At 52.2% G+C, this 70379-nt stretch overlaps 1 protein-coding gene across 6 annotated transcripts; it reads left to right on the forward strand.

The window, feature by feature from the left end:
- The first annotated feature begins 5356 nt into the window (after window positions 1-5356).
- MLXIPL (MLX interacting protein like) lies at window positions 5357-59563 on the forward strand. 6 transcript variants are annotated; one of them, XM_063606266.1, is made up of 17 exons: window positions 5357-5375; window positions 36559-36665; window positions 45104-45186; window positions 45356-45445; window positions 45758-45802; window positions 46657-46858; window positions 47000-47080; window positions 53077-53246; window positions 55054-55585; window positions 55834-55901; window positions 55977-56127; window positions 56287-56402; window positions 56494-56613; window positions 56798-56925; window positions 57007-57130; window positions 58368-58497; window positions 58784-59563. In XM_063606266.1, exons 4-17 carry the CDS (start codon window positions 45404-45406, stop codon window positions 58900-58902), a joined length of 2028 nt encoding a protein of 675 aa, XP_063462336.1. In that variant the 5' UTR covers window positions 5357-5375; window positions 36559-36665; window positions 45104-45186; window positions 45356-45403; the 3' UTR covers window positions 58903-59563. The 6 variants fall into 6 exon arrangements, with proteins under 6 accessions (XP_063462336.1, XP_003815621.1, XP_008966777.1 ...); XM_003815573.4 differs by lacking the exon at window positions 5357-5375 and adding an exon at window positions 28223-28582; XM_008968529.4 differs by lacking the exon at window positions 5357-5375 and adding an exon at window positions 28231-28582 and having other exon boundaries at window positions 55980-56127.
- Window positions 59564-70379: the final 10816 nt, after the last annotated feature.

Raw genomic sequence — 70379 nt, forward strand, 5'->3', positions numbered from 1 at the left:
GATCCTAAAGCTGAAGGTTGTTGTAGAACTGACTCATCCTTCTCATCCTAGCCTCCACTTCCCCTCATGCACAGACCGAATCAGTCCTTTCCCGGCACGCTCCCTCACAGCTCTGATGCCAGCCTGCCCTGTACTGGAGTTCTTAGAGACTAACCTGTCCCCACTGTTAGACCAGAGGTCCTCTGAGGGCAGGGATGGCATTTATGTCATTTCTCCAGTTCCAGCTTCCAGCTCAGGATCTGTCACACGGCAGGTACAGAGAGCCAGGACACCAGGGCTCAAATTCCAGCTCCGTCTCTTACGGCCAGTATGAACCTCAGACAAATGACCCAACCTCCCTGTGCCTCTGTCTCTTTATCTGTAAAATGGGGGAAACACACTCACTTCATCTGGTTGTGGAAGGGATTAAATGATTAATCCACATAAACAGCTTAGCAGGTGTGGGCGGGACCCTGGCAAGTAGTAAGTGTTTGGTAAACGTTAGTCAGAAGTGATACTGGGGGGCCGGGCGCAGTGGCTCACGCCTGTAATCCCAGTACTTTGAGAGGCCGAGGCAGGCGGATCATGAGGTCAGGAGATCAAGACCATCCTGGCTAACACGGTGAAACCCCGTCTCTACTAAAAATACAAAAAATTAGCCAGGTGTGGTGGCGGGCGCCTGTAGTCCCAGCCACTCAGGAGGCTGAGGCAGGAGAATGGCGTGAACCTGGGAGGCAGAGCTTGCAGTGAGCCAAGATTGAGCCACTGCACTCCAGCCTGGGAGACACAGCGAGACTCCATCTCAAAAAAAAAAAAAAGAAGGGGTACTGGGGTCAGGCATGGTGGCTCATGCCTGTAATCCCAACACTTTGGGAGGCCGAGGCACACGGATCACCTGAGGTCAGGAGTTCAAGACCAGCCTGGCCAACATGGAGAAACTCCATCTCTACTAAAAATACAAAAATTAGCCAGGCGTGGTGGTGGGTGCCTGTAATCCCAGCTACTTGGGAGGCTGAGGCAGGAGAATCGCTTAAACCTGGGAGGCGGAGGTTGCAGTGAGCCGAGATCACTGCACTCCAGCCTGGGTGACACAAATGAAACTCTGTCTCAAAAAAAAAAAAAAAAAAAGTGATAGTAACTTGTTGGGTCGAAGAGAGACTTCCCTAGGTATAGGTACTCTTCATATGAAGGGGAAGATACTTTATATTGATCTTCACAGCCAGGCACAGTGGCTCACACCTGTAATCCCAGCACTTTGGGAGGCCACGGCAGGAGGATTGCTTGAACCCAGGAGTTCAAGGCCAGCCTGGACAACATGGTGAGACCCTGTCTCTACAAAAACAAACAAAAATTAGCTGGGCGTGTTGGAGCCTACTAGTGATCCCAGCTACTCAAGAGGCTAAAGCAGAATGATCACTTTAGCCCAGGAGTTCAAGGTTGCAGTGAGCCATGGTGGACCCACTGCACTCCAGCCCAGGCTAAGAAGTGAAACTCTCTTTCTCAGAAAAAAAGAGGAAACCCTCCATGCCTCTCCACCTCCATTAAAGTCAGGGAGCACTCCACCAGAGGCCCCCTAATCCACCTCCCTTCCTTTCCAGCATCAAAGTAACCATGAAAATCTTCCTCCTTCAGAAAGCCCTCCAGGATTGCACTGCCTCTAGGAACTTCTTCTTTCTGCCTCTTCTCTTTGATGCCCTGTGACCACAGCTGAGTCCTGCACCCTACTTCCTATCTTCCCCCGGCTCTCCTCTTCCTCTGCAAGGGATATAGACAAACACCTATGGACCACTTTCAGGTAGACCTGAGGTTTTTCACAGGGTGTAGCTGGAGCTAAGAGCGTTCATGAGAGAGGGCATCTTTTATATTTTTATTTTTTAGAGACAGGGTCTCACTATATTGTTGCCTAGGCTGGTCTCAAACTCCTGGCGTCTAAGCGATCCTCCCACCTCAGTATCCCAAAGCGCTGGGGTAGAGGCATGAACCACCATGCCCCACTGGAGAACATCTTATTCATACCTCCCTGCCTCTCCTGTTTTACATATGGGTAGGGTCAACCCAGGATGCCCAGTTAAATTTGAGTTTTAGATAAGCATTATGAATAATCTCTTAGTATAAGTATGCCACAAATATGGCATGAGATATACTAAAAAAAGCCATTGTGTATCTGAAATTCAAATTTAATGGGGCATCCTGGATTTGTATTTGCTAAATCCACCAACCCTATGTATGGGGAAACTGAGGCCCTGGGAGATGGAGTATCAGTATCATGCCCAGTTGCAGAGCCAGTCAATGTGGTGGTGGCTCAAGCCCCACTTCCCTTACACACACACACACACACACACACTGACTCTGGGTCCTGGCGCTGGCCATGAACAGGTGTCTGTCCAAGGTAGCAGACTGAAGCCTACTAGTAGGAGGTCACGTGACAAGAAACTCATGCAAGACAGGAAACAGTGGGCAGAGAAGGCCAAGCTGACCCACCAGGACGTATGAGGCAGGTGGAAGAAGCAGGAGGTGTCTTCATCTGCTTCCTTCTCAAGATGCACCCCTCCACCACCACCGCCCACCCTCAGGCAGAGTGAATTCCAAATGGGGTGTGGGGCTGGGCGCAGTGGCTCACACCTGTAATCCCAGCACTTTGGGAGGCCGAGGCAGGCAGATCACTTGAGGCCAGGAGTTTGAGACCAGCCTGGCCAACATGGCAAAACCCCATCTTTACTAAAAGTACAAAAAAACTGGCCGGGTGTGGTGGCATGCACCTGTAGTCCCAACTATTTGAGAGGCTGAGGCGGGAGAATCACTTGAACCCAGGAGGCGGAGGTTGCGGTGAGCTGAGATTGCACCATTGCACTCCAGCCTGGGTGACAGAGCGAGACCTTGTCTCAAAACAAATAAATGGTGTGTGGGCAGAATCTGATCAACTCAGGGTCTCTTCTGGGCTCGGGCTCAGCCTCATCCTCCGGCATGCCCCCGGCCTTCCCCCTGCGCTCTACCTCCTGCCATCACCAGGGGACTCTGAGGGGCATTATTGGCAGGATCCCTTCTGCCTCTGCTGCCCCCCGCTAGCCGTAGAAGGAAGGAAGCCCGTGGGGCTGGGAGGAAGCTGCCTCATTGCTGGGTAGCGTGGCTGTGAAAGCCCTTTCTTCTTTCCATCCCACACTGCCCGCTCCTGGCCGAGCGGTGGCCAGGGGGATCCTTCCTTCTACCCCACACGGCCCCTTGAAGCTGGCAGGCAAGCTGAGGTCCTGAATGCCCCCTTCCCAGGTGGTGCCTACTCCACAGGACCTCTGAGGACTTGGAGGCATCCATCCTGGACTTTGAAACTGATACCACCGCTGGCCTATCCCGCTCTCTCACTGGGCTGCTACGCCAAGGGTGTTTAAGGATGTTTGTGGAGTAAATGTAAGAGTCTGGGCCAGGCCTAGTGGCTTGCACCTGTAATCCCAGCACTTTGGGAGGTCGAGGTGGGAGGATTGCTTAAGACCAGGAGATACAGACCAACGTGGGCAACATAGTGAGAACCCATTGCTTAAAAAAAAAGAGTTGAGAGGACACAGCACTAAGAGCAAGAGAGGGGAAGTCAGTGGGCCCCGGAAGGCAGGAAGGGCCTCAGGGAGGGGTGAGGAATGGGGGCTCAGGGAGGGGAATGGGGTTTAGGGAGGGGATGTGATGTCAAGGGCAGGGAGGGCGGGGGCTTGAGGGGGGACTCAGAGGGAGCATGGGATGAAGCTGGTCAAAGAGGGAATGAATGGGGCTCAGTGAGCCAGATGAGAGAGAGACAGGAGATAGACAGTGAGAGAGAGAGAGAGACAGAGACAGAGGGAGAGACAGAGAGGGAGAGGAGAGGGAGAGAGAGAGGGGGAAAGGAGGGGGAGAGACAGAGTGAGAGACAGAGAGAAGGAAAGAGAGAGAAGAGAAAGGGAGAGAGAAGGGGGAGAGAGAGTGAGAGAGGGAAAGAGAGAAAGACAAGGGGGGAGAATGAGAGAGAGAGGAGAGAGAGGGAGAGAGAGAAAGAGGAGGGGGTAGAGACAGAGAGAAAGTGAGAGAGAGAGGAGAGAGAGAGGGAGAGAGGAGAGAGAGGGAAAAAGAGGGGGGAGAATGAGAGAGAAAGAGAGAGGGGGGAGAAAGAGAGGAGGGGGGAGAGAGAGAAAGTCAGAAAGTGAGAGAGAGAGGAGAGAGAGAGAGACAGAGTGAGAGACAGAGAGAGGAGAGAGATGGAAAGAGAGGGAGGAGAATGAGAGAGAGAGAGGGGAGAGAGGGAGAGAGAAAAAGAGAGAGAAGAGAAAGGAGAGAGAGAGGAGGGGGTAGAGAGAAAGTAAAGGAGAGAGAGAGGAGGGTGGGAGAGAGAGAGGAGAGCCAGGGGCAGAGGGAAAGAGAGAAGACGGAGAGAGACGGGGCAGGGAGAGACAGGGGACAGAGAGACAGTGTGAGAGAGAGAGAGAAAGAAAAAGGAGGGGGGAGAATGAGAGAGAAAGAGAGAGGAGAGAGGGGGGAGAGTGAAAAAGGAGGGGAATAGAGAGAGAAAGAGAAAGTGAGAGAGATAGAGGAGAGAGACAGAGTGAGAGACAGAGAGAGAGGAGAGAGAGAGAGGGAAAGAGAGGAAGGGGGAGAATGAGAGAGATGAGAGAGGGGGGAGAGAGAAGAGGGGGTAGAGAGAAAGTGAGGGGAGAGGGAGAGAGGAGCCTGGAGGAGAGAAGAGAGAGGGAGAGGAAAGGGAGGGGGAGACAGAGAAAGAGAGAGAAAGCGGGGAGAGAAGAGAGTAAGAGTGAGGGATGAGAGTGAGAGAGAGTGCTGGGGGGACTCGGGGACTAGGAGGAGGTTCAAAGCCGGGCTGGGGCTCTGGGAGGCGCCCAAGGCGGTCCCAGCGTCTTTCTCTGCCCACCTGGGGTGGCCCCACACCTGCGGCTCCTCCCTCCCCGAGCCCAGCCCGCGGCTGGGGGCCGGGCACCGAGCCCCCGGGGAGAGTAGAGGGGGTTAAAGGTGAGCGGGCACGAGCCGGCGGCAGACGGGGATTGGCAGGCGCCCGAGCCCAGGGCCCGGGCCATGGCTGCCCCACAGGCCTCTGAGCGGCTGAGCGGCTGCCGCCCACGTGCTAAGGAGAGAAGGAGGCACCAGATCAAGGGGCAAAGGACACCTCGGAGCGGGGCGGGGGTGCCCGCGTCCACACCCGCTGCTAAAAGCCGGGCCCGCGGCGCAGCGCACGGAGCCCTCTGCCGCCCGCGCGGAGAAGGCGCCGAGCGCGGTCGGGCGGTCCCAAGCATCCCCGCAGCGCCCCCGCCGCCCGCCGCCCGCCCCCGGCCGCCCGCCGCCCGCGGGACCCCCGGCTCTGGCCGCGCCGCGCCCCTCTGCAGGTCGAGCGGATTCCAGGTGAGGGCGTGGAGCCCCCGCGTCATCAGGTGGGTGCAGGGGCCTCACCCAAGGGGAATTGGATCCGCCTCTGTGCTGGGCCTCAGTTTCCCCTCTGCCCATAGCTCAGCCCGCGTCTCTGGCTCAGCTGGGTTGAAGGGCTTCATAGGCTTATGTGGCCTCTTCGCTCAGCCTCAGCTGCCAGGAGGAAGGAGGCAAACTCGTACCCCAGGGAGGACTCCGGATCAGGAATCCAAGAATTCATCCTGCTAGAAGGTGAAGTGCACACGGGTCCTGGAAGCCCCGTGTCTCCCACTGGCTGGGCTGGGCTGGGCTTCCATCCTGGTCTGGGAGGTTCTCCCAGGAGCTGAGAGGGGGCCCAGGGAGTCAGGAGGGAGGGCCTTCCTCCCTCTGGCTCTCCCTGCCCTGGGCAGGTGACATGCCAGTGGAGAAACCCTGTCCAGGTGGGCCCTGGGATGAGGACCAAAACTGCCCCTGGCTGGGACAGAAAGAAGGGAGATGGCAGGGTGGGGTATGTGGATTCTGGCCCCTAGGCTTCTAGCCAACAGGTAGGGGCCACAGAAGTGGTGGCCGGCACTCCTGCTGCTCTGCCCAGGGGAGAAAGCCAGGGCTTCCTCCCAGCCACCCTGCCCCCACCTCTGGGCTGGGTTTGGGAGCTTTGGGTTCTTGTCTGTGTCTGACTGTGTGACCTTGGGCGCACGACTTTCCGTCTCTGGGCCTGGCTCTCCCTCCGTGACATGGGAAGGTTTACTGTTCCTGGGCCACTCGTGTGGAGATGGGGACAGAATAAAACGGAACACCAGGTTGCTTTGGAGGACAGTGTGGCCCACTCCAACCAAGTCCCTCTGGTCCTTCACAAGGGGGATGGTGTTACAGGGTCAGCTGAGTCAGGAAGTCAGGGGGACCAGGGATCTATGAGAGCTGAGCTGGTCCCCACTTTGCCCAATAACTTATCTTATACTCAGCAACTCCCCTGCCCCATGTCCTGCCCAGGCCCTCAGATGCAGGAGAAGTCTCAGAATACAGGTCTGGGAATCTCAGGTCCGCCCCAGGGAAGCTCAGCTCCTCAGCCTAGGGTAGCTTCTGGGAGAGGAGGAAGATTCTGTAATACCAGAAGAGGTCTGAGCTGTAGTAGCCAGGAGTTTCCCCATCTTGAGAAGATGACCCATCTCACTTCTCCCTAATTCCCCCCTAAGGACACAGTCTGCTGGCTGAGCCAGGCCAGGGCTCAGTTTAGAATCAGGGTCGGGGCTCAGGCTGGGGTTGGGACTCAGCCTGGGGACCACATGGGAGGGCAGCTCAGAGCCAGGGTCCAGGAACCATCCGCCTGGGGTCTTGGAATCCTGTGATTGAAATCCTCTGGCCAATATAGGGGTGGCACTGGTGGAGATGATGTTTGTCAGCTGAAGTGGAGGGCTGGCATATGAGCTTCTGCAGGCTGTAGAGTGGGATGGAAGAGTGGACTGGAAGCGTGGAAGTGGGAGAGGTCATGTCTCCGAGGCTCCTGCAGCCACACTTGCCCAGAGTCTCTAGTGCCTTCAGGCAATGGCCCTCCCCGGGTACCCTCCCCGGGGCTGTCTTTGGCCCTGCTGCCAGCCCTGTGGTGGCTAAATGCAAGCTTAGACATGTGTTGGGTTTGTCAGGGGCTGGGAGAGGCCATCATTAGTGCAGTCCTCACTCTCTGGTTAGGGCCAAAGAAAAAGTTTTGGCTACAGATGTGGGGCAGAGGAGGGAAGAGAGAGGGGACGTGCAGGCTTAGGATTGCTGTTCAGATAGGAGAAGAGGAAGAGGAACTGGGGTTTGCTATGCATTTACTGCAAGCCAGGCACTGCACAAGCTTTTCTGGCACTGTTTCCTTCTTCCTGATAACCAGAGAAGGAAAAGATCTCCATTTTACAGATGAGGAAACAGGCTCAGAGAGGTCAAGGCTCTGGCTCAAGGTCACACAGCCTGGGAACGGCAAAGCTGATATTCAAACCCAAGCATCTTGGCTCCAAAGCCCTGGTTTCTGTTCCCACTACTGTCAGTGACCTTGGCAAGCCCTGTCCTCCTCCGGGCTTCACTCTGCACACCTGTAACCTGGGGTTAAACGGGCTCGCCTGGACTGTTGAGCAGAGCTGGGAGGAGGTCTGGAAGCAACATGGGTGGTGCATTCTCTGCATTCAGGGAGAAACACACAAGAGGGGATTACATTGGCTGACCCCCAACCTCCCAGGTCAGCTCATGGGTGTCCATGTGTCCTGCGCCCACCTCACCCACCTCCACCCCCTCCCCACCCATCTTTCTCACTCCTGAAACTTAGGGGCAAGGTGGCTCTGTCTCTCCTCTTTGAAGTTAGCTAAGCTGACCTTGGAGAAGGGGGCCCCCAACAAGGGAAGAGTGAACAGAATATTCCCAGGGTAGGTCCTGGCACTGATAAATAAGAGACAGACAACTACTGCCCTAGGGCCAGAGGCAGTGGCTCACGCCTGTAATCTCAACACTTTGGGAGGCCAAAGTGGGAGGGTTGCTTGAGGCCAGGAGTTCAAGACCAGCCTGGACAGCATAGAAAGATCTGTGTCTCTACAACAAATTAAAAAATTAGCCAGGTGTGGTGGCACAGGCATATAGTCATAGCTACTCAGGAGGCTGACACAGGACGATCACTTGAGACCAGGAGTTTGAGGCTGCAGTGAGCTATGATGGCACCACTGCATTCCAGCCTGGGCAACAGAGCAAGAACCCCCTCTCTTAAAAAAAAAAAAAAAAAATGCTCTACCCAGAATCCCAGGCCACCCCCTGCTAGCTGGCTTGGGTAGTCACAAAAGTTCTTGTCCCATATTCAGCCCCATTAGCACTGTGACTCTGGGCAAGAGATATGCTTCCTGGGATCCACTTTCTATCTCAGTCCAGGGGCCTGATGCCCTGATGGGGCCGGCATGGGGCCAGTTATCCAGCAGGGGAGAGGCCAGGAGATTCTGGGCAGAGCAGATGACTGTCACCTGCTGCAACAGTCTGAGAAGCGTTTTCCATCCCTGAGTCCCCTGGAGGAGGTTGTCGCCCTATCTTCTTTGTCCTACAGCTCCTGGTTCTCTGACATTGTAATCAGAGGTGTCGACCAGGAAGGAAGGAAAGAAGAAAGGGTGGGCTGGGGGGAGGAAAAGAGGGACAGAAGAAGAAAACCCACATTTACCAGGTACCACTGGCTCTCACTTACATATTTCATTTCATCTTTGCAACAACTGCACAATAACATCACATAATCATAGCCATTTTAAAGATGAGAAAACCGGCCAGGCACAGTGGCTCGTGTCTGCAATTTTAACACTTTGGGAGGCTGAGATGGGTGGATCGTCTGAGGTCAGGAGTTCAAGACCAGCCTGGCCAACATGGCAAAACCCTGTCTCTACTAAAAATACAAAAATTAGCCGGGCATGTTGGCGGGCACCTGTAATCCCAGCTACTTGGGAGATCCTAAGGCAGAAGAATCACTTGAAGCCTGGGGGTGGAGGTTGCAGTGAGCCGAGATCAAGCCACTTCACTCCAGCCTGGGAGAAAGAGCTAAACTCAGCTTCAAAAAAAAAAGACAAAACCAGTCCTCAGCCAGGTGCAGTGGCTCACACCTGTAATATCAGAGCTTTGGGAGGCCAAGGCAGGAGGATTGCTTGAGACCAGAAGTTTGGGACCAGTCTGGGCAGCCTAGTGAGACCCTGTCTCTACAAAAAAATTAGCCAAGCATGGTGGCACAAGCTTATAGTCCCAGCCACTCAGGAGGCTGAGGCAGAAGGATTGCTTGAGCCCAGGACTTTGAGACCAGCCTGGGCAACATACTGAGACCCCCATCTATATAAAAAATTTTAAAAATTAGCCAGGGGTGGTGATGCACACCTGTAGTCCCAGCTACTTGGGAGGCTGAGGCGGGAGGATCACTTGAGCCAGGAGTTCAAAGTTGCAGTGAGCCATGGTGGTGCCGCTGCACTGAAGTCTGAGCAAAAGAGCAACACCTTGCCTCCAAAAAATAAAATAAAGTGTCTACTATGTGCCAGCTGTCCCCTCTGTCCTAGTACCTGCTGATTAGCTCAGTCTTGGGTGGATTTACCTGACACATGATGTTTGCAAGGAGGCCTAAGGGACGGGTCATCCTTCAGTTCCACCAAGCAGCCCAGCAGAAAGACATACTTGGGCTCTGCCATCAGACACAACTGGGTTCAAATTTGGGCTGCACTACTCATGAACTGTGTAACCTGGATGACTGTCCTAATCTTTCTTTTTTTTTTTTTTGAGACGGAGTCTCGCTCTGTCGCCCAGGTTGGAGTGCAGTGGCACAATCTCGGCTCACTGCAAGCTCCACCTCCCAGGTTCACACCATTCTCCTGCCTCAGCCTCCCGAGTAGCTGGGACTACAGGCACCCGCCACCATGCCCGGCCAATTTTTTGTATTTTTAGTAGAGACGGGGTTTCACTGTGTTAGTCAGGCTGGTCTCGATCTCCTGACCTCGTGATCCGCCCGCCTCGGCCTCCCAATGTCCTAATCTTTGTAACATATTTCACTACATGAGAGAATCAAATAAACACGTCTCTGAGCCTTGATGTGCTGTGTACAATAGGGACCCTCAGCCCTGAGCAACGGGCTGGTTGAGCAGATTGATGGATGAGACTCAATAGCAAATACACAGGGCCAGGCAGCCCACTGGCATCCCTGGCTGTGGTGCAAGGGGAAATATATTTGTGGTCTTTGACTGTGGCTCCTGGCACACAGCTCCTACAACCCTTGGAATCTCCAGAATGCTAAAAGTGTCTTTTGAAAGCTATTAAGAGGACTGGTGGCTGGAGGCCCCTAGAGAGTTTCAGGATGGGGGCTGTTCACTAGAAAGACCAAGGCATGATTAGAGGATTGGAGCTTTCAGCTCCCTGCCTCCCCAAACTTGGGGGAGAAGAGAGGGTTGGAGAATGCGTTCAGTCACATAATCAATCATGTCTACGTAATGAAACTTGCAGTGGCCAGGCAAGGTGGCTCACGCCTATAATCCCAGGACTCTGGGAGGCCAAGGTGGGAGCAGTGCTTCAACCTGGAAGTTCAAGACCAGACTGGGCAACATGGCAAGACCCTGTCTTATAAAATAAATAAATTTTAAAAAGGGCCAGGCATGGTGGCTCACGCCTGTAATCCCAGAAGTTTGGGAAGCTGAGGCGGGTGGATCATCTGAGATCAGGAGTTTGAGACCAGCCTGGCCAAGGTGGCGAAACCCTGTCTCTACTAAAAATACAAAAATAAATTAGCCAGGGGTGGTGGTGCTCATATGTAGTCCCAGCTACTCCAGAGGCTGAGGCAGGAGAATCTCTTGAACCCAGGAGGTGGAGGTTACAGTGAGCCGAGATCGCACTACTGCACTCCAGCCTGGGTGACAGAGTGAGACTCTATCACACACAAAAATAAATAAATAAATAGAAACCTCCATTAAAAACCCCTAAATGTTGGGCTTCATGGAGCTTCTGAGTTTGTGAACACATCAAGGTGCTAGGAGGGTGATGCTCCCAGAGAGGGCATGGAAGCCCCACCCCCATACTCTAGCCCATGCATCTCTTCCATCTGGCTGTTCGTGAGTTGTATCATTGATAACAAACTGATAAATGTAAGTAAAATGATTTACTGAGTGCTGTGAGCCATTCTACCAAATTATTGACACTGAGGAGAAAGTCATGAGAACCCCTGATTTATAGCTGGTCAATCAGAAGTTCAAGTGGCAGCCTAGTACTTGTGACTGCTATCTGAAGTAGAGGCAGGCTTGTGGGAATAAGCCCATAACTTGTGAAATCAGATGCTAACTCCAGGTAAATAGTGTCAGAATTGGCCTGGCACAGTGGCTCACGTCTGTAATCCCAGCACTTTGGGAGGCTGAGGTGGGTGGATCATGAGGTCAGGAGTTTGAGACCAGCCTGGCTAACGTGGTGAAACCCCATCTCTACTAAAAATACAAAAATTAGCCAGGCGTCATGGCATATGCCTGTAATCCCAGCTACTTGGGAGGCTGAGGCAGGAGAATCCCTTGAACCCTGGAGGTGGAGGTTGCAGGTTGCAGTGAGCTGAGATTGCGCCACTGCACTCCAGCCTGGGTGACAGAGCGAGGCTCCATCTCAAAAACAAAAAAAAGTGTCAGAATTGAATTGCAGGACACACAGCTGGTGTCAGAGAATTGAGAAATGGTGTCATAAGTGTGAGTAAACACCATTTGCTGGTATACGGTGGCTATCGGAATTTTTACAGACAGACCATTGGCACAGTGGCTCGTCTTGGTGAAACACCACCTCCAGGTTCACCTTTGTGCCCTGCACTGCTATGATGCTGGTAGCACATGATCCTCCCCTGGCTCTTCACAACATACCCAAGAGGCTAGGTGAATTCCTCCCATGTTACAGGGAGGGCAACTGAGGCCCAGGGAGGACAAATGTCTTGCCTGAGGTGATCCATGGGTCCCCAATGAGCCAACCTCCTGGGGAAAGAGGAAAGTCCCTTATAGGGTCTTTTTTTTTTTTTTAATCAAGGCTCACTGCAGCCTCACCCTCCCCAGCTCAAGCAATCCTCCTGCCTTAGTCTCCCTGGTAGCTGGGACTAAGGCACTCGCCACTACACCTGGCTAATTTTTGGTAGAGATAGGATTTTGCCATGTCACCCAGGCCGGTCTCAAACTCCTGGGCTCAAGTGATCCTCCTGCCTCGGCCTCCCAAAGTGCGAGGATTACACACATGAGTAACTGTGCCTGGCCCCTTACAGATCTTTAGGCCCCTCAGAATGAGATTGTGAGTGGCAGACAAGCTAGGGTGGGAAGCTGTGCCTCTGTCTTCCCAGTGTCTGCTCAGGGACAGACTCTGGTTTGGTCAATCAAAAAGAGAGCCTTTTCCTGTTGTTGGAGAGCATTAATCTCTGGACTTTGGGGTCCTCAAGAAGAGGGAGAGGGTTCCCATGCCATCATCTATTCTTTTTTTTCTCTTTTTTTTTTTTTTTTTTTTGAGATGGAGTCTCACTCTGTTGCCCGGGCTGGAGTACAGTGGTGCAATCTTGGCTCACTGCAACCTCCGCCTCCCGGATTCAAGCAATTTTCCTGCCTCAGCCTCCTGAGTAGCTGGGATTACAGGTGTGCACCACCATGCCCAGCTAATTTTTGTATTCTTAGTAGAGACAGGGTTTCATCATGTTGGCCAGGCTGGCCTTGAACTCCTGACCTCAAGTGATCCACATGCCTCAGCCTCCCAAAGTGCTGGGATTACAAGCGTGAGCCACCACGCCCGGCCGCCATCATCTATTCTACTGCCTCTTCTTATTTTCTTTACTGTTTTTGAGGGTTCTTCGCCATTTCTTTTCTTTTTTTTTTTTTTTTTTTTGGAGACAGGGTCTTGCTCTGTCACCCAGGAAGTGTAGTGATGCAAATTTGGCTCACTGTAGACTCTACCTCCTTGGCTCAAGTGACTTTTCCACCTCAGCACCCCAAGAAGCTGGGACTACAGGTGCTTGCTACCACACCTGGCTAATTTTGCTATTTTTTTAAGAGACAGGGTTTCGCCATGTTGCCCAGGCTGGTCTTGAACTCTTGAGCTCAAGTGATCACTCTGCCTCCACCTCCCAAAGTGCTGGGATTACAGGCATTAGCCACCATGCCCGGCCCATAACTTTCTTTTTATTTTATTTTATTTTACTTTACTTTATTTATTTATATTTATTTTTTGAGATGGAGTCTCGCTCTGTTGCCCAGGCTGGAGTGGAGTAGCGTGATCTTGGCTCACTGCAAGCTCTGCCTGGGTTCACACCATTCTCCTGCCTCAGCCTCCCAAGTAGCTGGGACTACAGGCACCCACCACCACACCTGGCTATTTATTTTTCTTTTGTATTTTTAGTAGAGACGGGGTTTCACCGTGTTAGCCAGGATGGTCTTGATCTCCTGACCTCGTGATCCACCCGCCTCAGCCTCCCAAAGTGCTGGGATTACAGGCGTGAGCCACCGCGCCCGGCCCATAACTTTCTTTTTAAATTAGCATTGCATCTTAGTTATCTTTTCCTATTCCTACACCTATAATAATAATGACAGCTGGCATTTACTATCTAAGCACTTTGCAGGTATTAATTCACTTCATCCTCATAAAAATTATGAGATTATTATCTCCATTTTTTTTTTAAAGATAGGGTCTCATTATGTTGCCCAGGCTGGTTTTGAACTCCTGAGCTCAGACGATCCTCCTGCCTCAGCCTTCTGAGTAGCTGGGATTACTGGTTCAAGCCACCACATCCGGCTATCTCCATTTCACAGATGAGGTTCTGTTAACACCTGCATAGTATTTCCCTATAGGGATTTATCAAAATGTATCCAACCATGCTGCTTTTCACTATTATAAACAGTGCTGTGAGGAACATCTTTGTTCATCTTTGCACACTCCTGGAAATATTTTATAGCACAAATTCCTAGAAGTAAATTTGATGGGTCAAAGAGTACCTAACATTTTTTGTTTAATAGATTTTTCCAAAATACAGTCCCATGTTACTTATCAACCACGGATTAGGAAAATGGCCTATTGGCCCCTCCTGGCATTCCTGTTTCTTCCTGGCCTGGGATGGGGTTTTAAGCCTCCCCCGGAAGCAGCCAAAGTGGTACAGAAGGGGAAGTTTCTGAGCAAATAACATTGTGCCACCGAGTTCTTCCTCCCCACCGTCCACTCATCCTCAGCCTCACCACAGGCTGCAGCCCAGAGCACTAAGGGAAAGTCTTCCCTCTCCTCTCTACTATTTTTTTTCTCCTCTCTACTTAATTTAACCTCTAGTCAAAAAGTACTGGGTTGGGAATGAAAGCCTTAAATGAGCCCCAGCGTGGTGGCTCACGCCCGAAATCCCAGAAGGCCGAGGTGGGTGGATCACCTGAGGTCAGGAGTTCGAGACCAGCCTGGACAACATGGTGAAACCCTGTCTCTACTAAAAATACAAAAATTAGCTGGGCATGGTGATGGGTGCCTGTAATCCCAGCTACTAGGGAGGCTGAGGCAGGAGAATCGCTTGAACCCTGGAAGCAGAGGTTTCAGTGAGCTGAGATTGCACCACTGCACTCCAACCTGGGCCACAGAGTGAGACCCTGTCTCGGAAAAACAAACAAACAAACAAACAAAAGTACTGGGTTGGGAATTAAAGCCTTAGTTGAGGCCAGGTGTGGTGGCTCACACCTGTAATCCCAGCACTTTGGGAGGCCAAGGTGGGCAGATCACCTGAGGTCAAGAGTTTGAGACCAGCCTGGCCAACATGGCGAAACCTTGTCTCCACTAAAAATACAAAAATTAGCCATCCCAGCCACTTGGAAGGCTGAAGCAGGAAAATCGCTTGAACCCGGGAGGCGGAGGTTGCAGTGAGCCGAGATTGTGCCACTGCATTCCAGCCTGGGTGACAGAGTGAGATTCTGTCCCCAAAAAATAAAAATAAAATAAATATAAAGTGTTAGATGACCTGTTCTGGTACCTTAAGCAAGTGACTTAATTTCTCTGAGCCTGTTCCCTCATCAGTAGCATGGAGTGATCAAAATCCCTGTTCATCTAGTCTCCCTCAGGGACAGGAGGAGAAAATGGTGTCCGAGGGTGCTATGGTTCCTGCCAAGGGCCAGGCAGAGACTGGTGGTTTTGTTGGTTGAACTTTGGGCCAGCTTTGGGTGTACAGATGGATGGGACAAGACCAGACCCTGGCCATGGGGAGCTCAGGGCTTGGTTAATGGGGGAGGCCAAAGGAAAAGAGGTAGGAAGAACATAGAGAAGGATTGAGACAGGCTGAGCCTGGCAGTGGTGCCACTGCGTGTTCCCCAACAGAGAGCCCAGAGGACTTGCCTGGTCCTTCTAGGGCCATTTGGGAATCCCCCACTGACCTCCATCAGTGCCCTTAGCATAAAGGGCGGGCCCCGGACCCGACCTCTCACCCTGCCTGACATTCTTTTTCCAGGTACTTCTCTCTTCCTCTCCTGTGTCCTCCCTGTCCCACGCCCCAGCTCAGCCTAGCCTGGAACATGAGGTCATAGGAAGTTGCTGTCTGATGGGGAACAGCTGTGAGTTCAAATCTCAGCCCTGCCATCTACCATCAGTAAGAACCTTGGGCCAGGTATCCTATACAATGGGGCAATGGGGACCATGGTCCTTGCTCTGGCTGGCTCATAATGAGATAATGACCATGAAGCCACATTGGCAAAGGACATATGAGTGTAAGCTGTCTTGCGTATCAGTGCTTCTCAAACTGACTGAAAAGCCCCTTTTTGTTTTTTTCTTTTTTTTTTTTCCAGACAGAGTCTCACTCTGTCACTCAGGCTGGAGTGCAGTGGTGTGATCTCGGCTCACTGCAAACTCCACCTTCCAAGTTCAAGCAAGTCTCTCGCCTCAGCCTCCCGAGTAACTGGGTTTACAAGCGTGTGCCACCATGCCTGCTAATTTTTGTATTTAGGAGAGACGGGGTTTCGCCATGTTGGCCAGGCTGGTCTGGAACTCCTGACCTCAAGTGATCCTCTTGCCTCGGCCTGCCAAAGTGCTGGGATTACAGGCGTGAGCCACTGCACAAGGCCCCTTTTTGCTTTTTTATTTTCAATCTACATAGACTTGTGAGTATGCAAAATACAACAGAAAATGAATTACTAGAAAAATTGAAGTGAAGGAAATATGTAAATTATAAGCCCAGTTTGTTATTCTTTTTTTTTTTTTTTTTTGAGATGGAATCTCGCTCTGTTGCCCAGGCTGGAGTGCAGTGGCACCATCTTAGCTCACTGCAAGCTCCGCCTCCTGGGTTAACGTCATTCTCCTGCCTCAGCCTCCCGAGTAGCTGGGATTACAGGCATCCGCCACCATGCCCGGCTAACTTTTGTATTTTTAGTAGAGACGGGGTTTCACCATCTTGGCCAGGCTGGGCTCGAACTCCTGACCTCTTGACCCACCCGCCTTGGCCTCCCAAAGTGCTGGGATTATAGGCGTGAGCCACCGTGCCCAACCTAAATTTTTTTTTAATTGATATAAGTGCTTCTAGACACTCTGAATTTTTGTGTTTATCTTGTTGCAAACTCATAACAGAATCCCCAGCCTGGCAGTTGTCCATGGGCTACTCTCTGAGAAATACAGATACCTCGGTGCCCACTGGAGCCAAGCCTAGCATGGAGTCACAGGGTGGCTGCCTGTGCTCCGAGGGAGCTGAGGACATGGCAGCTATGTAGGCTGCTGGCACCCTGCTGGCACCCCAGCCAGTTGAATGACTCATTACTCTGGTTCCCCAGCCCCCGCCTTTGTTTCTCCAGCTCTTCCCTCCCAGAATACCTTCTGCCCTCTCTGTGTGACTAATTCTCACTTCGTCTTTTTTTTTTTTTTTTGAGACAGAGTCTCACTCTGTCGCTCAGGCTGGAGTGCAGTGGCTCAATCTCGGCTCACCACAACCTCCACCTCCCAGGTTCAAGCAATTCTTGTGCCTCAGCCTCCCAAGTAGGTGAGTAGGTGGGACTACAGGCATAAACCACCGGACCCGGCTAATTTTTGTGTTTTTAGTAGAGATGGGGTTTCACCATATTGGCCAGGCTAGTCTTAAACTCCCGGCCTCAAGTGGTCCTCCCACTTTGGCCTCCCAAAGTGTTGGGATTGCAGGCATGAGCCACGGTGCCCGGCCTCTACTTTGTCTTTTGAGGTCCCCCTCAAGCACAGTTTCTTCTAGAGAGCCTTCCTTAACCCCCTGGGCTGCAAGTCCGGCCGCCCTTAACTGAACTTCCACAGTCCCAGGAACTGGGACTGGCCCCCTCTAGTTGCTGGAGGGCATGCCTCACTCTGCATACTGAGCTGCACAAAGGCAGGAGCCATGTTGCAAGCATCTGAGCATTCCCCACCTCTGCCTGAACAGAGGGCATGACATCAGCAGGCGGTTAATATGTGTACTGGGTGGGCAGATGGGTGGGTATTTGAGTGGATGGTTGGATGAATAGAAAGTTAGGTAGGTGTATACATGGAATGATGGATGGACAGATAGACATATTGGTAGATGAATGGATTGATGGAAGAAGAAATGGATAGATAGAGAGGGGGATGGATGGATGGGTGGATAAAGAGATAGATGAATGGATGATGGATGGATGGATAGATAGAAGAGATGGATTGATGGAAAAAGAGATGGGTGGATGGAGAGAGATGGATGGATGGATAGATAGAAGAGATGGACTGATGGAAGAAGAGATGGGTGGATGGATGGATGGATGGATGGATGGATGGATAGATAGAAGAGATGGATTGATGGAAAAAGAGATGGGTGGATGGAGAGAGATGGATGGATGGATAGATAGAAGAGATGGACTGATGGAAGAAGAGATGGGTGGATGGATGGATGGATGGATGGATGGATGAAGAGATGGGTGGATGAAAGAAGAGATGGGTGGATAGTAAGGTGAATGGACAGATTGTAAATGAATAGACAGGTAGATGAACAGACAGATGGGTGGGTAGACTGACTATTAGAGTATAGATGAATTAATAGGTAAATAACTAGATGGACAGATGAATGGATGGCTGGACGGATGACTAGATACTCACTTGATCTCTACCCTGCTGTCCTTCCTCCCCTTCTTCTCTTCTTTCTCTACCTCCTCCTCCACTCTCACAGCCTCAGAGCACAAAGATCAATGATTTTCAGTTGAGACCAGAGGTAATCTACACAGGACTTTTTGTCCCACACAGGACTTTTTGTCCTACACAGGACTTGGTATTTGTATAATTTAGAAATGTATGAGCAATATGACTGATATTTATAGTATTATTAAACATAAATATAGGCCAGGCACAGTGGCTTACGCCTGTAATCCTGGCACTTTGGGAAGCCGAGGTGGGCAGATCACTTGAGGTCAGGAGTTTAAGACCAGCCTGGCCAACATGATGAAACCCCATCTCTATTAAAAATACAAAAACTAGCCAGGCATGGTGGTGCACACCTGTAGTCCCAGCTACTTGGGAGTCTGAGACAGGAGAATTGCTTGAACCTGGAAGGTGGCAGTTGCAGTGAGCCAAGATCGAGCCACTGCACTCCAGCCTGAGCAACAGAGTAAGACTCTGTCTCAAAAAAATTTTCCTTTTAAAGTAAATAATTATTTATTTATTTTTGAGATGAGATCTCACTCTGTCGCCCAGGCTGGTCTTGAACTCCTGGCCTCAAGCAATCCTCCCACCTCAGCCTCTCAAAGTGTTTTGGATTACAGGTGTGAGCCACTGCTCCTGGCAAACTCGTAATTTTTGGTAGAACAATTGGGGTACTTCTAATATGAAAACAAGTCTTGTCCAACTTCTTCACTTCGATGTAGTCATATTTATCCAATTTTCATTCATGGTTTGTTCACCCATTTTACAGATACAGAAACTGAGATCCAGACAGGGGAAGTGACTTCCCAACTTGCCGCCAGTTAAAGACACAGTTCGAGACTCCTCTCTCTTACTCTTGTCCGCTTCTCCATCCTCTTCTCACTCAGTTAGCTTTGTGAGAAGCTAACTGCCAAGTTAATCTTGCCAAGCTAACTTTGCCAAGTCCTTCCGTAGGCCTGATACATCATCTCCCTCGTCCCCACACCTAGATGCCAATCTACCCCTAGCCACAGTAGTGGCTTCCTGAGTATGTAAGCTGGTGAGAGGAGCTGAGGGGTCAGTGAAAAGAGGCAGAGGCATGTTTCTCACTTTGAGGTGCTCAGGCTGTTTAGGGCACCATCAAACCCCAGACTATCAGCCAGACACCATGGCTCACGCCTGGAATCCCAGCAACTTTGGGAGGCTGAGGCAGGAGGATTGCTGGAGCCCAGGAGTTCGGAACCAGTTTAGGCAATATAGCAAGATCCCATCTCTACAAAAAAAATAAGAATTAGCCTGGCATGGTGGCTCCCACCCGTAATCCCAGTACTTCGCGAGGTCAAGGCAAGAGGATGGCTGGAGCCCAGGTCAAAACCAGCCTGGGCAACATGACGAAACCCTGTCTCCACAAAAAAATTCAAAAATTAGCCAGGCACGTTGGCACACACCATGGCGGGAGGACTGCTTGAGCCCAAGGAGGTCAAGGCTGCAGTGAGATGTGATCTGGCCACTGTACCCCAGCCTGGGTGACAGAGTGAGACTTCATCTTAAAAAAAAAAAAACACTTTGGGAGGCCGAGGCGGGCGGATCACAAGGTCAGGAGATTGAGACCATCCTGGTTAACACGGTGAAACCCCGTCTCTACTAAAAATAGAAAAAAAATTAGCCGGGCGTGGTGGTGGGTGACTGTAGTCCCAGCTACTCGGGAGGCTGAGGCAGGAGAATGGCGTGAACCTGGGAGGCGAAGCTTGCAGTGAGCCGAGATCGAGCCACTGCACTCCAGCCTGGGCAACAGAGCAAGACTCCGTCTCAAGTAAAAAAAAAAAAAAAGGTAGGGTGGGGTGGCTCACTCCTATAGTCCCGGCGCTTTGGGAGGCCGAAGCAGGCAGATCACCTGAGGTCAGCAGTTCAAGAACAGCCTGGCTAACATAGGGAAACCCCATCTCTACTAAAAATACAAAAAATTAGCCACACGTGGTGGTGGGCACCTGTAATCCCAGCTACTCGCAAGGCTGAGGCAGGAGAATCGCTTGAAGCTAGGAGGCGGAGGTTGCAGTGAGCTGAGATCGCGCCACTGCACTCCAGCCTGGGCAACAGAGCAAGACTCTGTCGGAAGGAAGGAAGGAAAGAAGGAAGGAATGAAAGGGAAAGGAAGACTTTCCTTCCCACAGGAAGACAGTCTGTGACAAGCCCTTTGTCTTCCTTCCCACAGGAAGACAGTCTGTGACAAGCCCCAGACTGTCACACTGAGGCACACACAGGAACACAGGGTAGGTGAGGAGGGGAACAGGGCTGGGCCCTGGATCTGCACTAGGACATCAGTGAAGATGGTTGTGGCCGAGGGAAATAACCCATGGAACACCTCTCACACTACCTTGTAAGGGCGAATCAGGATGTAGAATGGCTGATTTCATATATGTACATGGGTGCAAAGTCGGTTTCTTTTTCAAATAAAACCACTAAGTCTAACATACATGTAAATGGTGCATATGTCATAAGTATCTAACTCCATGAATTTTCACAGAGAACATCCCCATATAACCAGAATCCAGATAAGGAAACAAAATGTGGCCAGGCACAGTGGCTCATGCCTATAATCTCAGTGCTTTGGGAAACTGAGGCAGGAGGATCACTTGAGCCCAGGAGTTCAAGACCAGCCTGGACAGCATAATGAGACTCCACCTCTACAAAAAAAATAAATAAATAAATAATAAAAAAATTTAAAAAATTAGCTGAGTATGGTGGTCCCAGCTACTTAGGAGGTTGAGGCAGGAGGATGGCTTGAGCCCAGGAATTTGAGGCTAGAGTAAGCCATGATTCTATCACTGCACTCCAGCAACCTAGGTGACTGAGGGATACCCTGTCTGGAAAGAAAAGAAAAGAAAAGGAGCGGAGAGGAGAAAAGAAAAAAGAAAAGAAAAGAGAAAAGAAAAGAAAGGAGGAGGGGAGGGGAGGGAGGGGAAAGAAAAGACAAGACAGGAGAGGGGAGTGGAGGGGAGGGCAGGGAAGGGAAGGGAAAAGGAAAGAAAAGAAAAAAGACAAGACAAGACTGGAGAGAAGAGAGGAGAAGGGAGTGGAGGGGAGGGGAGAAGAGAGAGAGGGAGAGAGGGAGAGAGGGAGAAGGGGAGAGAGGAAGGAAAGGAAGAAGGAAGGAAAGGAAGAAAATTTGACCAGGCACAGTGACTCGTGCCTGTAATCCCAGTACTTTGAGTGGCTGAGGTGGGAGGATCACTTGAGGTTGGGAGTTTGACACCAGCCTAGGCAGCATAGCAGACCCCATCTCTACCTAAAAAAAAAAAAAAAAAAAAAAGTAGCAACATCCTTCATAGCTCTCTTCTTGAGCCCTTCTAGTCACCCTGAGGCTAAATGCAACCCTGACTCCTAACACCATAGATGAGCCTGTTTTGGAGCTTTATATGAATGAAATCTTACAACATATACACTTCCGTGTCAGGCTTCTTTTGTTTAATACATCATCAGTGAGATTCACCCATAGGGCTGCACTTAGCTGTAGAGTGTTCATTCTCATTGCTACATTAATATTCCCTAGTGTGGGCCGGGTGCGGTGGCTCATACCTGTAATCCCAGCACTTTGGGAGGCCGAGCCGAGGCGGGCAGATCACAAGGTCAGGAGATCAAGACCATCCTGGCTAACACAGTGAAACCCAGTCTCTACTAAAAATACAAAAAAATTAGCTGGGCGTGGTGGCAGGCGCCTGTAGTCCTAGCTACTCGGGAGGCTGAGTCAGGAGAATGGCGTGAACCCAGGAGATGGAGCTTGCAGTGAGCTGAGATCATGCCACTGCACTCCAGCCTGGGTGACAGAGCAAGACTCCGTCTCAAAAAAAAAAAAAGTATTCCCTAGTGTGACTGTTCTGCAATGTATTTATCCATTCACCTGTTGATAGGCATCCGGGGCATCTCCAGTGTTGGGCTAATAAGATCAGTGCTGCCACGAATAGTCTTGTGTTTTGGTGCACATGTGTGCACATTGCTGGGTTCTAACTAAGGTGGGAGATGCTCAATGCTAGTAGATGCTGCCAAATACCTTTCCAAAGTGATTTTGCCTCCACTGGCAGGAGCAGTAGATGAGTGTCTGCTCGTACCACATCCTCCTGCACAATGGCCAGCACTTTGAGTTTGAGAACATAGGTACTTGTGGAACAGGCTGGCATTCAATTGTCTGCGTTTGAATCCCAGTTCTCTTCTTATCATGTGACCTTCAGCAAAGGTTGTTTTCTTATCTGCAAAATGTGTTGAAAATCAAAGGGTAGGCCGGGCACAGTGGCACAGGCCTGTAATCCCAGCACTTTGGGAGACCAAGGCAGGAGGATTGCTTGAGCTCAGGAGTTCAAGACCAGCCTGGCCAACATGGCAAAATCCCATCTCTACAAAAAATACAAAAATTAGGTGGGCATAGTGGCACATGCCTGTAGTCCCAGCTACTCGGGAGGTTTAGGTGGGAGGATCACTTGAGCCCAGGAAGCAGAGCTTGCAGTGACCCAAGATCGTGCCACTGCATTCTAGCCTGGGTGACAGAGTGAGTGAGACTCCATCTCAAAAAAAAAAAAAAAAAGACAAGCTGGCCTGTAATCCCAGCACTTTGGGAGGCCGAGGCGGGCAGATAACGAGGTCAAGAGATCGAGACCTTCCTGGCTAACACAGTGAAACCCCGTCTGTACTAAAAGTACAAAAAATTAGCCGGGAGTGGTGGCGGGCGCCTGTAGTCCCAGCTACTTGGGAGGCTGAGGCAGGAGAATGGCGTGAACCCAAGAGGTGGAATTTGCAGTGAGCTGAGATCGTGCCACTGCACTCCTGCCTGGGAAACAGTGCAAGACTCCGTCTCAAAAATAAATAAATAAATAAATAAATAAATAAATAAATAAATAAAATAAAATAAAAAAGACAAACCAAGGGGCTGTTGTGAAGATCCTGCGGACCTGCTAGTTGGTAAGTGCTCCATAAAGGTTAGCTTTATATAGCTAATTCTCACCACAATCCGCCAGATCATTTCACCTCTCAGAGTCTCAGTCTCCCCATCTGTAAAATGGCAATGAAAATTCTAACACACCCACATATACACACAGTTGACAGGCTCACTAGTAAATGGAATAATTTATGAACGTGCCTTTTAGTTTTTAAGAGACAGGTTCTCACTCTGTCACCCAGGCTGGAGTACAGTGGCATGTTTATAGCTCACTGCAGCCTCCAACTCCTGAGCTCAGGCGATCCTCTCACCTCAGCCTCCCAAGTAGCTGGAACTACAAGGCCACAAATAGCTAATTTTTTAATTTTTGGTAGAGACAGAGTCTTGCTATGCTGTCCAGGCTTGTCTCGAACCCCTGGGCTCAAGCAATCCTCCCCTTGGCCTCTCAAAGTGCTGAGATTACTGGCATGAGCCACCACGCCCAGCAGTGATTCTTGCTCTCAAGGAATTTTTGCCATCTAGTGGGGAAGAAAAGCACGTGCGTCATCACTGTGAATGCAAAGCTGAATGAAATTAGACTTATATTAGAACAAGGGTGGTGCGGCCGGGCACGGTGCCTCACTCCTGTAATTCCAGGACTTTGGGAGGCTGAAGAGGGTGGATCACGAGGTTAGGAGTTCAAGATTAACCTGACCAACATGGTGAAACCCCGTCTCTACAAAAATACAAAAATTAGCCAGGCGTGGTGGCGCACCCTTGAATCCCAGCTACTCAGGAGGCTGAGGCAGGAGAATCGCTTGAATCCGGGAGGTGGAGGTTGCAGTGAGCTGAGATCACGCCACTGCACTCCAGCCTGGGCGACAGAGCAAGACTTGGTCTCAAAAAAAAAAAGAAAAGAAAAGAACAAGGGTGGTGGGAACTCAGAAATAACCTGGAGAACTTGGGGAAGATGTCATAGGTGGGACTTCAAGGACAGGTGGGCTTTCCCAACAAGGAAGGGCAGGCTGGGTGAAGAGCCCTGAGGACCAAGACTGGAAGGCAGAGAGGACGTGACATCAGGTGGGATGGCTGGGGACAGCCAGGTATTCACACCACAGTTAGGATCTTGTCTTGCATCTCCATGGACCATGAACAAGACTTGTTTGTACAGAGGCTGTAAACTGCTGGTTATAGTAACAGAGGCTAGAGAAGCAGCAAGAGGGTGAGCCAGCTTATGTGTACATGGCTGTGCTATTATCTGGGCAATGGTGCCCTGAACAGGGGGTGCGCGCCTGTGGTCCCATTACAAGTGGCTCACACTTCTAATCCCAACACTTCGGGAGGCTGAAGTGGGAGGATCACTTTGGCCCAGGAGTTTGAGGCTGCAGTGAGCTATGATTGCGCCACTGCACTCCAGGCTGGGTGACACAGCGAGACCCTGTCTCTAAACACAGGAGAAATCAGAATCTGTGGACGTCCTTGCATTTATTGGACACTCTAGTGTTTGGATGTTTTGCATTGTGCAGTCAGGGTTTGTCTTTTCAGCGGTTAGGCTTCTAGAGGTGTTATTAAGCCCTGGAGGAGGGCAGAAATGAGATGCAGATGCCTGTTGAGGGGCAATTCATGGCTGGGGAAGGAGGGATGTTGGGTGAAGGAGAGAATTCACTCATAATCCTCCCACCCGCTCAGATCCAGCTCAGAGGAAAGTCCCTGAAACCGCAGGAGACAACTCTGATGTTTTCAGAGCATGGGGAGAGCATGGTGGGGTGATCTGGAGACACGGCCAGCAGAGACTTGGAGCCAAGATTCCTGGATCCCCAACAAATCACTGAATTCAGGCCAGGCGCGGTGGCTCATGCCCGTAGTCTCAGCACTTTGGGAGGCCGCGGTGGAAGGGTCGCTTGAGCCCAGGTGCTCGAGACCAGCCTGGGGAATATAGTGAGACCTCATCTTTACAACAGCAAAAAGAAGAAGAAAGAAAGAAAGCACTGAGTTTGGCCCTCAATTTTACAGGTAGTGAGACAGATCGCCAGTAAGACAGAGAGACAGAGATCTCCCCAGTGTTATTCATGGAATTAGCAGCAGAGCAAGGATCAATTCCGGTCTTCACCTGAGCCAGGGTCCCCGGAGCCAGGAGGTCCCAAGCCAGAGGCGAGGGCGGAGCTGACACTTCCTATCCAACCTCCTCCACAGCACCCCACCCACTCCTCTTAGTCTCATGCCCCTTTCTTCAAGCATCCCCCAAGTCTCCAGGTACCCAGTGTGGGGGTTCAGAGATGCTAGGACACAGTCTTGCCTCAATGGCCTACGGAGGAATAGGGGGAGAAGCCAGACAGGCATATAGGGGTAAGTAATGATCTTGTCAGCCTCTGTACCAAGGGCCTCAAAAGATGGTTAACTGCCACCTGAGAGCTGGCCACGGTGGCTCACGCCTGTAATACCAGCACTTTGGGAGGCTGAGGCAGGTGGATCACTTGTGGTCAGGAGTTCAAGACCAGCCTGGCCAACATGGTGAAACCCCATCTCTACTAAAAATACAAAAATTAGTCGGGCATGGTGTTACACGCCTGTAATCCCGGCTACTTGGGAGGCTGAGGCAGGAGAATCGCTTGAACCCGGGAGGCGGAGGTTGCAGTGAGCTGAGATCACGCCACTGCACTCCAGTCTGGGTGACAGACTGAGACTGGCTCAAAAAAAAAAAAAAAAAAAAAGAGGGCCACTTGGGGATGGCTCTCTGAAGCAGGGCAGAGCCCCTCCAAAGGAGGGAGAGTGGGGTGAGCATCAGAACCCCCTTTCCTAACCTGGCAGGGATGGGCAGAGAGAATGCACATCCTACAGAGGGCAGCAGGGAGGATGGAGCAGAACAGCTGGGGCTCCTGGGAATGTGATGCGACCATTTGGCAGAGACAGAAGATACTCGGCCAAGGGAGGTGGGTGGAAGGGCTGGCCTGTGAGCAGCCTCGGATAATCACTTTCCTCCCACAGCCAGTGGCTGGGGCCCTCAGGGCACTGCCATTGTGATCCTAGGTGCTGTGTGATCCTCCTGTGGGCTGGAAGAAAGTGCTGCATGTCAACCTTTTCCAAGGCTGCCACACATGGGAAACCACCTCCTCCGCTTTCCCTAACATGACCACACATAGGATACCTGTCAGAAAGCCAGCGGAGCTTAGCATGTGCCTACAACTCTTTCCTGTCCCCACCCACTAGGGACATCCTTGGGGGAAATCTGGAAATCTACTAGACCAGGCTTTGCTGCTGCCCCTCAGAGATGCTTGGGTGTGTTTTTGCTCTCCTGTGCCTCTGAACCCATCTTTGAGGCTGTTAGTTAAACGCTCCAGTGAGGTGTCAGGTGTGAATGCCTCAGTCTGGTTTCTGTCCTCAAGGTGAGAAAAGAGGCTTCAGAAGCAGAAAGGCCATGTACAGTGGCTCACACTTGTAATCTCAAAACTTTGGGAGGCTGAAGCAGATTTCATCTCTACAAAAAAAAAAAAAAAAAAATTAGCCAGTTTTGGTGGCATGAGCCTGTAGTCCCAGCTACTAGGGAGGCTGAGGTGGGAGGATCGCTTTGGCCCAGGAGTTTGAGGCTGCAGTGAGCTATGACCGTGTCTCTGCACTCCAGCCTGGGTGACAGAGCGAGACCCTGTCTCTAAAAATATATAAATAGGCTGGGCACGGTGGCGCATGCCTGTAATCCCAGCACTTTGAGAGGCTGAGGTGGGCAAATCGCTTTAAGGTCAGGAGTTTGAGACCAGCCTGGCCAGCATGGAGAAACCTCGTCTCTACTAAAAATACAAAAATTAGCTGGGCATGGTGGCACGCACTTGTAATCCCAGCTACTCAGGAGGCTAAGGCAGGAGAATCGCTTGAACCAGGGAGGCAGAGGTTGCAGTGAGCCGAGATTGTGCCATTGCACTCCAGCCTGGGTGACAGAGTGAGCCTCCGTCTCAAAACAATAAATAAATAGAAATATATAGATAAATAAAAATACAAAGAAGCAGGAACAAAAGCTGGACCTCAGTGTCAGTGAGAGAAGGGGCTCAGAGCTCCTGGGTAGATGCCTGCCTAGGGGATGTCCACCTTCCAGTGAGCCACCCATCCCTACCAGTAACAGTCCCTCGAGGCTCCCCTTGGGCCTCTCTGTGCAGGTGAAGTAATGATCACAATTTTTTTAATATATATTTTTTCTTAAGTATTTTATTTTATTTTTGAAACAGGATTTCACTGTTGCCCAGGGTGGAGTGCAGTAGGGCGCGATCTTGGCTCACTGCAACTTCCACCTCTTGGGCTCATGTGATTCTTCCACCTCAGCCTCCCGAGTAGCTGGGATTATAAGCTAAGCACGCATCACCACATCCGGCTAATTTTTGTATTTTTAGTAGAGAAGGGGTTTCTCCATGTTAGCCAGGCTGGTTTCGAACTCCTGGCCTCAAGTGACCCACCCACCATGGCCTCCCAAAGTGCTAGGATTGAAGGCGAGAGCCACCGCGCCCGGCCACCGTGTTGGCCACCATGTTAACTAGAGGTGTTAGCAACCTCCTGTGGGCCAGGCCCTTCAGGGGCATTACCTTGGGCTTACCACATCAGGCGCCTGAGAGTTGGGGGCTTCTACCTATGTGGAGGACCCAGAAGAGCTAATATGGGGGGCGGGGGTTGGAGGTGAAGGGCAGGAGTTAGGTGAGGGGAGATGGTGATCTCTGGCCTCACAGGAGGGTGCCCCTGAAAGCACAAACCCCAGGTCCTGAGGCGCTTTCAGGCTCAGGTGTGATAGGGGACCCTTTTGTTGTGGAGACAGGGTCTCACTCTGTCATCCAGGCTGGAGTGCAGTGGCGCGATCTCTGCTCACTGCAGCCTCAACCTCTTGGTCTCAAGCGATTCTCCCACTTCAGCCTTCGGAGTAGCTAGGACTACATGCACACGCCACCATGCCTGGATAATTTTTGTATGTTTGGTAGAGACAGGGTTTTGCCATATTGTCGAACTCCTGGGCTCAAGGAATCCTCCCACCTCAGCCTCCCCACTAGCTGGTATTACAGGCTTTCTCCACTATGTCCGGCTAATTTTTGCATTTTTTTGGTAGAGATGGGGGTCTTGCCATATTGCTCAGGCTGGTCTCGAACTCCTGACCTCAAGCCATCCTCCCGCCTTGGCCTCCTAAAGTGCTAGGATTACAGGCAAGAGCCCCTGGCGTCCGGCCTGACCTTTCTTAATATCCCTTTGGAGCAAAGTAGGGGCGGCTCTATCAGGACTCCAAGGAAAGACGGGAAGGGAGATGGGGCCAACCCGCCGGAGCTCCGGAGCACCGGGTTCTCACCTGGCATAAGGATTATGCTAATACAAGCCCCGCCCCGTCCCAGGCCCCGCCCACCCGATCGGCCTATGGTGTGGGGGCGGGGCTATGTTAATGAGGCCCGGCTGGCCAAGAGCTGTTCCCCGCGCTGCGCGGAGCCGGGACCAGGCGGTGGCGGCGGCGACAGCCATGGCCGGGGCGCTGGCAGGTCTGGCCGCGGGCTTGCAGGTCCCGCGGGTCGCGCCCAGCCCAGACTCGGACTCGGACACAGACTCGGAGGACCCGAGTCTCCGGCGCAGCGCGGGCGGCTTGCTCCGCTCGCAGGTCATCCACAGCGGTCACTTCATGGTGTCGTCGCCGCACAGCGACTCGCTGCCCCGGCGGCGCGACCAGGAGGGGTCCGTGGGGCCCTCCGACTTCGGGCCGCGCAGTATCGACCCCACACTCACACGCCTCTTCGAGTGCTTGAGCCTGGCCTACAGGTGAGGGCGGTTCCGGGCCCTGACGGCCTTGGCTTCCAGGTGGGGATGGGGGGGTCCGGGGCAGGACTGCGCGCTGGGGCCCTCAACACCCCACCCGAGCCCGGTCCTGCGGCTCCCGGAGGCTCCGATCACGCCCTGGACACCCCCTTTCTCCCAGCCCCGAGGTCCTCCTACAGCGGCCCAGCCCGCTGGCCCCTGACGGACCCACGCATTTCTGATTCCCATTCCTCCCCCATTCCCTCTTCCCCGAGGCGCAGACCGCCTGCGCCCCACCTCTACCTGGACCTCTGGTCCCCTCTCTCTGGTCCCAGCCCCTCCGTCCCTACAAAAATGCCAGGCGCCCCTGGTCCCTAGGCCACCCGCGCCCATCCCCACTCTCCACTCTGGAGCCACTCCACCCGACCCCCTGCAGGCCTCGGCCTTCTCCCCAGCAGCCCCGGCCCAAGCCCGCCCTATTCCTGGACCCTGAGATACTCCCAGCGCCCCTGATTGTCCCAGTTCATAACCAAAGTGGACTGGAACTGGCCCACTCTCAAGTCCACCTCCCCGCAATTGCTGAGACACCTCTTCTTGATCTGCTACATTAAGGGTGGCGGGAGGAGGATGTCCCAGAAATGTCCAAGAGGCGCAGCTCGCAGAGGTTACGCCGGTGCCCGGGAGGCCTGGGTTCGCCTACCCACGTCGCCACACTAGGCTGAGCGCCCGTCGCTGCCTGGGACCCCCGCTTAGCGCCACCGAGAGCGCACAGGCCGCGCCCCGCTGCCGCTCCACGCCCCGCGTCCCAGAGGAGGGCGCGAACCCGAGGCCTGGCCCAGTGCCCTGGAGCAAAGTTCCCCGGAGTTGAGGGGCCAGTATAAATTATCAACCGAAAACCCGTAGGGGAGAAAGGGGGATCGGCCGGCCTTGATCTTTTCTCTGTGCAAATATTCCTCTTCCTCCGCGGCGCCTCCTCCCCTTCTGAGAACCGCTGGCTACAGATCGGCACCTGCCGCCCTGCGGGGGAGCAGGAGCTGGGGTGGGGACTGTGAGGGGAGTGTTGCCTGCCCCCAACCGCAGCCGCCCAGCTGCGACCCCATTGGCTGGAGGCGGAGTAACCTTGGCCCACAAGCTCTGGCCCCTGGCCCAGGTCATGTTGCAACCCGATCGGCCAGGGCGCCGGACCCGTGTGGAAAGTTCAAATTCCCGTCCCTTCTCCCTCCCTCCCCAAATGTCACGCGACTGCCTGGGACAGGGCATCTAAGGTCCTGGTACACCGGATGCCGGCACTCCTCCTCCTAAGGGTCTCCCATTTCCCACCCAACCCCAACTTTGGCTGCTCATTATATACTACACATCACTCTATTTGGGAGGGGGCCTCACTTCCAACCCTGACGATGGGTGACCAAACAGGAGAGGTTCTGGGGAGCTGGCAAGGTAAGGGGCAGAGCGCACCCCCAAAATTGCCCCCCCCCCAGAGGCTGACTCAAGGCTGATGTAACCCCAGTCAGAGATAGCTGGGGTAGAGAGGACTGTGTTTTCTTCCCAAATACCCAAATATTAATAGTAAATCTCTGGCTGGGCACAGTGGCTCCTGCCTGTAAGCCCAGCACTTTAGGAGGCCAAGGTTCTCATCCAAGGATTGCTTGAGCCCAGGAGTTGGAGACCAGCCTGGGCAACATACTGAGAACCTGTCTCTACCAAAAAAAAAAAAAATTTTTTTTTTTTTTGAGACAGAGTTTTGCTCTTGTTGCCCAGGCTGGAGTGCAGTGGTGCCATCTCAGCTCACTGCAACCTCTGCCTTCCAGGTTCAAGAGAATCTCCTGCCTCAGCCTCCTGAGTAGCTGGGATTACAGGCACCCACTACCTCCAGCTAATTTTTTGTATTTTTAGTAGAGACGAGATTTCACCATGTTGGCCAGGCTGGTCTCAAACTCCTGACCTCAGGTGATCCACCCGCCTCGGCCTCCCAAAGTGCTGGGATTACAGGCATGAGCCAACATGCCTGGCCAAAAAAAATTTTCTTTAATCAGCCAGGTGTGATGGCACATTCCTAGTACCAGCTACTGGGGAGTCTGAGGTGGGAGGATCACTTCAGCCCAGGAGTTTGAGGCTCCAGTAAGACATGATGGTGCCACTGCACTCCACCCTGGGTGATAGAGTGAGACCTTGTCGGAAGGAAGGGAGGGAGGGAGGGAGATGGGGGTAGGAAGGAAGGAAGGGAGGGAGGGAGATGGAAGGAGGGAGGGAGATAAAGGAGGGAGGGAGATGGAGAGAGGGAGATGGAGGGAGATGGAGAGAGGGAGATGGAGGGAGGGAGGGAGATAGAGGGAAATGGAGGGAGGGAGATGGAGGGAGATGGAGGGAGGGAGAGGGAAGGAGATGGAGGGAGGGAGGAAGGGAGAGAGGGAAGAAGGAAGGGAGGGAGGGAGGGAGGGAGATGGAGGGAGGGAGGGAGCTGGAGAAAGATGGAGGGAGGGAGGGAGATGGACGGAGGGAGGGAGATGGAGGGAGATGGAGGGTTGGCTCGGTACCAGGAGAGCTTCTAGATTTCCCCATTTGGTAGCGGAAAAGCCCTGAGGCTTGAACTGGGACAGTGTTTTCATCCTCAAAGACCCCCAGTTCCAGGGGTCCCCTGGAGGGGAGCAGATTACAGGGGCTGAGTGTCCCAGGGGAGTGACTGTATGGGAAGAGACAGTAAGGCAGAGAGTTCAGAAGGTGGTGGGAAGAACAGCCAGCTTGACCAGGGACCCACCTGAATCAGGGACCAGCCTGACCCAGAGACCAGCCTGCAGAGGCCTGGCAAGGTTTCACCCTCTGCAGGTTAGCGTGGGCAGAGGGAGGATCGAGGAGGCCGTGTTCCATGGCTCCGTGGGTGGAAGCCCCAGGGAGGTAGTTTCTGGAAGCTTCAAGGAAGCACTTGTTCATGGTCAGAGCTGGCTAGCTTTAGGAAGAGTGGCCTTGAGGGTGCAGGGGAGCAAACAGGACCTGGTTAGGGGGCAATCTAAAAGGAATTCCTGAAAGGTGGGAGGTGGGCAGCTGAACTTGGGGTTTTCTCCACCCCCTCTCTAAGTCTCAGAGTTTTCTTCTCATTCTTCTCATTTATTTATTTATTTATTTATTTTTGGAGACAGAGTCTCACTCTGTTGCCCAGGCTGGAGTGCGCTGGCATGATCTCAGCTCACTGTAATCTCCGTCTCCTGAGTTCAAGCAATTCTCATGTCTCAGCCTCCAGAGTAGCTGAGATAACAGGTATGTGCTACCATCCCCAGCTAATTTTTAATTTTCAGTAGAGACGAGGTTTCACCATGTTGGCCAGGCTGGTCTCGAACCACTGACCTCAAGTGATCTGCCCACCTCAGCCTCCCAAAGTGCTGGGATTACAGGTATGAGCCATCGTGTCCTGCCTTTTTCTTTCTTTTCTTTTTTTTTTTTTTTCTGAGACGGAGTCTCACTCTGTCGCCCAGGCTGGAGTGCAGTGGCGCAATCTCAGCTCACTGCAACCTCCACCCAACGGGTTCAAGCAATTCTCTGCCTCAGCCTCCTGAGTAGCTGGGATTACAGGCACCTGCCACCACGTCCGGCTTTTTTTTTTTTTTTTTTTTTCAGTACAGATGGAGTTTCACCATGTTGGCCAGGCTGGTCTTGAACTCCTGACCTTGTGATCCACCCGTCTCGGCCTCCCAAAGTGGTGGGATTACAGGTGTGAGCTACTGGGCCCAGCTCTTTTCTTCTTTTAATAGTTTTTGTTGTTATTGTTGTTTTTTGTTTGTTGTTGAGACAGAGTCTCGCTGTGACACTCAGGCTGGAGTACAATGGCATGATCTCGGCTCACTGCAACATCCGCCTCCTGGGTTCAAGCGATTCTCCTGCCTCAGCCTCCCGAGTGGTTGGGATTACAGGCACCCACCACCATGCCCGGCTAATTTTTGTATTTTTAGTAGAGACGGGGTTTCTCGATGTTAGCCAGGCTGGTCTTGAACTCCTGACCTCAGGTGATTTGCCTGCCTTGGCCTCCCAAAGTGCTGGGATTATAGACGTGAGCCACCGCGCCTGGCCCTATTAATAGTTTTAAATAGAGATAAGGTCTCACTGTATTGCCCAGCTGGTCTTGAACTCCTGGGTTCAAGCGATCCTCTCCCCTCAGCCTCCCAAAGTGCTTAGGTTACAGGCCCACCACTGCTCCTCATCAGACTTTTCTATTGGTCATAACAAGCTTTTGTTTTGTTTTGTTTTGTTTGTTTGTTTGTTTTTTGAGATGGAGTCTCACTCTGTCGCCCAGGCTGGAGTGCAGTGGCGTGATCTTGGCTCACTGCAAGCTCTGCCTCCCGGGTTCACACCATTCTCCTGCCTAAGCCTCCCGAGTAGCTGGGACCACAGGCACCTGCCACCACGCCCAGCTAATTTTTTGTATTTTTAGTAGAGAAGGGGTTTCACTGCGTTAGCCAGGATGGTCTCGATCTCCTGACCTCGTGATCCACCCACCTCGGCCTCCCAAAGTGCTGGGATTACAGGCTTAAGCCACTGCGCCCAACCAGAATTTGTTTGTTTTTTATGAGTCGGGTTCCCACTCTGTTGCCCAGGCTGGAGTGCAGTGGCGTGATCACAGCTCACTTCAGCCTTGAACTCCTGGGCTCAAGCGATCTTCCCACTGCAGCCTCCTGAGTAGCTGAGACTAGAGGTTTGCACCACCATGCCCAGCTAACTTTTTTTTTTTTTTTTTGAGACGGAGTCGCTTTCTGTCGCCCAGAGATTGTGCAGTGGCACAATCTCGGCTCACTGCAAACTCCGCCTCCTGGGTTAACGCCATTCTCCTGGCTTAGCCTCCCAAGTAGCTGGGACTACAGACGCCTGCCACCACGTCCGGCTAATTTTTGTATTTTTAGTAGAGACAGGGTTTCACGTTGTTAGCCAGGCTGATCTCGAACTCCTGACCTCAGGTGATCCACCCACCTCGGCCTCCCAAAGTGCTGGGATTACAGGCATGAGCCACTGTGCCTGGCCCCAGCTAACTTTTTAACTGTAGAAACAGGGTCGCACTATGTTGCCCATGCTGATCTCAAACTCCTGGCCTCCTATAGTCCTCCTGCCTCGGCCTTCCAAAGTGCTGGGATTACAGGTGTAAGCCATCCCCAGCCAGTCATAAAAAGTTCTTGAACCCTAGCGTTACGCTCTTCCTCCAGGCTGAGTCTCTTCTCTCACAGCCCCAAATCCTTTTCTTCCTCCTGGGCTTGGATATTGTCACTGTCACATCTGCTCTAACCCTGCCTGGGCCATGAACGTCATAACCTTAGCATGGAAGCGGGAGAGAAGGCAGGCAGGTCAAGGGTGCGACACGGGGTGATCAGAATGGGCTGGGAGGTTGCTGGGATACAGACAGGGACAACAGACTCAGGAGTCCCCCACCAGATGCCACAGAAGAAGCTGGCCCAGGAGGTAGCAGAGTCTCCCCCCACCCCCACCTCCATGTCTCCCTACCAAACAGATGGTGTTTATCTAATTCTCAGAGGGAGGGGCCCAGCCAGTGGCCCAGAGAGCTGGGCTGTGTATCTTATTTGGGTAATGAGGCCTGTTGTCCCTGGTGGGGAGGGGGCAGTCCCCCACCCCCACCCCAAAGCAAACACAGGAACTTGGAGACCAGGGAGGAGAGAGGGCCCAATGACCAATGCACTCAAGTTGGGAGAGGCTGCGGAGTCAGACTGGCACCCACCCACATTTCACCCCCAGAATGTAGGAAAGACCCCTGGAGGAAGCAGGTATGGTTTTCTGAAAGACTAAGCCTTGGGGGCCAGGTGCGGTGGCTCACGCCTGTCATCCCAGCACTTTGGGAGGCCAAGGTGGGTGGATCACTTGAGGTCAGGAGTTCGAGACCAGCCTGGCCAACATGATGAAGCCCCGTCTCTACTAAAAATACAAAAGTGAGCTGGGTGTCATGGCATATGCCTGTAATCCCAGCTACTCAGGAGGCTGAGGCACGAGAATCATTTGAACCTAGGAGACGGAAGTTGCAGTGAGCCAAGATCATGCCACTGCACTCCAACCTGGGTGGCAGAATGAGGCTCCATCTCAAAAAAATTAAAAAATGGCTAAGACTTGGGGCCTCAGCCTTCCCATCTGAGATCTGAGTAAGGGATGCAAAAGGCGGGCTAGAGGGGACTGGTACACAACCCTGGCTTGTGGATGGAGAGGAGAGAGGGAGGGAGAGACTAGCAGGGGGTCTAAGACCCTGAACGTCTTGGCCTCCTGGGTGAGCTTCCTGGAGGCAGAAGACTTGGCCTGTGCCTAGCAGGGCCCTCACCAGTGTAAGCTCTTCCATCCAGTGGATTTTTTTTTCCTTCAAGACAGGATCTTGCTCTGTTGCCCAGGCTGGAGTGCAGTGGCATGATCATAGCTCACTGTAGCCTCAAACTCCTGGGCTGAAGAAATCCTCTGACCTCTGCCTCCCTAGTAGCTAGGACTATAGGTGCATGCCACCACACCCGGCTAATTTTAAAATTATTTTGTAGAGACAGGGTCTTGCTATGTTGCCCAGGCTGGTCTCAAACTCCTTGGCTCAAGCGATCCTCCCGCCTTGGCCTCCCAAAGTGTTGGGATTACAGCCGTGAGCTACCGCGCCCAGCCCATCCTGTGGATTTGATGGACAGCTAGGGTTAGAGTGAGGATGCTCTGTCTCCATGAATACCATTTGCTCATCCTAGCGGCCTTCCTTTGGGATCTGTTGGTTCATTGTCTTCTGTGCAGCCCTGAGAAGAGCACACCTTCTCACTGAGTCCAGGTTGCCACCCTGGGATTCTGGGCATGGCAGACACCAAAAGGACTGTACCATGAAGGCAGTGACTGCCACTCTCTATAAAGAGGCACCCTCGGCCGGGCATGGTGGCTCACATCTGTAATCCCAGCACTTTGGGAGGCCAAGGTGGGCAGATCACTTGAGGTCAGGAGTTTGAGACCAGCCTGGGCAACATGGTGAAATCCCGTCTTTACTAAAAATACCAAAAAAATTAGCTGAATGTGGTGGCGCACAACTGTAATCCCAGCTACTCGGGAGGCCGAGGCACGAGAATTGTTTGAATCCAAGAGATGGAGGTTGTGGTGAGCTGAGATCCCACCACTGCACTCCAGCCTGGATGACAGACTGAGACTCCGTCTCAAAACCAAAAGCAAACCAAAACAAACCAAACCAAACCAAAACAAAACACAGAGGCTCCCTCTCTACCAGGCAAACCATGGCCATCCCCTTTGCCTCTCCTGGGCCTAAGGAGGCCTGAGTGACCTCGGACCTGCCCCTTTCCTCCCTGACTCTCAGGAAGGTCTTTTTTTTTTTTTTTTGAGACAGAGTTTCACTCTTGTTGCCCAGGCTGGAGTACAACGGCGTGATCTCAGCTCACTGCAACCTCCGCCTCCCAGGCTCAAGCAATTCTCCTGCTTCAGCCTCCTGAGTAGCTGGGATTACAGGTGTGCGCCACCACAGCCAGCTAATTTTATATTTTTAGTAGAGACAGGGCTTCACTATGTTGGACTAGGCTGGTCTTGAACTCCTGACCTCAGGCCATCCACCCGCCTTGGCCCCGCAAAGTTCTGGGATGACAGGCGTGAGCTACTGCACCCAGCCCAGGAAGGTCATTTCTTATTCTCTTAAATGAGAAATGGGCCTGAGCACTGTCCCCAGCCAGCCTCCAAGACACACCTGTGAGGCCACTGGACATTGTTGTTTCCAGGGCCGAGCTGATCCACAGGTTTCAGCGTGGCTTTTGTTCTGTAGTAGACTGACAAACAGGTCTCCCCAGGGAACACAGGGGCCGCTGGTGGGAGTCTGGAAGGGGATTTTGAAGGTCTGACTCTCTGGATAGGAATTTCAGGCAGGTTGGGTTGGGGGGCCAGATTTGGAGGGGCCCCTCAAATGCCAACCATAGATGGATGCCTAGTGCATGGGGAATATGGGGACCAGCCTCTGTGGCAGCACTGCATCTCCCTAACCCTACTCCTCTCCCCTTTGACAGTGGCAAGCTGGTGTCTCCCAAGTGGAAGAATTTCAAAGGCCTCAAGCTGCTCTGCAGAGACAAGATCCGCCTGAACAACGCCATCTGGAGGGCCTGGTATATCCAGTGTGAGTGGCTACCACCAGCCTCCCAAGCCAGGAGGGACCGCCCCCTCCAACCCTCCTGCCAGAGGGTTCTACATGGTGGCTGCCCAGGAAAATCCCCAGGGTCCTCAAGGCCAGCACTAGCAGAGTTCTGCCAACCTTTTTTTTTTTTTTTTTTTTTTTTTTTGAGACACAGTCTTGCTCTGTTGCCCAAGCTGGAGTGCAGTGGTGCCACCTCGGCTCACTGCAACTTCCGCCTCCCAGGTTCAAGCCATTCTCCTGCCTCAGCCTCCCAAGTAGCTGGGACTGCAGGCACCCACCACCATGCCCAGCTAATTTTTGTATTTTTAGTAGAGACGGTTTCACCATGTTGGCCAGGCTGGTCTCGAACTCCTGACCTCAAGTGATCTGCCCACCTTGGCCTCCCAAAGTGCTGGGATTACAGGCGTAAGCCACCACGCCCGACCCTGACAGCCTTTTAGGGGGAGACCAGGCCCCCAGCACCAGGACTCCTGAATAGCTCCTGACCTCCAGGGGGTCTCGGGGAATATGTCCCAAAGGGTGCTTTCCACTGTGAAGCTGGGCACAGCAGAGGTCACCCCTCAGTAGCACTAGGGTAGGCTGAGATTTGAGGTACAGTTCAAAGCCCATTTTGCATCCCATTAGCATAGTTGGGTGCCTTGAATGCGAGGGTAAAAAGGGCCATTATACACTAGCGGGGCCAACTGCATCACTTTGTAAATGGAGAAACTGAGGATCCCACATGGGTCTCCACCAGCCTTTCATTGAAGTCCTTCCTGAATATCCAGTAGGTGCCCACCATGGCCAATTGGGCAGAGGGGATCCAGAGAGGCCATGCCATCTCGTGGAAGGAACTCTGGACTTAGAGTTGCCCAGAGCTAGTTCCTCCACCCTGTCTCTGCCCCTTGCTGGCTGTGTGACTTCTGGCTAGTTGCCTAGCCTCTCTGAACTTGTTTCCTTATCTATAAAAACGAGGCCACGGTGGCTCACGCCTGTAATCCCAGCACTTTGGGAGGCCAAGGCGGGCAGATCACAAGGTCAGGAGATCAAGACCATCCTGCCTAACGCAGTGAAAGCCGGTGTCTACTAAAAATACAAAAAATTAGCTGGGCGTGGTGGCGGGTGCCTGTAGTCCCAGCTACTCGGCAGGCTGAGGAAGGAGAATGGCGTGAACCTGGGAGGCGGAGCTTGCAGTGAGCCGAGATCGCGCCGCTGCACTCCAGCCTGGGCGACAGGGCGAGACTCCGTCTCAAAAAAAAAAAAAAAAAAAAAAGGGCAAAACAAAAAACGAGGCCAATAGTCCTAACTTTCATGGTTGGTGTGGAGATAACAGGTATTCCAGGGTGTTGCCACTAAGTTGGTATCCAATACATGATGTATCCTTAAGGAGGTCACATTCTCATTCATTTGGGAACACCCCACTCCCCATGGCAGGGCAGCAGAGGCAGAGAGGACTTGGATCCGCCAGCCCTGTGTTGGGACCTCATTCAGGTCAGGTTCTGCTGCAGGATCAAAGGCTGCACTGAGCTGGGAATGCAAAGCCCAGGAGAGACCACACGCAGTATTCTCTGTCCTCGCCCCGCTGGATTTCATCCAAGCAGGGAGAGGGTGTGTTTTCTGGTTTCCATTTATCTACATGCCAGGCACTTTCGTAAATCACCTTATTTAAGGCTTCCTAGCAACCCTGGGAGATAGGTTTTATTACCGCCATGTTATGGATGAGCAACTGAGGCTCAGAAGGCAAGTGACATATTCAGGTTCACAGAGCGTAAAAGAAGCAGAGCTGGAGCTGGCTGGAAGTCCACAGTTCCCCAACTCGAAATTATTGGGGGGGGGGGGTTGTTTGGTTTTGTTTTGTTTTTTAATACGAAGTTTCACTCATGTTGCCCATGCTGGAGTGCAGTGGCGTGATCTTGGCTCACTGTAACCTCCGTCTCCCTGGTTTAAGAGATTCTCCTGCCTCAGCCTCCTGCACCTCTCCTGGGGCAAGAAGAACTTTCCACTTTGTGTTGTCTCGTGTTGTTTATTTACTTCCCTTATCTCTCCCACTAAGCTGTGGGCACCAAGTAGCTGGGATTACAGGCGCCCGCCAAATTTTGTATTTTTAGTGGAGACAGGGTTTCACCATGTTGTCCAGGCTGGTCTCGAACTCCTGACCTCAGATGATCTGCCCGCCTCAGCCTCCCAAAGAGCTGGGATTATAGGCGTGAGCCACCACACCCAGCCTGCAGAAGAAATTTCTGATGGCAGCTGAGGCATGATGTCACCTGGGGTCCTCACCCAGACACACTGATCTCCAGCTATTGCACAAGTTGCTGGAAGGACCCCAGGTTCGGAATCAGACAGAGTGAGGTTTCAGTCCAGCCCTAGCATGTCCTAACCATGTGGGCTTGGGAAATTCTCTAGCCTCCTGGAGTCGAAGCTTGCTATTTGTGAAAATGGGAATGACAGGTCCTATTTGTTTTTTCTTGGTTTTCTTTTTTTTGAAACAGTCTTGCTCTGTCACCCATGCTGGAGTGCAATGGCACGATCTCGGCTCACTGCAACCTTCACCTCCCAGTTCAAGCAATTATTGTGCCTCAGCCTCCCGAGTAACTGGGACTACAGGCGCATGCCACCATGCCTGGCTAATTTTTGTATTTTTAGTAGAGACGGGGTTTCACCATGTTGCCCAGGCTGGTCTTGAACTCCTGGCCACAAGTGATCTGCCCACCTCGGCCTCCCAAAGTGCTGGGATTACAGGCATGAGCCACCGCGCCCGGCCAATAGGTCCTATTTCTGAGGTTCACTGAGTTTTCAGTGAGATCATCTGTATCTCACTGTCATAGTCATAGCAGCACGTGACACACATACAACAAATGTCAAGACCCCTCCTCCTCCCTAAACGCCAAAGGTTTGAAGGTGGGCTTCACGGGAGCGGGGAGGAGAAGGGCTTACTTGGCTTGACGCCACTAATGTCGCGCCTTAGGGCTCAAGCAGGAAGGGCTCTGCCACCCCCTGCAGGCTCCTATCCTCTAAGATTCTTCCTTTCCTGATCCAACAGTCATACTCCCACACTCTGAAATCGTCTTGGTTTCCTGGGAGCTCCCTGGCACTTTGCACTGCTCCTGGGGCAAGAAGGACTTTCCACTTTGCATTGTCTCGGGTTGTTTGTTTACTTTCCTTATCTCTCCCGCTAAGCTGTGGGCACCCTGCCTGATTCATCCATGTGTCCTGTCCCAGTATCTGTCTCAGCATAGGTGCAAAGGGTTCGGTGGCTGAGTGAAGGGAAGAACTTATCAGTGTTAAACAAAGCCTGCCCCAGCCCCCAGGAAGCCACATGGTTACAGCCTTTCCATGAGAAACAGTCCAGAGGATGGGATCTCTGGGCTGGGGAGGGGGGCTTCACTTGGCCCTGACTTTCTGAGAGCCCTGGACAAACTTTTTTTTTTTTTTTTTTTTGAGATGGGGGTCTCACTCTGTTGCTCAGGCTGGAGTGCAATGGTGTGCTCTCGACTCACTGCAGCCTCCTCCTCCGGGGTTCAAGCGATTCTCCTGCCTCACCCTCCTGAGTAGCTGGGACTACAGGTGCGCACCACTACGCCCGGCTAATTTTTTGTATTTTCGGTAGAGACAGGGTTTCTCCATGTTGGTCAGGCTGGTCTCGAACTCCCGACCTCAGGTGATTCGCCCACCTCGGCCTCCCAAAGTGCTGGGATTACAGGCGTGAGCCACCGCGCCTGGCCTAACAAACTTAATTTTATTCTATTTTTTGAGACAGGGTCTCACTTCATCACCCAGGCTGGAGTGCAGTGGAGCCAACATAGCTCACTGCGGCTTCCAATTCCTGGGCTCAAGCAATTCCCCCACCTTGGCCTCCCTAGTAGCTGGGACTACAGGCATGCGCCCCCACACCCAGCTATTTTTTATTTTTAATTTTTTGTAGGGGCAGGGTCTCACTAGGTTGCTCAGGCTGGTCTCAAACTCCTGGCCTCAAGCAATCCTCTCAGTTCAGCTTCCCAAAATGTTGGGGCTACAGGCGTGAGCCACCACACCGTACCAGGACAAACTTCATCTTTGCTGGTGTTCATTTCCTCATCTGGAAAGCCAGGGGCAGACACACTTTGAGACCCTCCTTCCTTATCTAGCCCCCTGGGAGTCTATGCACCCAAGGACCCAGCCGTTTGTTTTCTGTCCAATCTGGGCTCAGAAACCAGGACAAAACCCCTCCTTCAATCCTATCAGTGTCCATTTTGGAGAATGCTTTATTTTATTTTATTTTTTTTTTTTTGAGACAGTCTCACTCTGTCACCCAGGCTGGGGTGCAGTGGTGCAATCTCGGCTCACTGCAACCTCTGCCTCCCAGGTTCAAGCAATTCTCATGCCTCAGCCTCCCAAGTAGCTGAGATTACAGGCATGCACCACCACGCCTGGCTGATTTCTGTATTTTTAGTAGAGATGGGGTCTCACTATGTTGCCCATGCTGGTCTTGAATTCCTAGATTCAAGTGATACGCCGGCCTTAGCCTCCCAAAGTGCTGAGATTACAGGCGTGAGCCACCGTGCCCAGCAGATTTTGGAGAATGTTCTTTAGGACAGAACTTTGTAAATGATGCTAAAAAGCCCTAGTAAATTTCATGTTCCAGTGGTCCCCCTTCCTCTGTGTCCTCGTTTGTCCCAGAGGAAGTTGGCTGGGGCAGGAAGGATCAGCAGTTGTTCTCTTTGTCAGAGCAGCCAGGAAAAGTCTCAGGTTGCCTCTAAGTAGACCAGCTGTGTGTCAAGCTCTGTGCCAAAGGCAGGAGCTGCTTTTACTCCCTGCAGCAAGGCGAGCATGTAAAGACCTGACAGGCCAGGGTGGAGGGGAGGTGGGCAGCGCTGTGGGCTTTGGGAGGCAGGAAGGCTTCCTGGAGGAGGCGCTATCCTGAATTGTGGGCAGAGGAGGGAAGGTAAGAGGGGCTTCCCTGTTAGAATAAGACCAGAAGGGCCGGATGTGGTGGTTCATGCCTGTAATCCCAGCACTTTAGGAGGCCGAGGCGAGCAGATCACTTGAGGTCAGGAGTTCGAGACCAGCCTTGCCAACATGGAGAAACCCCGTCTCTACTAAAAATACAAAAATTAGTGGGGCGTGGTGGCGCTCACCTGTAATCCCAGCTACTAGGCAGGCTGAGGCAGGAGAATTGTTTGAACCCAGAAGACAAAGGTTGTGGTGAGCCAAGATCAGGCCACTGCACTCCAGCCTGGGTGACAGAGTGAGACTTCATCTTAAAAAAAAAAGAAAAAGAAAAAGGTGGGCTGTGTGGCTTCAAGGTGAGGTGTATAAAGGAGACAGTGAGGCTGGGCACAGTGACTCATGCCTGTAATTCCAGCATTTTGGGAGGCCGAGGGAGGTGGATCGCCTGAGCTCAGGAGTTCGAGACCAGCCTGGGCAACATGGCGAAACCCCGTCTCTACCAAAAATACAAAAAACCAGCTGGGCATGGTAGCACATGCCTATAGTCCCAGCTACTCGGGAGGCTAAGGTGGGAGGATCGCTTGAGCCTGGGAGGTACAGGCTGCAGTGAGCCAAGGCCATAGCACTGTACCACTGCTCTCCAACTTGGGTGACAAGAGTGAGACCCTGTCTCAAAAAAAGGAGATGAGATGCTGAGAGAAGCAAGTGGTGGCCCAGTCATGAGGAGGGGGAGGGGTTTGGAAGCCAAGCCAAGGAGTGTGGACTTTGTCCCAGAGGTAGTAGGGAGCCATGGAGGGTTCCAGACCTGAACTGCACTTTAGAAAGAATTGTCCTGGCTGCAACTGGAAGATGAGCTTAGAGTGTGAAGCTGGAGTCAGGGAGGTCCCTGTGAGAAATGACACCAGGCCAAGGGGTGACACAGTGAGAGAGGATGGAGGGGAGGGGACAGCGGGAGAAATGTCACAGATCCTATGAGATTGAGATTTTTTTCTCAATTAGACCCGGAATATAACAGTCAGACCTGGAATGCTGGGAGTCAGTGGGGTTTTTGTGGCAAGTTTTGGGACATCCTAGGGAGGGTCCCCAGGCAGCTGGATATGAGGCTAGAGCAGGAAAGGGCCAGAGTGAGAGAGGCTGCAGGGTGGGCATTGCAAAGGAGTCAGTGAAAAGTGGTCAGGGGCTGGGAGCGGTGGCTCACGCCTGCAATCCCAGCACTTTGGGAGGCTGAGGCAGTCAGATCGCTTGAGCCCAGGAGTTTGACAACAGCCTGGGCAACATGGTGAAACCATGTTGAATTTTTTTTTAAAAATTCACAAATTAGCTGGGTGCAGTGGTATACACCTGTAGTCCCAGCTACTCTGGAGGCTAAGGTAGGAGGATCACTTGCACCCAGGAGGCGGAGATCGAAGTAACCAAGATCCCTGCCACTGCACTCCAGCCTGGGCAACAGATTGAGACCTTGTCTCAAACACACACACACACACACACACACACACACACACACACACACACTCCAGCCTGGGCAACAGATTGAGTCCTTGTCTCAAACACACACACACCAGCCTGGGCAACAGATTCAGTCCTTGTTTCAAGCATACACACACACACACACACACACACACACACACACACACACACAAAGTGGCCAGGGCCCGGTGAGGTGGCTGACACCTGTAATACCAGTGCTTTGGGAGCCTGAGTTGGGGGATCATTTGAGGTCAGGAGTTTGAGACCAGCCTGACCAATATGGTGAAACCACGTCTCTATTGAAAATACAAAAAATTAGCTGGGCGTGGTAACGCGTGCCTGTAATTCCAGCTACTTGGGAGGCTGAGGCAGGAGAATCGCTTGAACCCGGGAGGTGGAGGTTGCAGTGAGCTGGGATCGTGGCACTGCACTCTAGCCTGGGCAACAAGAGTGAAACGCCATCTCAAAAAAAAAAAAAAAAAAAGTGGCCAGGGAAGCTAGGAGATAAAGAAAAGCCTCGTGAGCCCAGGAATTTGAGGCCAGTCCTCAAAGCAACATAGCGGGGCCCTGTCTCTACCAAAAAATTAAAAATAACAGTAATAAAAAGGAAGAGGCCAGGCACAGTGGCTCACGCCTGTAATCCCAACACCTTGGGAGGCCAAGACGAGAGGATTCCTTGAGCTCAGGAGTTCAAGACCAGCCTGGGCAACACAGGGAGACCCTGTCTCTACAAAAAATTTAAAAATTAGCCAGACATGGTGGCGTACGCCAGAGGCTGAGGCGGGAGGATCGCTTGAGCCCAGGAGGTCAAGGCTTCAGTGAGCTATGATTGCGCCACTGCACTCTGGCCTGGGCAACAGAGCAAGAACCTGTTTCAAAACAACAACAAAAACAAAAAAGAGCCTGGAGTGTGTGTTGGGGCCAAGGGCAAGAGCCTGGGGAGAGGTCAGAATTGGAGACTGGGAGGGGAGGTGGAGGCCTGGAAGAGGACACAGGTTGGTGGTCAGAAGTGAACCCAGGGTGGTTCTCTGCAATGAAAGTGGGTAGTGCCTAGCCTTCTGAGGCAGAGGACTGAAGACTCTAGGCCCCTGGCCTGCCAGTCTAACCAGGACTTTCTTTTTTTCTTTTTCTTTTTTTTCTTTGAGATGGATTCTCGCTCTGTCACCAGGCTGGAATGCAGTGGCGTGATCTCACTGCAACCTCCACCTCCCAGGTTCAAGCGATTCTCCTGCCTCAGCCTCCCAAGGAGCTGGGACTATAGGCATGTGCCGCCATGCTCGGCTAATTTTTGTATTTTTAGTGGAGACGGGGTTTCACCATGTTGGCAGGCTGGTCTTGATCTCCTGGCCTTGTTATTCACCCACCTAGGCCTCCCAAAGTGCTGGGATTACAGGCGTGAGCCACCGCACCCGGCCCTAACCAGGACTTTCTGGAGGCAGCTCACTCTCTGTGGCCTATGGCCCCACAATCCATTCAGCAGTCTTTGCAAGTGTACCTATGGGGCTCCAGAGGAACCCAGAGAAGGTGTGGGAGGTTGGATTCACAGTGCCCTGTAGAGGAAGATCAGGCTGGGTGCGGTGGCTCAAGCCTGTAATCCCAGCACTTTTGAAGCCCGAGGCAGGTGGATCACCTGAGGTCAGCAGTTCGAGACCAGCCTGGCCAACATGGTGAAACCCCGTCTCTACTAAAAACACAAAAATTAGCTGGGCCTGGTGGTGGGCGCCTGTAATCCCAGCTACTCAGGAGGCTGAGGCAGGAGAATCGCTTGAACCCAGGAGGTGGAGGTTGCAATGAGCCGAGATCACGCCATTGCACTCCAGCCTGGGCAACAAGAGTGAAACTCTATCTCCAAAAAAAAAAAAAAGGAAGATCTAGGAGGCTAGAGCATCATCCGAGAAGACTTCCTGGAGGAGGCAGCATGGGCACTTAATCTGAACGTCAAAGGCCAAGCAGGATTTCGCAGGGTGTCACCTGAGTCCCAGTCCCCTGGGGTGAGGTGGGGGATGAGGAAGCTGGGTGCCCCTGACCTGGCCCCCTTCTCTCAGATGTGGAGCGGAGGAAGAGCCCCGTGTGTGGCTTCGTGACCCCCCTGCAGGGGCCTGAGGCTGATGCGCACCGGAAGCCGGAGGTAGCTGGGTTCTGGACCGCCTGCCCACCTGCCCACCTGCCCACCCACCAAGACCAGCCCCTGCCTCCTGTAGCCTTGCGCTGAGCAGACAGGGATGGGGTGAGGGGTGGGAGATGGGTGTGCGGTGCTCCCCTCTCTACTGATCCCCCTCCCCCGGCCCCTACCCCAGGCCGTGGTCCTGGAGGGGAACTACTGGAAGCGGCGCATCGAGGTGGTGATGCGGGAATACCACAAGTGGCGCATCTACTACAAGAAGCGGGTCAGTGGGGGAGGGCCAGGGAGGCCCCAGAGCTTTCCTCCTGCGGCTGCCGGCTACCGCCCGCCTCGGAAGATCCCTGGAAAGGGGATCCTGACCCCCGAGCTTGCGCCCTTCGGGCCCTCCATTCAGTCCCGGGCCGACAGCGCCACCGTGTGGCCATAGCGTCTCCTAGCGGCCTCCTTACCTAGGGGTCGGGTGAGCTCCTGATGGGAGATGGGGGATCTCATCGCTTGTGAGTAGAGGAGACTTTGGGGGGAAAGTGATGGAGGATGGGGCAAGGGATCCGGTGTCCAACTCTGTGTGTCCCTGCAGCTCCGTAAGCCCAGCAGGGAAGAGGACCTCCTGGCCCCTAAGCAGGTGGGTGCTCCGTAAGTCCAGCAGGCAAGGGCATCTCTTTGCCCCCCAAGTAGGTGGGAGGCAGAGTTGACAGTTTCCGCCTCAGTGGGCAAGACAGTAGCTGGGCATGAGGGTGGGATGTGGGATGTAACTGCCATCCTGTGGTTCATTTGTTGAGCTCTTCTCTTCTTGGGGGGTGAGGGTGAGGTGGTGAGAAGACCCCAGGTCATTGAGCAAGTGGTGGGAGGCATGGGAGAACAGAGGGACCAGGCCGGGCGCAGTGGCTCACGCCTGTCATCCCAGCACTTCGGGAGGCCGAGGCGGGTGGGTCATCTGAGGTCAGGAGTTCGAGACCAGCCTGGCCAACATGGTGAAACCCCGTCTCTACTAAAAATACAAAAATTAGCCGGGCATAGTGGCGCATGCCTGCAATCCCAGCTACTCAGGAGGCTGAGACAGGAGAATCGCTTGAACCTGGGAGGTGGAGGTTGCAGTGAGCTGAGATTGCGCCACTGCACTCCAGCCTGGGCAACAGAGTGAGACTCCGTCTCAAAAAAAGAAAAAGAAAAACAAAACAAACAAAAAAAAAAAACAGAGGGACCAAAGAACTGGGGTCCCAGACAGGAAAAAATCTAAAGAGCAGGAAGGGGACCCCTATATCTGCATCCTGGTCTATCTCCTGGGGGAAGTTCTTAGAGGCCAATGGAGTGATCTTGGCCTTTCAAGCAGCAAGCTAGGTCCACTAGGGAAAGGTGACAGAGGTGTGAACAGACAGACCCTCTGTCCTGCTGACCACTTGACCCTGGAGAGGGGTGATATGGAAGATCGGGGCAGTGGGAGCTCTCTAGCGGCTGCTGACGGCTCTGTCTCCCTAGGCGGAAGGCAGGTGGCCGCCGCCGGAGCAATGGTGCAAACAGCTCTTCTCCAGTGTGGTCCCCGTGCTGCTAGGGGACCCAGAGGAGGAGCCGGGTGGGCGGCAGCTCCTGGACCTCAATTGCTTTTTGTCCGACATCTCGGACACTCTCTTCACCATGACTCAGTCCGGCCCTTCGCCCCTGCAGCTGCCGCCTGAGGATGGTGAGGGTCTGAGAAAGGGCAGGGGAGAGGGGTGAAGGCCTGTGAGATTCCAGGAGGCCAAGGGAGGGATGGCTGGGGATGGGGGTGGGGACCCTGCTCCTCCCTGCCTGCTGCTGCTGATGTCGCCACTGCTGCCTCCAGCCTACGTCGGCAATGCTGACATGATCCAGCCGGACCTGACGCCACTGCAACCAAGCCTGGATGACTTCATGGACATCTCAGGTGGGGCGAGCCCCTCCCCAGGTCGGGTGGACGGGCAGGGTCCGTGTGAGGAAGGCCGATGAGCCCATCCCAGGCCCCTCTGGGAGGGCTGATAGTCTGGGTGGTTTCTTTTTTTCTGTATTTTTATTTATTTTTTTTGAGATGGCATCTCACTCTGTCACCAAGGTTGCAGTGCAGTGGTGCCAACCTCTGCCCTCCAGACTCAAGTGATCCTCCCGCCTCAGCCTCCTGAGTAGCTGGGACTACAGGTGTGCACAACCAAACCCGGCTAATTTTTTTTGTATTTTTGGTAGAGATGGGTTTCACCATGTTGCCCAGACTGGTCCCAAACTCCTGAGCTCAAGCCATCCTCTTGCCTTGGCCTCCCAAAGTGCTGGGATTACAGGCATGAGGCACCATGCCTGGCAGGTCTGGGTGGTTTCTGAGGGTTCTTCCTGGTCTCCTTTTGTCCAGCTGGTGTGGCCTCCAATGGGCGTAGGGCCCAAGAGAGTACCTGGCCAGGGAACCAGGGGCTCCCAAGAAAGCAGTGAAGGCTGGGACCCTCTCAGGGGAGAGAAGAACTTTGAATTATTTGGGTCTATTTATTTTTCACACAATGCATTTTAAAACTATTTGCTAGGCTGGGCATGGTGGCTCACGCCTGTAATCCCAGCACTTTTGGGAGGCCGAGTCGGGCAGATCACCTGACGTCAGGAGTTCGAGACCAACCTGACCAATATGGTGAAACCCCATCTCTACTAGAAGTACCAAAATTAGCCGGGCGTGGTGGCAGGTACCTGTGATCCCAGCTACTCAGGAGGCTGAGGTGGGAGAATTGCTTGAACCTGAGAGGCAGAGGTTGCAGTGAGCCGAGATCGCGCCACTGCACTCCAGCCTGGGTGACAGAGCAAGACTCTGTCTCAAAAAAATTAAAATAAAAAATAAAACTATTTACTAGAGGACATTTCAAACATGCACACACTAGTAGAGAAAGAGTAGCTCAGCAAAAACCTCCCAAGTCACCATCACTGATGTCACCGACTTATCAACTCTTGGCCAGTCTTTTATCCAGAGAACATTCCTTCTCTTCTGTTATGTTTCTATTTTATTTTATTTTATTTTAATTTATTTTTGAGACAGGGTCTCATTCTGTTGCCCAGGCTGGAGTACAGTGGCACAATCACAGCTCACTGCAGCCTCAACCTCCCAGGCTCAAGTGATCCTCCCACCTCAACCTCCCGAGTAGCTGGGACCACAGGCACGCACCATTATGCCTGGCTAATTTTTTTTATTTTTTGAAGAGACAGGGCCTCCCTGTATTGCCCAGGCTGGTCTAGAACTCCTGAGCTCAAGAGATCCTCCCACCTCAGCCTCCCAAAGTGCTGGGATTACAGGTGTGTGCCACCGTGCCCAGTGCGTTATTTTAAAGAAAATCCCAGGCATGCATCATATCTTGTAAAGTTTTTTTTTTTTTTTTTTTTTTGAGACGGAGTCTCACTCTGTCGCCCAGGTTGGAATGCAGTGACTCCATCTCAGCTCACTGCAGCTTCCGCCTCCCAGGTTCAAGCGATTCTTGTGCCTCAGCTTCCTGAGTAGCTGGGATTACAGGCATGTGCCACCACACCCAGCTAATTTTTGTATTTTTAGTAGAGACAGGGTTTTGCCATGTTGGCCAGGCTGGTTTTGAACTCCTGACCTCAAGCGATCCTCCCACCTCGGACTCCCAAAGTGCTGGGATTACGGGTGTGAGCTACCGCGTCTGGCCTAAAGCAATTTTTGTAAGTCATGAGTGTCCCTGCCTCCCTCTCCTGACCACAGGGCCACCAAGTTACTGATTCCTCAGTGTCCTCCCAGAGATGCTCCTGTCAGTAGAAGCACATGTGGACAAATGTCTCTGTTTTCACAACTGACTTTCCAAGTGGCCTTCCTCACTTCGCTGTAGGTCTTGCAAGTTATTCCCAACAGCCACACATTTAGGGACCCCCGGAGCTATGTGCGGGCCAGGTAGATATCCAGGCTCAGCCCATCTCATCGAAGCCCCTGGGGACAGAAAGAGGGTCCCTGGGATAAAGCTTAGTCTTAGTGACCTCCTAATTCCTTCCCCACAGGGTCCTGGGCCTGTCAATCAAGAGGTGGAGGCCTATGGGGCGGGAACTAGGGAATGAGGAACCACCCCCACCCCTGTTCCAGTCCCGGGAGGGGGTGGGCGCTGCCCGGGGGCAGAAGTGTGCATGGCAGTGCCCTGGGAGCAGGCCAGCCTGGGAGGGCAGCGGCCCTGTCTGGGCACACAGCGCCCGGCCACAGGTAGGAGCCCAGCCACCCCCACCTGGGGTCTGGGCAAGACCAGCAGGGACTGGGGCTAGGAGGCGATGTCTGGCAAGCCCGGGTGGCTGCTGGCGCATGGGGGAAAATGTGTGGGCCACACAGAGGAGGTGGCTCGTGTGGCCCTCTCTTATCAAACATTCCGTGTACCCAGAGGGCAAAGCGCACTGGTACCACCAAGATGGCAGCTCTCGTTGCCCCCAAGAGCCTCCCACTGGGAAGGTCTGGCTGGAAACCCAGGGAGGGGACCAGAACTCTATGGAGGCAGTAGGCTTAGTGAGGGGTGCTCAGGGAGGCAGCCAGAGGCAGAGGAGCTCAGGGAGGGGATGACAGGTCAGGTCCGTGGAGGGGACAGAGGCTAGGGAGGGACTTGGGCCCGGTGAGCAGCTCAGGCTGGGAAGCAACTTCTCTCAAGGCAGGGTGGGGACAGGCCTGGGCAACGATGGTAAGCGGGTGGCTGGTGACTCAGGGATGAGAGGGCCTTGCGGCCCCATGACCCCTGCCCGGGACCCAGGGAGTGGGCAGCAGCTGTGAGCAGGGAGGAGCCCTAGGCCCTCAGTGGCCTGGGGCCAGGCACAGCATGAGGCTGATTCTAGAGCCAGGGCCTCGGGGACCTAGTGACAGGAACTGTGGACCCTGGGAGATGGGGGAGCAGCAGTGACCACTCGCCATCTCCCACCTGGTCCCCCTTTTTTTGAGACGGAATCTTGCTCTGTTGCCCAGGCTGGAGTGCAGTGGCATCATCTTGGCTCACAGCAACCCCCACCTCCCGGGTTCAAGCAATTCTCCTGTCTCAGCCTCCAGAGTAGCTGGGACTACAGGCACCCGCCACCACGCCTGACTAATTTTTGTTTTTTGTTTTTTTTTAGTAGAAACGGGGTTTCCCCTCATTGGCCAGGCTGGTCTCGAACTCCTGACCTCAGGTGATCCGTCCACCTCAGCCTCTCAAAGTGCTGGGATTACAGGCGTGAGCCACTGCGCCTGGCCTGGTCCCCCTTTTAAAGAAAGGCAGCAGGGGGGCCTGTAATCCCAGCTACTCAGGAGGCTGAGGCAAGGAGAATTGTTTGAACCTGGGAGGCTGCAGTGAGCCGAGATCGTGCCACTGTACCCCAGCCTGGGCTACAGAGCGAGACTCCATCTCAAAAAAAAAAAAAGAAAGAAAGAGAGAGAGAAAGAGAGAGAGAGAGATGAAAGAAAGAGAGAGAGGGAAAGGAAGGAAGGAAGGAAGGAAGGAAGGAAGGAAGGAAGGCAAGCAGGCAGGCAGGCAGGCAGGCAGGCAGGCAGGCAGGCGGACAGCAAGAAGACACCGTTTCGCCATGGGGTTAGACACGCGGACAGGCACAGAGCAGACGCACGTGCACCATGCTATCATGGCAGGACAGGTTCACATGGCCTCAGACGGAGCGACAGACACCCAGAGGGTAGGCAGAGGCTGCGTGCAGACCCCATGCTGAGACTCCAGGGTTCAGCGACTGTAACACACAGGCTCTGCACCCTCCTGCAAAGCAGAGCCACTGACGACACACAGGGCCGGGCGCAGTGACTCACTCCTGTCATCCCAGCACTTTAGGAGGCCAAAGCAGGAGGATCACTTGAGCTCAGGAGTTTGAGACCAGCCCGGGCAACATGGCAAAACCCCATTTTTGCTAAAAAATACAAAAATTAGCTGAGTGTGGTGGTGCATGCCTGTAATCCCAGCTACTCGGGAAGCCGAGGCATGAGAATCGTTTGAACCCAGGAGGTGGAGGTTGCAGTGAGTCGAGATGGTGCCACCGCATTCCAACCTGGGTGACAGCAAGGCACGGCGGCTGACTTCCTCCCCTCGCCCTGCACCCCTTTCCCACCCTGGCATTCTCTCTGGGCACCTCCTTTCTGTACCAGCAGATCAGGGAAAGGGAGCCACCAGGGGATGGGAAGGGGGACTTCCTGAGCTAAGCCTGGTGCTGAGCAGGGGAGGGGACTGCTTCCTGGGGTTCCTGTTCACACCCACAGTCCCCTGCTGTCTCCCACGCAAGCTCATTATAATCCCAGCACTTTAGGAGGCTGAGGCAGGAGGATGGCTTGAGGCCAGAAGTTTGAGACCAGCCTGGGCAACACAGCACGATTCTATCTCTGGGGGATGGGGTTGGGGGTGAAGACACACACACACACACACACACACACACACACACACACTTGACCCCGCAGTGGGTTCTGGGTTTGGGGTGACCTTATCTAACTGACTCCTGGTCTCCTTGGAGGTGGCTCCTGGGAGGCAGACTTGAGCAGCTCTCCTGGCAGGGGGGTGGGAGGGAAAAAACAGGGAGCTGGGGCCCACCCAGGTCTGTGGGGAGTTGTCACGGTGGGGTCGGAACTGCCCAGACTAAGAGGCCTCAGGAGCTGGCACGGATCACAGGCTGGTCAGGGTCAGAGAAAGGTGCCCGGAAGGGAGCGGGTGGGCGGGCGGCGCCCAGGCCCGGGATGTGGTCAGGCCGTGGCCAGCTGCTTCCCAAAACCAGAATAGCCCAGGACTTACACAACCCGCACCCCAAACAATCCGCTACTGCCTCCCCCAGCTCTCACAGGCTTCCCAGACCCCTTGCCCCACCCCACTCAGAGCCCACCCTTAGGCCCCCCTCACCCCCACCCCACTCAGAGCCCACCCTTAGGCCCCCCTCACCCCCACCCCACTCAGAGCCCACCCTTAGGCCCCCTCTCACCCCCACCCCACTCAGAGCCCACCCTTAGGCCCCCCTCTCCCCCACCCCACTCGGAGCCCACCCTTAGGCCCCCTCTCACCCCCACCCTACTTGGAGCCCACCCTTAGCCCCTCTTGCCCCCACCCCACTTGGAGCCCAGTCTTAGGTCCCCCTTCATCCCCACCCCACTTGGAGCCCACCCGTATCCCCCTCTTGCCCACACCCCACTCAGAACCCACCCTTAGGCCGCTCTCGCCCCCACCCCACTCAGAGCCCACCCTTAGCCCCTCTTGCCCACACCCCACTTGGAGCCCAGCCTTAGGCACCCCCCTCACCCCCATCCCACTCAGAGCCCACCCATATCTCCCTCTTGCCCACACACCACTCAGAGCCCACCCTTAGGCCCCTCTCGCCCCCACCCCACTCGGAGCCCAGCCTTAGGCCCCTCTCACCCCATTACACTCTTCACCCCACTCCTAGGCTCCACCTGTTGACCTTCCAACAAACCAAGCTTGTCCTGGAGCCAGTGACCTCACGTTCCCCCTCATCTCCAACTCACCCTCTTGAACTTCTGCCACCCTGGGGCCCCTCCCATCCCAGGCCTCCTCCCCTAGCACCGCACCCCTTTTCCACCCTGGCACTCTCTCTGGGCACCCCCTTTCTGCACCTCCAGCAGATCAGGGAAGGGGAGCCACCAGGGGGTGGGGAGGGGGACTTCCTGAGCTAAGCCTGGGGCTGGGGAGGGGAGGGGGCTCCTTCCTGGGGTCCCTGTTCACACCCACAGTCCCCTGCTCTCTCCCACGCAGGCTCATTCCACCCAAGACGGTTGCTGCTTCCCCTAATCGAGACAGAAACCCTCCCAGTTTCACAATCTTCTGTGGAAGGGACCCCCACCTTCTGCCCGCCAGCCCCCATGTCCCCACCCGCCAAGGCTGGGGACAGGCCACTCTCCTCCCGGCTGTTTCCCAGCCATAGCCCTGGCCCTAACTGCTGTTGCCCTGTGTGTCTGAATTACAGATTTCTTTACCAACTCCCGCCCCCCACAGCCGCCCATGCCTTCAAACTTCCCAGAGCCCCCCAGCTTCAGCCCCATGGTTGACTCCCTCTTCAGCAGTGGGACCCTGGGCCCGGAGGTGCCCCCGGCTTCCTCGGCCATGACCCACCTCTCCGGACACAGCCGTCTGCAGGTGAGCTCACCCCACCCCATCCAGCCCTGTGTAGCTCACTTGAGAGCTGGTCCTGCCCTGTTCATGTCCAGGAGGTATCAGACACTCCCTGAGTGCCCAGTCTTCTGCTTGGAGATTGGACGGAAAGAAAGACCCCATCTCTGCCCTCTGGGAGGGACCCCGTGAAGCAGAACTGGACAAAACGGTTGTGGGAGAAAGCTAAGGGCATGGAGACCATGGAGTGGGCTCCACCAACGGCCAGTTGCTTGTGGAAGGCTTCCTGGAGAAGGGGAGTTTCTGGGCCTTAGAGAATAGGTCAGCTTTGGACAGAAGGGACTGGCTGACGTCAAGCCAGATGGGAGAACAGCAGGAACAAAAGCTTCGAGGCAGAAAGCTGAGCGTGGATGTTTAGGAAACAGTGAATCTACCATTTTGGTTCATCAATTCCCCATATGCAATTCTTTTTTTTTTTTCTTTGAGACAGAGTCTCACTCTGTCGCCTAGGCTCGAGTGCAGTGGCACGATCTCGGCTCACTGTAACCTCCGCCTCCCGTGTTCAAGCGATTTCCAGCTTATTTTTGTATTTTTAGTAGAGACAGGGTTTCGCCATGTTGCCCAGGCTGGTCTCAAACTCCTGACCTCAGTAGTCCGCCCGCCTCGGCCTCCCAAGGTGGTGGGATTACAGGTGTGAGCCACCGCACCTGGCCCCCAGGTGCAATTCAGAAGTTGCTTCCTGCTGCTTGGTTATAGGCCTTTTCCCTCCATCATCAGACTTTTCAGGTGCTAATTCTAATCAGTTGCTGAGGGGTGTCTCTCCTCCATCAGACAGTGAGCTCCTTACTGAAAGGGTTATGTTTTGCTCACCACTGCATTCTCTATACCTAATACAGCTCAGGCACATAACAGCACTCAGTGAATGGTTGTCCAGTGAGTGAGTCAGTGACTGAATGAATGAGCAAGTGTGCAGATGAATGGGTGTGCTGGTGAATGGATAGATGCATCTTAGACTGCGGTGGAGGCACACGTGGGTTGGTGGATATATGGGTAGGTGAGTGGTTGGGTGGATGGGTGGGCTGGTGGATGGATACATAGATGAATAGTTTAATGGATTAGTGAATGGGTTCATTGGTGGTTAAGTGGCTGGAAATGTATAGATGGATGGATGGAAGGATTATGGATGGGTTGGTGGATGAATGATGGAAGTATAGATGGTTGGATGGATTAGTTAATATGTTAATATCTGGTAGGCTGGTGGAGAGAGTGGTAGATGAGCTGGTTCATAGATTGATAAATAGGTAGGTGAATGGATGGAAGACGGATGGATGGAGAGATTGGTGGATGAAGTAGTAGATGGACAATTGATGAATGGATGGGTGGGTTGGTTAGTGGATGGATTGGTGAAGTTAGTGGATGGATGATGAAGGAATGGTAGGTTGGTTGGTGGATGGATCAGTGGACAAGTTAGTGGATGGATGGATGATGAATGGATGGGTGAGTTGGTTGGTGGATGGATTGGTGGACAAGTTAGTGGATGGATGGATGAATAAGTTATTTGGGAGACAAATGGATGGGCAGGAAGATTGATGCTCCGCTGTTCCTGCTTTTTGCATAAATGTACTCTACTCCCTCCTCTCATTGTAATTTCCCTGCTGCATGTATATGTTCGCACACCTGTGTGTGTTGGAAGGCAGGGCTCATTTCTCCTATCTCTCCCCAGGGCCCCAGTCTAGAGTTTGGCCAGGGCAAGGCAGGGCAGGGGAGGCCCAGATGGCTGCCAGGGGCAGCTCTCTCCCCTGCTCTCTGAGTGTCTGTCTGTCCCCCCAACCAGGCTCGGAACAGCTGCCCTGGCCCCTTGGACTCCAGCGCCTTCCTGAGTTCTGATTTCCTCCTTCCTGAAGACCCCAAGCCCCGGCTCCCAACCCCTCCTGTACCCCCACCTCTGCTGCATTACCCTCCCCCTGCCAAGGTGCCAGGCCTGGAGCCCTGCCCCCCACCTCCCTTCCCTCCCATGGCGCCACCCACTGCTTTGCTGCAGGAAGAGCCTCTCTTCTCTCCCAGGTTTCCCTTCCCCACCGTCCCTCCTGCCCCAGGAGTGTCTCCGCTGCCTGCTCCTGCAGCCTTCCCACCCACCCCGCAGTCTGTCCCCAGCCCGGCCCCCACCCCCTTCCCCATAGAGCTTCTACCCTTGGGGTATTCGGAGCCTGCCTTTGGGCCTTGCTTCTCCATGCCCAGAGGCAAGCCCCCCGCCCCATCCCCTAGGGGACAGAAAGCCAGCCCCCCTACCTTAGCCCCTGCCACTGCCAGTCCCCCCACCACTGCGGGGAGCAACAACCCCTGCCTCACACAGCTGCTCACAGCAGGTGAGGGCCAGCAACGGGGAGAGGAAAGCCTGGGGAGGGAGGCCGGGGGTGGGGAGGACAGGGGGTTATGGGAGCAGAAGATGAAGGTGAAGGGGCAGGTCCAGTTCAAGGGACAGAGTGGCAAGGAATGAGGGATGTGGGGCCTGTACCTAAAAGGGGTGTGGACTCTTGGGAGGGGCAGGATGGGGTCTTGATAGATGCCAGGGGTGGGCCAGCCCCAGCAGCCTCACGGTTCTGCCCGTGCACAGCCAAGCCGGAGCAAGCCCTGGAGCCACCACTTGTATCCAGCACCCTCCTCCGGTCCCCAGGGTCCCCGGTAAGATCTCGGGCACTGGGCGGTGGGGCTGTGCCCACGGCCTTCACCCCGACTCTCCGCCCTTCTCCACCCCAGCAGGAGACAGTCCCTGAATTCCCCTGCACATTCCTTCCCCCGACCCCGGCCCCTACACCGCCCCGGCCACCTCCAGGCCCGGCCACATTGGCCCCTTCCAGGCCCCTGCTTGTCCCCAAAGCGGAGCGGCTCTCACCCCCAGCGCCCAGCGGTAAAGAGAGGGGTTGCAGGGATTGGGGGAATCTAGGGGATGAGGGGAAGAGGAGGAAGAAGAAGGGGACTGGGTCTGGGGCCAGATGAGAGGAAGGGGGCAATGGGGACCCCTTCCCCTGGGTCGGTCTTTCTGTGGGTCTATCTGTCCCTACCACAGGCAGTGAACGGCGGCTGTCAGGGGACCTCAGCTCCATGCCAGGCCCTGGGACTCTGAGCGTCCGTGTCTCTCCCCCGCAACCCATCCTCAGCCGGGGCCGTCCAGACAGCAACAAGGTGGGCACCATCCCCCACCCCAAGATTGGTTTGCTACCCCCAGGCCCTCCTGGGCTCCTTCCTAGGCTCACCCAACTCTCTGCTCCCCGAGACCGAGAACCGGCGTATCACACACATCTCCGCGGAGCAGAAGCGGCGCTTCAACATCAAGCTGGGGTTTGACACCCTTCATGGGCTCGTGAGCACACTCAGTGCCCAGCCCAGCCTCAAGGTGAGCCCCGGGCCCAGGCTGGCACCCCCAAAACCACAGGGCCCCTTTCTGGACCCCCACCCACCCAAAACTCAATTGCAGGGGAGTGCTCCAGACACTCTTGCCTCCTCCCATCCCAGTGCCTCAGTGGGTCCCAGGGTACAGCCTCTAGCACCTGCCTGAGCCCCCCTGGTGGCGTTTGCAGGTGAGCAAAGCTACTACGCTGCAGAAGACAGCCGAGTACATCCTTATGCTACAGCAGGAGCGTGCGGGCTTGCAGGAGGAGGCCCAGCAGCTGCGGGATGAGATTGAGGAGCTCAATGCCGCCATTAAGTAGGCAGGGTCCAGGCGGGTGCTGGGACCAGGGGGCCATGCCGCCTTACCCCCAGCCCCTGACCCCTGCCCTGCCCCCAGCCTGTGCCAGCAGCAGCTGCCCGCCACAGGGGTACCCATCACACACCAGCGTTTTGACCAGATGCGAGACATGTTTGATGACTACGTCCGAACCCGTACACTGCACAACTGGAAGTTCTGGGTGGTATCCTCCCTCAAGCCCATGGCTGGGGGGCTGCAGGGGCTGTGGCAGGGTGAGACCAGGCTGGGCCTGGGATGGAGGCCTAGCTCTCCAGGCCGGGCAGGCTCAGAGCTGCTCCCAGGTGACAGGCTCTGGCTCTGCCCCCTGCTTCCATGCCCTGGCCATCTTGGCCAGCAAAACTGCCCAGGGATGGGGGTATGGGAGCAGAGAGGGAAACTGAGGGAGGAGTCCTTGGGTAAGGGGAGCCTTGGCCCTGACCTCAGGAAGCCCCGAGGGCAGTTTGGGAGAATCTGAACTCTGGAGTGAGGACTACAGAAGACTTGAAATCCACTCCCTGATCTGGCTCAGGGGTCAAGTTCTTGACTGAGCCCAGGCAGGGAGCTCAGGGATGGGGGATGGTTCAGCACACAGTAAGGGCCGTGGAGGGGCAAGGAGGAGGGGACTGAGAGGCAGAGAGCTGGGAAGGTCTTGGCAGGACAGAAGTAGGGACTGCAAGCCAGGTGCGGTGGCTCACGCCTGTCATCCCAGCACTTTGGGAGGCCGAGGCAGGTGGATCACATGAGGCCAGGAGTTCAAGACCAGACTGGCCAACATGGCAAAACCCCGTCTCTACTAAAAATACAAAAATTAGCCAAGCGTGGTGGCATGTGCCTGTAATCCCAACTACTCGGGAGGCTGAGGCAGGAGAACAGCTTGAACCTGGGAGCTGGAGGTTGCAGTGAGCCAAGATTGCGCCACTGCATTCCAGCCTGGGCAGCAGAGTGAGACTCTGTCAAAAAAAAAAAAAAAAAAAAAAAGTCCGAGCACAGTGGCTCACGCCTGTAATTCCAGCACTTTAGGAGGCTGAGGTGGGTGGATCACGAGGTCAGGAGTTCGAGACCAGCCTGACCAACATAGCGAAACCCCGTCTCTACTAAAAATACAAAAATTAACCAGGCGTGGTGGCGCACACCTGTAATCCCAGCTACTCAGGAGGCTGAGGCAGGAGAATTGCTTGAACCTGGGAGGCAGAAGTTGCAGTGAGCTGAGATCGTGCCACTGCACTTCAGCCTGGGTGACAGAGCGAGAGTCCGTCTCAAAAAAAAAAAAAGAAGAAGTAGGGGCTGCAACATGAGTCATTGGGGTTCAAGGTTAGACAGTGTCCAGGCCCTTTCTTCCCCTGGTTTGAACTGGGCATCAGGGCTCCACGTGGTGTGGGGGGACCAGCTGGACCACAGGCAGCTCCTTGACCTGGGCCCAGTTCAGCATCCTCATCCGGCCTCTGTTTGAGTCCTTCAACGGGATGGTGTCCACGGCAAGTGTGCACACCCTCCGCCAGACCTCACTGGCCTGGCTGGACCAGTACTGCTCTCTGCCCGCTCTCCGGCCAAGTACGTGAGCCATCTCCCTGCCTGCTAGAGGGACCCAGCCTCGGGGGTGGAGGGAGCATTCCACCCTGCTTAGATCCCACGTCCAGCTTGCCATCAACACAGCCTAGGGTTGTGGCCACCCCGCATCCCCCAGATGGTCCTCTGGCCACCAGATGCCTGTAGACAGAGGTTCTAGGAGGGGGTGACAGTCTTGCCAACTAATACCTGCCCCTATCCCTTTGGTTCCACATCCAAGGGTAGGGCCCTGACCCCAGGAAGTGTCTCTCTCTCTCTGTCTCCCACCCAGCTGTCCTGAACTCCCTACGCCAGCTGGGCACATCTACCAGTATCCTGACCGACCCGGGCCGCATCCCTGAGCAAGCCACACGGGCAGTCACAGAGGGCACCCTTGGCAAACCTTTATAGTCCTGGCCAGACCCTGCTGCTCACTCAGCTGCCCTGGGGGCTGCTTTCCCTGGGCACGGGCTCCAGGGATCATCTCTGGGCACTCCCTTCCTGCTGCAGGCCCTGGCTCTGCCCTTCCCTGGGGGGTGGAGCAGGGTCCAGGTTTCACACTTGCCACCTCCTGGAGGTCAAGAACAGCAGAGTCCCCGTCCCTGCTCTGCCAGTGTGCTCCAGCACCGTGACCTTGGGTGACTCGTCCGCTGTCTTTGGACCGCTGTGTTTCAATCTGCAAAATGGGGATGGGGAAGGTTCAATCAGCAAATGACCCCCAGGCCTTGGCAGCTGTGACATTGGGGGCCTAGGCTGGCAACTCCGGGGGCTCAACGGTGGGAAGAGGAGGATGCTGTTTCTCTGTCACCTCCACTTGCTCCCCGACAGGTGGGGCACAGACCTCTGTTCCTGAGCAGAGAAGCAGAAAAGGAGGTTCCCTCTCTCTGCTCCTTCACTGCTGACCCAGAGGGGCTGCAGGATGGTTTCCCCTGGGAGAGGCCAGGAGGGCCTGATCCCAGGAGACACCAGGGCCAGAGTGACCACAGCAGGGCAGGCATCATGTGTGTGTGTGTGTGGATGTGTGTGTGGGGGTTTTGTAAAGAATTCTTGACCAATAAAAGCAAAAACTGTCTGCTGGTTTGTTGGTGTGCTGGTCAGTGTCTCACACTGGGATGGAGAGAGAGCCCGTTGGCAGTGGGAAGTGGCTTTGCAGAGGGCCTGGGCATTTACTCTGAGCTGGAAGCAGCTGGAGGGCTTTGAGTGGAGGTGGGACAAGATCAGATGTAGTGGTGGCAAGCGCCTGTAGTCCCAGCTACTCAGGAGGCTGAGGCAGGAGGATCGCTTGAGCCCAGGAGTTCGAGGCTGCAGTGAGCTGTGATAGCACCACTGCACTGTAGAGTGGGCAACAGAGTGAGACCCTGTCTCAAATAACAACAACAAAAAAGGCTGGGCACAGTGGCTCACACCAGTAATCCCAGCACTTTGGGAGGCCAAGGCGGGAGGATCATAGACCTCATCTCAGTAATAAAAAAGAGAAAAATAAATAAAAGAAAATCGGATGTAACTTTTTTTTTTTTTTGAGACGGAGTCTCGCACTGTCGCCCAGGCTGGAGTGCAGTGGCCCGATCTCGGCTCACTGCAAGCTCTGCCTCCTGAGTTCATGCCATTCTCCTGCTTCAGCCTCCCAAGTAGCTGGGACTACAGGCACCCGCCACCACGCCCAGCTGTTTTTTTTTTTGTATTTTTAGTAGAGACGGGGTTTCACCATGTTAGCCAGGATGGTCTCGATCTCCTGACCACGATCGTGATCCACCCACCTCAGCCTCCCAAAGTGCTGGGATTACAGGCGTGAGCCACCGCGCCCTGCCAGATGTAACTTTAAAAAAAAAAAATTTTTTTTTTTGGAGGCAGAGTCTCGCTCTGTTGCCCAGGCTAGAGTGCAGTGGCGCAATCTCGGCTCACTGCAACATTCGCCTCCCGGGTTCAAGCGATTCTCCTGCCTCAGCCTCCTGAGTAGCAGGGATTACAGGTGCGCACCACCATGCCCAGCTAATTTTTGTATTTTTAGTAGAGACGGGGTTTCACCATGTTGGTCAGGCTGGTCTTGAACTCCCGACCTTGTGATCTGCCCGCCTCAGCCTCCCAAAGTGCTGGGATTACAGGTGTGAGGCTGCCGCGCCCAGACAAAAAATTTTTTCTTATAAGAATAGAGTCAGCAGCCGGGTGTGATGGCTCACGCCTGTAATCCCAGCACTTTGGGAGGCCAAGGCAGGCGGATCACAAGGTCAGGAGTTCGAGACCAGCCTGACTAATATGGCAAAACCCGGTCTTTACTAAAAATACAAAAATTAGCCACATGTGCTGACACATGCCTGTAATCCCAGCTACTCAGGCTGGTCTTGAACTTTTGGGTTCAAGCAATGCTCCCACCTTGGCCTCCCAAAGTGCCAGGATTACAGGCATGAGCCATGGTGTCTGGCCAGATGTAACTTTTTTACAGGAATCCCCTGGGTGCTGAGTTGAGACTAGGTGGATGCAGGGAGACCAGTTAGAGGACAGTTGCAGTCATCCAGGTGAGAGGTAATAGATTTGCTTCCTGGAGCTCCTCCCTCCATGGCCAGGAGACAGTTTGGAGAGGCTCGCTACCTTCAGAGTTGGAAGAAGGCAGAGCTGGGACCAAGGAGTGGAACTGACAGGGCATCCACTGGAACCACCCAGAAGGAGAATGTGCTCCCTTGGCAGGGCAGGTATGGAGGGTAGTGACCTCCCCGCTATGAGAGGTATGCAAGCAGAGAGTGGATGGCCACTTAGTTGGGATGTCTTAGAAAAAACTGACAGCGGCCTGTGCGAGGCGGGTAGATCACCTGAGGTCAGGAGTTCCGGACCAGCCTGGCCAACATGGTGAAATCCTGTCTCTATTAAAAATACAAAAAAATTAGCCAGGCATGGTGGCAGGTGCCTGTAATCCCAGCTACTCGGGAGGCTGAGGCAGGAGAGTCCCTTGAACCCGGGAGGTGGAGGTTGCAGTGAGCAGAGATTGTGCTACTCCACTCCAGCCTGGGTGACAGAGTGAGACTTCATCTCAAAAAAACATAAAAATAAAAAATAAAAAAACTGATCCTTCAGATGGGGCTGGGGTAGAAGGCCTCAGAGGCCCCAATATTTACTGAGTGCCTGCTATGGACCAGGCCGTGGTCTTGGCTCTGCAGATGCTGTTCACTACAGTATCTCTCTCTTCGTGGAGCTGACATTCCAGCCTGGCATGTTGGAATCCTCTTACATTTCAGACCTTCTGGAGACATTTGCAGGACTGATATATTCATGTTTATTTTTCATAGAGACAGGGTCTTGCTATGTTGCCCAGGCTGGTCTCACACTCCCTACCGCAAGCGATCCTCCCACCTTGGCCTTAGGCTTCCTGAAGTGCTGGGATTACAGGTGGCAGCCACTGTGCCTGGCCCATTTGCAGGATTTAAACAGCCTAAAGTATCTTCCATAGGTTTTCAGTTTCTCTCGTTCGTGCATAAGAAGGAGAATCGCTGCCCGCAGATCTAGTATGGACTATGTGCCAAGCACTCCTATAAGCACTTTAGATTTTTGTTGTTGTTGTTATTTTTATTTTTAGTAGAGACAAGTTCTCACTAAGTTCCCCAGGCTGGTCTTCAGCTCCCAAGCTCAAGGGATCCTCCTGCCTTGGCCTCCCAAAGTGCTGAGATTACAGGCATGAACCACCACACCTGGCCACTTTATGTATATTAACTCACTTAATCCTCACAACACCTACCTCGTAGGCTTGCTGTGAGAACCTAAAAGGGTAAATATACACATATAGAGATTTACAGATTTATACATATATTTATAAATCTGTAAAATGGGGATAATAATTATATATTATACATATTATGTTTGTATATTATATTTAATAATATACAAAGATTATATTTATACATTATATTTAATGTATATTTATATATTATATTATATTATATTTATAGTTTATATAAAATATGTATGAGTTAATATATATTCTACATATAAAGATATAGATTATATATAAATTTTTATATAGAGAATAAAGATTAAATAATTATATGTTAATCTATATATCTATATAATCTTTTTTTTTTTTTTTTGAGACGGCGTCTCGCTCTGTCACCCAGGCTCGAGTGCAGTGGCGGGATCTCACCTCACTGCAAGCTCCGCCTCCCGGGTTCACACCATTCTTCTGCATCAGCCTTCCAGTAGCTGGGACTACAGTTGCCCACGACCACGCCTGGCTAATTTTTTGTATTTTTAGTACAGACGGAGTTTCACCGTGTTAGCCAGGATGGTCTCGATCTCCTGACCTCGTGATCCGTCTGCCTTGGCCTCCCAAAGTGTTGGGATTACAGGCGTGAGCCACCGTGCCCAGCCATATCTATATAATCTTTATATATAATATATAATATTACATTAATTTATATATTACAATCTGTATAACCTATATAATCTTTATATACAATATACTTTATATATTATATATAATCTTTATATACAATATACTTTATATATTATATATATCTTTATATACAATATACTTAATTTATATATTATATATAATCTTTATATATTATAAATATATAGATTATATATAATGTATAAATATATTACATTTTATAACTATATAGTTTTATATTTATAATATATAAATATATTACATTTTATAAAAATATATTTTTATATTTATAAAACCATATAAATATATTTTTATATTTATATTAATAAAACTATATAAATATATTTTATATTTATATTAATAAAACCATATAAATATATTTTATATTTATATTAATAAAACTATATAAATATATTTTATATTTATATTAATAAAACTATATAAATATATTTATATTTATATTAATAAATATAAATATATTTTATATTTATATTAATAAAACTATATAAATATATTTTATATTTATATTAATAAAACTAAATATATTTTATATTTATATTAATAAAACTATATAAATATATTTTATATTTATATTAATAAAACTATATAAATATATTTTATATTTATATTAATAAAACTATATAAATATATTTTATATTTATATTAATAAAACTATATAAATATATTTTATATGTATATTAATAAAACTATATAAATATATTTATATTTATATTAATAAATATAAATATATTTTATTTTATATTAATAAATATAAATATATTTTATTTTTATATTATAAATATAAATGTATTTTATATTTATAATATAAATGTATTTTATATTTATAATATAAATGTATTTTATATTTATAATATAAATATATTTATAATATAAATGTATTTTATATTTATAATATAAATATATTTATATTATAAATGTATTTTATATTTACAATATAAATATATTTATATTATAAATATATATAATATAAATATATAATAAATATAAATATATAAATATATAAAATATATTATGTTTATAATATATAGATTATATAATATATAAATTAAATATATTTAATTTATATCTAATTTATCTATACATTTTATATAAATATATACTTTAACAAATAAAGTATATATTTGTTTATAATGTATAAATATATTATAAATATATAATTTATTATATATTATAATTAATATAATTATATATTGTGATATAAATACATAATTATAATATAGTATATATGTATAATATACAATATGTGATATATAATTATATATTATAAATATACAATATAATTATATATGCGTATTAAATACGTATAAAATATAATTATATATAATAGATAATGTATAATTTATAATATATATTATATATAATATATATATAATTACATATTATAATATATATAATATATAATTATATATTATAATATATAATATAATTATAAATTATAATATATATAATATATAATTATATATTATAATATATAATATAATTATAATATATAATTATATATTATATATATTATATATAATATATAATTATATATTATAACATATAATTATATATTATAATATATATAATATATAGTTATTATTCAGAGTTAGAAGAAGTCAGAGCTGGAACCAAGGCGTGGAAGCGACAGGGCATTATATATATTTTATATATATTATGTAATTATATACATTATATATAATATATATTATAAATATATAACACTATGTAAGAATGAGAATGAGTTGTAATAATTATCAGCATCCCCATTTTACGGGTGAAAAACTGAGACACAGACAGTTTCGGTCCCTTGACTCAAGCTTGCTCGGCTGGTAAGCAGCCCAGCAGTGCCCACCCAACTGCCTTCGTCTGCTGTTGGCCGCTTCTCTGCTGTGACGGTGGCAGGTGCACCCAGGCTTTCACGCATGCTCTTTGCTGCTGCAGACAGGCTGGCCGTGGCTCACCGCAAGGGAGGGTCCAGGCAGTGTATACGCTGCTGTTTTCACTCCCACGCGGCCAGAAGTTCCCCATCAAACATCCCCTTGACCCCGTGTCCCTTCCAGATGGCTTCTTCCCTTGAAAGAGTCATCTACACGTGCTCACTCTCCCTCCTCTCTTCCCTCTCCCCTCTTGACTCCCCACCTTTGGGCTCCTCCTCCACCCTCACACCCCAGCTTCACCCCTGCGCTGACTCTGCTGTCACTGAGCTCACCTCTGACTGACCCGCTCCTTGCGAAATCCAGTGCCTGCTTCATAGTGCTATTCTGGTTTTTCTGCGGCCCTTGGGCCTCCGTCTTAAACCACACTTTCCCTGGGAGTCCAGAATTCTCGGCCAGGCTCGGTGGCTCACGCCTGTAATCCCAGCACTTTGGGAGGCCAAGGCGGGAGGATTGCTTGAGGCCAGGAGTTAGAGACCAGCCTGGGCAACATAGTGAGACCCTATCTCTACAAAAAAATTAGCTGGGTGTTATGACATGGGCCTGTACCCCCAGCTACTTGGGAGGCTGAGCCCAGGATTTCGAGGCTGCAGTGAGCTATGATTGCGCCACTGCACTCCAGCCTGGGCGACAGAGAGAGACCCTGTCTCAAAAATACAAAAAACAAAACAGAATCCTTGCCAAGCTCTCCTTTCCTCCTCCCTGCCAATGCCCTCCCAGGTCCTGCTGTGGGAGCCTCTTTCTAGGCCTGTCCCTTCCTTAGCCATTCCCTTCTTGCTCTCTGGCAAGCCCCAGGCCATCTCATCCCCTTCAGCCTCTCTGCAGAGGACCCCGACTCTGTATCTGCCTCGCTGTCTCCCCAGAGCTACACAACTACATGTCCGACCATCACCCTAACTTCTCCCTCTGAGCGCTCCGCAGCTCCCTTAACACTGACGGATCCCAATACAGAACTCACCACTTCCATAATCTTCCCACTCAAACCTGGTCCTCCAAGTGTGCCCCAGCCCTGGGACAGGCACCACCACCCGGACACTTGTGCAAGCTGGAAACCATCATCTTCAGCTCCTCCACACACCCCGCTGCCCTGCGCTAGCTGTCACTGAGGTCGGAAGCCTGGCTAATTGAACATCTACCTTCATAGCCACCGCCCTGGTCCAATAGGACATCGCCTCTTCCATACATGTGCATTAGCCTCCTGTATCCCTTACAGTGAACAGCTTCTCAAACTTAAACATGCATTAATTATTAATAATGTGAGCCGGGCACGGTGGCTCACGCCTGTAATCCCAGCACTTTGGGAGGCCAAGGCCGGTGGATCACCTGAGGTCAGGAGTTCGAGACCAGCCTGGAAAACATGGTGAAACCCCGTCTCTACTAAAAATACAAAAAATTAGCTAGGCTTGGTGGCAGGCGCCCGTAGTTCCAGCTATTCGGGAGGCTGAGGCAGGAGAATGGTGTGAACCCGGGAGGCGGAGCTTGCAGTGAGCTGAGATTGCGCCACTGCACTTGAGCCTGGGCGACAGAGCGAGACTCCATCTCAAAAAAAAAAAAAAAAATTAGCCTGGCGTGGTGGGCACCTGTAATCCCAGCTACTCAGTAGGCTGAGGCAAAAGAATTGCTTGAATCTGGGAGGCGGAGGTTGCAGTGAGCCGAGATCATGCCACTGTACTCCAGCCTGGGCGACAGATGAGACTCCGTCTCAAAAACAAATAAAATAAAATAAACGTGGTGGCTTTACTTTTTTTTTTTTTTTTTTTTTTTTGAGACAGGGTTTCATCCTGTCACCCAGACCAGAGTGCAGTGGTGCAAACGCAGCTCACTGCAGCCTCAACCTTCTGGGCTCAAGGGATCCTCTCACTTCAGCCCCTGCCAAGCAGCTGGGATCACAAGCATGCGCCACCAGGCCTGGCTAATTTTTAAATTTTTCGTAGAGACTCTACAGACTTTTTTTTGTCTTGTTATATTGTCCAGGCTGGTCTCGAACATCTGGCCTCAAGCCATCCTCCCACCTCTGCCTCCCAAAGTGCTGGGATTACAGATGTGAGCCACCATGCCCAGCCAGTATGATGTTTAGACATCAGCATCTTCAAAGTGATTCCAATATGGAGCCATGGTCAAGAACCACTGTAATAGAGGCTTTGAGCTGCAAATTACATCTAGGGGTTCAAATTAAATTTAAATCAGTGCTTCTTAAACTGTACCATGCATCAGGATTAACTAGAGAGCTTGTTAAGGATCAGCTAGAGGGCCAGGCAAGTGGCTCACACCTGTAATCCCAACACTTTGGGAGGCCGAGGCAGACGGATCACCTGAGGTCAAGGGTTCAAGACCAGCCTGGCCAACTTGGTGAAACCCTGTCTACTAAAAATACAAAAATTAGCTGGGTGTGGTGGTGTGTGCCTGTAGTCCCAGCTACTTGGGAGGCTGAGGCAGGAGAATCGCTTGAACCCAGGAGGTGGAGGTTGGAGTGAGCTGAGATTACACCAATATACTCCATCGTGGGCGACAGAGCAAGACTCTGTCTCAAAAAAAAAAAAAAAAGTACAGCTTGCTGGGCCCCACCTCCAGAGTTTCTGACCAAGTAACAGGTCTGGGATGGAGTCTAAGAATCTGCATTCCTGGCTGGGTACGGTGGCCTGTAGTCTCAGCCACTCAGGAGGCTGAGGCAGGAAGATCACTTGAGCCCAGGAGTTTAAGGCTGCAGTGAGCTATGATTGCACCACTGCATTCCAGCCTGGGCCACAGGGTGAGACGCTGTCTCAAAAACAGAATTTGCATTCCTAGTGCTGCTGGTCCAGGGACCTCATTTTGAGAACCACTACTTAAACAAGGTGGAAAGTTACCATTTCACCTAATGTAGAGAGGCCACAGGTAGGGAGGACTCCAGACAATACAAGTTGGAGCTCGTGTGCTTCAGTTGTTTCTTTGGCTACTGTTTGCCTCTGACAAGGCCAGGCTTCAGAGCAGGTGTTCGAGGTGCTTTGTGATCCAACCCTGCTTTCCCTCCAGCCTCATTTCTCTCCATAGCCTCCCTCCCCTCACATCCCTAAAAGTCTTCAATCTCCAGTGGTACCTGGGACTCATCTTGCTTTGCTCTTGAAAGGTGTGATCAACCCATGAGGGAGGCAAGCTTAGGGATTCCTGTCTCTTTTTCTTTTCTTTTTGCTTTTTTTTCTTTTGTTGGAGACAGAGCCTCGCTCTGTCACCCAGGCTGGAGTGCAGTGATGCAATGTCAGCTCACTGCAACCTCCACCTCCCGGGTTCAAGTGATTCTCCTGCCTCAGCCTCCTGAGTAGCTGGGATTACAGATGTGCACCACCATGCCTGGCTAACTTTTTGTATTTTTAGTAGAGACAGAGTTTCATCATGTTGGCCAGGCTGGTCTCGAACTCCTGGCCTCAAGTGACCTGCCTGCCTTGGCCTCTCAATTTTCTTTTTTTTGAGACAGGTCTGTTGCCTGGCTGGAGTGCAGTGGCACGATCATAGCTTACCCACAGCCTTGAACTCCTGGACTCAAGCGATCCTCCTCCTGCCTTAGCCTCCTGAGTAGCTGGGACTAGAGGTGAGCACCACCACGCCTGGCTAATTTTTTTTATACAAATGGAGTTTTGCTACTTTGCCCAGGCTGGTCTCGAACTCCTGGCCTCAAGTGATCCTCCTGCCTCAGCCTCCCACAGGCTGCGATTATAGGCATGAGTCGCTGTGCCTGGCCTCCAGTGATCCTCCTGCCTCAGCCTCCCACAGGCTGCGATTATAGGCATGAGTCGCTGTGCCTGGCCTCCTGTCTCCTTATTTACTTCTATTTTTTTTCTTTTGACGGAGTCTTGTTCTGTCGCCCAGGCTGGAGTGCAGTGGCACAATCTTGGCTCATTGCAACCTCTTCCTCCTGGGTTCAAGTGATTCTCCCACCTCAGTCTCCTGAGTAGCTGGGACTACAGGCGCGTACCACCACGCCTGGCTAATTTTTGTATTTTTAGTAGAGACAAGGTTTCACCATATTGGTCAGGCTGGTCTTGAACTCCTGACCTCAAGATGATCCACCCACCTCGGCCTCCCAAAGTGCTGGGATTACAGGCATGAGCCACCGTGCCCAGTCAGAATCAGTTACTTCCACCTCCGTACCTCGGCTGGTTCTCGCTTTCCATGTAGCACTCCCTCGTGCTGTTTCACCTGTCTAAATGCCCATCCCTGAAGCTACAGTCAAGTCTCACTGCCCCTCAAGATCCATTGGCAAGTCCCCTGCTTCCTGATGCATTCAGCTTTCCTGAGTCCCGCTGTGTGTCCTCAGTTGTCCTTCCACGTATCAGTCTTGGCTTCCAACTGGGCTACATAAAACTTGAGAGTAAGAGGCAAGGCCACACCACAGCCAGAGTGGCTTGCTGGGAGGAGCATGGATTTTTTTTTTTTCTTTTTTGAGACAGGATCTCACTCTGTGGCCCAGGCTGGAGTGCAGTGGTGTGATCACAGCTCACTGCGGCCTCAAACTCCTGGGCTCAAGCAATCCTCCTGCCTCAGCCTCCTGAGTAGCTGGGACTACAGGCATGCACCACCACGCCTAATTTTTTTACTTTGTAGAGATGGGGTCTCACTATGTTGGCCAGGCTGGTCTCAAATTCCTGGGCTCAGGTGATTCTCCTGCCTCAGCTTCCCACAGTGCTGGGATTACAGGCGTGAGCCACAGTGCCCTGCCCGAGTATGGATCCTGTAGTAGACCTGGGTTATTTCCCTTGCTTCCTTGTTGACCTTGGGCATATTATTTGATGTAAGCCTAGTGTTTCTCTCCATCTGCTTAAAAATTAAAGTTATAACATGGCCTGTCTTAAAGGCCAACTGAATTCAAGGATATGAAAAAATTTGGTAGCCTCAACCGAGCTGTACAAAGAGAGGCTACTCTTTCTTCCTCTTACCCCACATCCACAGATTGCAGCCAGACAGGACATGTATTTGTCCCCAGGCTCACTCTCCACCTGTATGACCTTGGGAAAGTCACTTAACTTCCTAAAGCATCAGTCTCCTCATCTGTGAGAAGGGAATGTGAGCAAGTGAAATGAAACGCAAAGCTCCTGGATCAAACGGGTGCAGTGGCTCACTCCTGTAATCCCAGCAATTTGGGAGGGTGAGGGCGGGAGGATTGCTTGAGGCCAGGAGTTCTAGAGACCAGCCTGGGCAACATAGCAAGACCCTGTCTCTACAGAAAATTCAAAAATTAGCTGGGTGTGGTGGTGAGCACCTATGGTCCCAGCTACTTGGGAGGCTGTGGTGGGAGGATTGCTTGAGCCCAGGAGTTTCAGGCTGCAATCAGCTGTGATTGCGCCACTGCACTCCAGCCTGGGCGACACAGTGAGACTCTCTTTATTTAAAAAATGCTCCTGGATCAATAAATGTCACATGCAAAATGCTTGGTAAATGAAATTCTTCTTAAAAGTGCATCTTTGGCCAGGCTTGGTGGCTCACGCCTTTAATCCCAGCACTTTGGGAGGTTGAGGCTGGAGGATCACTTGAGTTCAGGAGTTCGAGACCAGCCTGAGTAACATGGTGAAACCTTGTCTCTACAAAACACACACACAAAAATT

Source organism: Pan paniscus, chromosome 6 (assembly GCF_029289425.2).
Source record: "Pan paniscus chromosome 6, NHGRI_mPanPan1-v2.0_pri, whole genome shotgun sequence".
NCBI classification, from domain to species: Eukaryota; Metazoa; Chordata; class Mammalia; order Primates; family Hominidae; genus Pan; species Pan paniscus.

What these genes read in the sequence shown, in the direction of transcription:
- MLXIPL (XM_003815573.4), top strand. Translation starts at nt 28,290, where the DNA reads ATGGCCGGGGCGCTGGCAGGTCTGGCCGCGGGCTTGCAGGTCCCGCGG. An exon ending in TGCTTGAGCCTGGCCTACAG is followed by an intron (nt 28,583 to 36,558) that starts GTGAGGGCGGTT and finishes CCCCTTTGACAG; the next exon opens with TGGCAAGCTGGTGTCTCCCA. An exon ending in GAGCTCAATGCCGCCATTAA is followed by an intron (nt 56,926 to 57,006) that starts GTAGGCAGGGTC and finishes CCCTGCCCCCAG; the next exon opens with CCTGTGCCAGCAGCAGCTGC.